The sequence below is a fragment of the Microcaecilia unicolor genome, chromosome 10 (assembly GCF_901765095.1).
Source record: "Microcaecilia unicolor chromosome 10, aMicUni1.1, whole genome shotgun sequence".
Classification (NCBI taxonomy): Eukaryota; Metazoa; Chordata; class Amphibia; order Gymnophiona; family Siphonopidae; genus Microcaecilia; species Microcaecilia unicolor.
Window position 1 is genome coordinate 154,395,743 of NC_044040.1, and position 72,089 is coordinate 154,467,831.

Consider the following 72,089-nt stretch of genomic DNA (forward strand, 5'->3'; position numbering starts at 1 on the left):
GACCCAAAACATACAGCCAAGGCAACAAAGGAGTGGCTCAGGAAGAAGCACATTAGGGTCATGGAGTGGCCTAGCCAGTCACCAGACCTTAATCCCATTGAAAACTTATGGAGGGAGCTGAAGCTGCGAGTTGCCAAGCGACAGCCCAGAACTCTTAATGATTTAGAGATGATCTGCAAAGAGGAGTGGACCAAAATTCCTCCTGACATGTGTGCAAACCTCATCATCAACTACAGAAGACGTCTGACCGCTGTGCTTGCCAACAAGGGTTTTGCCACCAAGTATTAGGTCTTGTTTGCCAGAGGGATTAAATACTTATTTCCCTCTGCAGAATGCAAATAAATTCATATACTTTCCACAATGTGATTTTCCGGATTTAATTTGTGATGTGCTATCTCTCACTGTTACCAATAACCTACCCTTCAATTATGGGCTGCTCATGTCTTTGTCAGTGGGCAAACTTACAAAATCAGCAAGGGATCAAATACTTATTTCCCCCACTGTAGGTGTTCCCATTCGATTATGTCCCTCCACGTCTCATTAATCCATGCTTTTGAGTATGCTCTGTAATTTTGTTCTATATAACAGTCTCTACCTTCTTTTTCATGTCACCTCATATGTTTGGTTTTGGCAGTAGCACATTCTACTGGATAAGGGGGTTGGGGATACACTATAATGAGGGTAGATGCATACTCAGGCTTGATCGAGGTCAGTTCTGTTATAGGGGTGCAATGTCAGTAGGACTTACATCAGGCCTTGAGGTGCTCCCTCATGCACTGGATTGGGCCTAGGTCTTCCCACTTTATCTTCATGTACCGGTGCCTGAGTGCCTCAAGAAAAACATCCACAGGCACCTGCTTGGTGCCTGTGGATGCCAAATCATCTATAAAATACAAGTTTGTGGAGACAGGGTTCAGATGATGGGCTTTCTTGGCATCACCTATATATATATATTTTGTTTTTACATGTTGTGCAAAGCTCAATAGCCTGTGACAGATGGCTATAGCCAAATTGGGGGGGGGGGGTCCTGTGGGGGTGGGTATGCAGTACACAGGTACAGGTGCTGTGTGAGCTCAGCTGGCCATGGGGACAGGGGATGGAATGGTGGCCTTTCTGTGGAGCATGTGTACTGTTGCTGGGAGATAGGAATGGCCATTGGGGTACAGAAGGTGTGTGTTGGGTGCCTCACTGTACTTCTGTGAGCTGCTGCCAATGTGGTGGTGACATTTGAAAAATTCTTTGCACAGGAGGACCAGGACCTCTATCTCTGACACTGAAAAATTAGGTTCCCTGTGCTAGAAACATTCCTCCATGTGCAGGAGATATATAGCATGTTTGCCACGTGGAAGGAATGAGCTGCCTTTGCCGTGGACATTTTCTTGAAAAGGGGACCAATACCGCCATTGCACCTTTTGTGTAGTGTATTTCTGGTTGGTGGAGACTTTATCTTAAAATGTCTATGATATTTGCCATGTGTTCTCTTTCTAACCCCCCTTTTTACAAAGCTGCGTGGCATTGCCAACACAGCCCATTCAAGGTGAATGGGCTGTACCGCACCACCAGCCGCTAGCGCAGCTTTGTAAGCAGGGCCTAAATGTTTTTCTTGTGTATTTTCAAATATTTGAACACATTTATTTATTTCTTCCATTATGGACCCATGTTTTAAAACTTTTACATGTAATTGTTTATTTCAACATTTGGGTGCCATATTGAAAATGCCCCTCATAATCTTCCTGCAAAGCTAAAAGGGACTATGTCATTTGTCCATCTCTGCTGCCGGCTGGTGAATTCATTTCTGAAGAGGCAGGAGAGCAGGCATTAAATCAGATTTGAAACAACACTATCAAAATGAAAAGAGAGGGTTAGTACAATAAGCACTTGCATCTCCCTTTATTTGCTGAGAAGGTAATTCTAAATGCATCACTCAGGGAAAGAAAACTTTGAGAAAACTCCAGGTGTGCAAGAATCCAAAATCAATTCCCAGGCTTTTAGTTTGGAAATAATAAGTCTGTGGCCTGGAGTCTTCACAGAGTGTATGACCCTATTACAGTAAATCACATCACAAAAGAACGGTCATCACAGCTTGCGATGCTTGAAGTGCAGATTGATTTTACCTCTACTTTAGGCACAGCTGTCACTGGTCCTGGATGGTAAAACATGCACAGTTGGTGTAAGGGAATTAGCCACCTTTTAACGCTTGTGTTCCTTCCCCCACTTCCCCCACCATTAACTTTTAGACCCCTTTAGTCTCCATAATTACATTCAACAATCACAGTCACTCAAAAACTAGCCCTCCCAACACAATCATGTAAAATAAAAAGTTGAATTGAACATCATAATTTGAAATGTTAAACTTTATTTTCTTATATATATAGAAATAATTTTATTTTTTTATTTATAGGTTCTTATATCCCACATTATTATAAAGGGTTTTCCACATGCAAAGCCTGTTTTATACTCGGAAATGGGCTTTTGTAAAACTCACATATAAATACGTGTGCCAAAAAGACTGCACGTATTTGGTATTCCTGAAGATGTAGTTTAGACCAGTATTTCCCAAGTCCGGTCCTGCAGTACCCCTTGCCAGTCAGATTTTCAGATATCCACAATGAATATGCATGAAAGAGATTTACATATAATGGAGACAGTGTATGTAAATCAAGTTCATGCATATTCATTGTGGATATCCTGAAAACCTGACTGGCAAGGAGTACTCCAGGACTGGACTTGGGAGACACTGGTTTAGACTGAGCAGAAGCAGAATTGTGATGTGAAATTTTTAAGACTTTTCACGTAGGCGCCTTGTTATAAAATTACTCCTGTGAAGACAATTTCCAAAAGCCATTTGCCCTGGTAAATTGACTTTTTGAAAATTGCTTATCTTTCCTATGGGTAAAGGTACACACTGATGGTTTTTGAGCATGTGTGGATGCCAAATCTTTGGAAAATCTGTGGAGTGAAAGCATTCATGTATTTTTCACCTCTGCTGGCAGTAATAAAATTAACCGCCTAAAAGGCAAGTTGGTAGGTTTTGAAATCAGTGGGTGAATGAGGTTGGATCTTGCCTTCACCTCTGGGGCTCCCACCGTTTGCTGCTGCAACCAGCTTCAGCTACTAGAGTAGGAACACTAAGATCTAGATGCTGACATACTGGCTCAGTCAGAGATTCCCTGGATAGTCACACTTAGATGATCAAAACCCCGTGCTGTTCCAAACAGCGCTCCAAAAATAGCGCTGGAACAGCGCGGGGCATTATTAGACCTATGATCAGAGATAATTGCATGCAAATTTAAGCACGCAATTATCTCTGATCATGGGGTAGAAGTGCGGGAGAATTGTGCCTGAGCATGCGCTCAGCACAATCCTCCCACACTTGTTTGACAGGTCTGAGCTGTCAATAGCCAAAACCTGTCAAACACAGGGGCTGGAGGTCCATGGGACCACCAGGCCCCAACTACCCCTGCCCCGAGTAATGGGGGCTGGAGGTCCGGCGGACCTCAAGTCCCCCTGACGATCCCTCCCCTCCAGGTTCAGGGAGGGCTGGAGATCCAGTGGGTCTCCAGCCCCCCCTGACTCCCCTCAACATTTCCAAAACAGTCCCTGGTGGCCCAATGGGTGACTAACCCCCCTCCCCCGAGTGACAGGGGGGCCTGGAGGTCCGCTGGACCTCCGGTCCCCACCGACAATCCCCCCCCCCAGGTTCAGGGAGGACTGGAGATCCGGTGAGTCTCCAGCTCCCCCAGCAAAGGGTCCCTGGTGGTCCAGTGATCAATCCGCCCCCCTCCCTACCTACTCCCAGGTTCAGGGAGGGCTGGAGATCCGGTGGGTCTCCAGCCCCCCCCCCCAGCAAAGGGTCCCTAGTGGTCCAGTGATCAATCTGCCCCCCCTCCCTCCCTACCTATCTACCTACCCCCTACCCACCCGCCTACCTTGTGGGTTGGAGGAGGAAGGTAGCCTGCCTCCCTCCTCTTCCTTCGAGTTTCTCCCTTATATGGTGTGTAGCCCCGCCTAGCGCATCCCAGGATAAACTGGGCAGGGCTGGGCGAAGGAAGAGGAGGGAGGCAGGCTACCTCCCTCCTCCAACCAACAAGGTAGTGGGGTAGGTAGGGAGGGGGGTGGATTGATCACTGGACCACCAGGGACCCTTTGCTGGGGGGGGTTAGGGGGGCTGGAGACCCACCGGATCTGTAGCCCTCCCTGAACCTGGAGGGGGAATGTCGGCGGGGGGGGGGGGGGGGGTTGGTCGCCCACTGGGCCACCAGGGACTGTTTTGGAAATGTTGAGGGGAGTTGGGGGGGGGCACTGGATCTCCAGCCCTCCCTGAACCGGGGGGGGGGGGCGGGGATCGTGCAGAATATGTGTCATTTCAAAATGTCTAGCAAATCTACATAGGAGCTCATGTTTGAAAGAGAAAAATGACCAAAAAGTGTGATAAAGCACCATTTGGACGGGTTTCTTCTCAAAACATCCAAATCGGTATTTTTGAAGCCTGTTTTGCAGACATCTATGTATTTTGTCTGCAGTGCGACCAAATCACAAGGGGGCATGTAGGGGTGTTTGAAGGTGGGATTAAGGTGAGCTTAGAGCATGCTTAATATTTGGAAGATTTACAGCCACAATGGAACAAAACCAAAACATCTACAGTGAAAACTTCAACGTTTTGGTCTAGACCTGTTTTTCTAACGAATAAGACACAAAAATGTGCCCTAAATGACCAGATGGTCACTGGAAGGATTCAGGGATGATCCTGTTACTCCCCTAGTGGTCATTGACCCCCTCCCACCACAAAGAAATGTGAATAAATATTGTACTCGCCAGCCTCTATGACAGCCTCAGTTGTATTCTCTTTTCAGGAATCTTATAAGCTTTCTTGCAGGGCCGTGCCGATGCAGTAAGCGAGGTAAGCGCCGCAGGGGGGCGCCCACCTCTGGAGGGCGCCGCCGCGGTGCTTACCCTCGCCCCGCCGAGGCCTTTAAATCTTTTGGTCGCCCCGGGTGTCACCAGAAAGGGGGGTGCCGCCGCTCCCGCTGCTCTTCATCCTGGCACCCCCCCCCCCCCGCACCAGCCCTTTAAATTTATTTGCCGACGCGATAGTGAGCGCAGCACCTCATGTGGAAGTAAAGGAAGCGGATCCGATCATCTCATTGGGCCTTCCCTCACTGTCCCGCCCTCCTCTGACGCAACTTCCTATTTCCTCTAGGGCGGGACAGTGAAGGAAGGCCCAATGAGATGATCGGATTCGCTTCTTTTACTTCCACACGAGGTGCTGCGCTCGCTATCGCGTCGGCAAACAATTTCTTTTTAAAGACGGGTGGCAGGGAGAAGACGAGGCAGGGTGAGGGTGGGGGACAGATGGGGTGACCGTGAAGGTGGGGGAGGACTCGGATAGCAGAAGGGACTGGGTGGGAGACAGATGGGGTGAGGGGGACTCGGATGGGCAGAAGGGACTGGGTGGGAGACAGATGGGGTGAGGGTGGGGGGCACTTGGATAGCAGAAGGGACTGGGTGGGAGACAGATGGGGTATGGGGGACTCGGATGGGCAGAAGGCCAGGGACTGGGTGGGAGCCAGATGGGGTGAGGGGGACTCGGATGGGCAGAAGGGACTGGGTGGGAGACAGATGGGGTGAGGGGGATTCGGATGGGCAGAAGGGACTGGGTGGGAGACAGATGGGGTGAGGGTGGGGGGCACTTGGATAGCAGAAGGGACTGGGTGGGAGGCAGATGGGGTGAGGGGGACTCGGATGGGCAGAAGGGACTGGGTGGGAGACAGATGGGGTGAGGGGGACTCGGATGGGCAGAAGGGACTGGGTGGGAGACAGATGGGGTGAGGGTGGGGGGCACTTGGATAGCAGAAGGGACTGGGTGGGAGACAGATGGGGTGAGGGTGGGGGGCACTTGGATAGCAGAAGGGACTGGGTGGGAGGTAGATGGGGTGAGGGGGACTCGGATGGGCAGAAGGGACTGGGTGGGAGACAGATGGGGTGAGGGTGGGGGGCACTTGGATAGCAGAAGGGACTGGGTGGGAGGCAGATGGGGTGAGGGGGACTCGGATGGGCAGAAGGGACTGGGTGGGAGACAGATGGGGTGAGGGGGACTCGGATGGGCAGAAGGGACTGGGTGGGAGACAGATGGGGTGAGGGTGGGGGGCACTTGGATAGCAGAAGGGACTGGGTGGGAGACAGATGGGGTGAGGGGGGGGGGCACTTGGATAGCAGAAGGGACTGGGTGGGAGGTAGATGGGGTGAGGGGGACTCGGATGGGCAGAAGGGACTGGGTGGGAGACAGATGGGGTGAGGGGGACTCGGATGGGCAGAAGGGACTGGGTGGGAGACGGGGTGAGGGTGGGGGGCACTTGGATAGCAGAAGGGACTGGGAGGGAGACAGATGGGGTGAGGGGGACTCAGATGGGCAGAAGGGACTGGGTGGGAGACAGATGGGAGAAGGGGCATGGAGCTGGAACTGGGGTCTGAAAAGTGAGCAGGAGGGAGAATGGGGTCATGCCTGGGGCAGGGGTGGATGGGAGAATCAATGGATCTGGAACTAGGGGCAGCCGCAGGTGGGAACTGGGAGCCGAAAAGAGGGGGCAGTGAGAGAGGGGGGATAGATCCTGGATGGAATGGGGAGTGAGAGGGAGGGCAGACCCTGAATGGATGGGAGGGGGAAAGAGAGAGGGCAAATGGTGAATCGAAGGAGCAGAGAGAAAGGGCAGACAGTGGATAGAAGGGAGTGAAAGAGCAGACAGTGGATGGAAGGGGGCAGAGATAGAGGGCAAATGCTAGAGGAAAAGGAGAGAGAGAGGGCAGATGGTGGATGGAAGGGGGAGAGAGAGATGGCAGACTGGGGCAGATGGTGGATGGAAGGAGCAGAAATAGAGGGCAGATGTGGATGGAAGGAACATTAGAGAGGGCAGACACTGGAGAGCAGAGAGAGAGCGAAGACAGATGCTGGATGGAAGGAAGACGGTGAAAAGAAGATAAGGAAAGCAGAAACCAAAGACAACAAACTGTAAATATATATTTTTATTATTTTGCTTTAGGATATAGTATTTTAGCTGTGTTAATAAATGTTTATAAATAGAACATGTAAATAAGGTAATCTTTTTATTGGACTAATTTTAATACATTTTGACTTAACTTTCAGAGAACAAAACCCCCTTCCTCAGATCAGGATAGGATACTGTAACAGCACTATACTGTATTGACCTGAGGAAGGAGATTTTGGCCTCTGGAAGCTAAATGTATTAGTCCAATAAAATGGTATTATTTTATTTTCTGTATATGTTTTATTTCTATTTGTTAATTTGTAAAGTGGTGATTGGTATTTGTTAGTTTTTTCAAATTTACATCTGCTGTCTTTATATTTTGCACAGTACTAGGGGACATTTTCTGTTTCTGTGGTGTTGCATTGTATGCAGAGTCTGGCATCGGGGGTTCAGTTTAATTTTTGTCTAAATAGAAAGTTTATGATTACTTATCCTATAGTGGATTAGGGTGTATCTGTGTTTGAAAAAGACATGGCTTTCAGTTGGCATTGACTGTGCAGGATCTACGATCTGTACTATTCTGTCTGGTTTCGTTTTACAATAGGTGAATTGATGTTCTAGTGCTCACTGTAGTGTTTAAGATGCTTTCCTTTTCCTTGTGTGACTCGTAGAAACGACTGCTTATGGTATGGTAAAATTGCTCTATAGGTCGTGAGTGTTTTGTATTCTCGGTATGCCTAGTACTGGATTTGGGGGGGGGGGGGTGTTAAACAATGACCGGCCCCGGGTGTCAACTACCCTAGCTACGCCACTGCTGCCGACGTCTCCCTTCCCTTGCACTCGTTGGTTCCCTCAGTGTCCCGCCTTCTTCTGACGTCAGAAGAAGGCGGACACTGAGGGAACCAAGAGCGCAAAGGGAAGGGAGACGTCGGCAGCGCTCCGCTTTCACTGACGCTGCTGCGACCGGAAGTAAAAGATTTAAAGGCCCCAGGGTGCGGAGGGAAGGGCAGAGAGGCATGGATGGGAGGGCAGGGCCCAGGGAGAGGACAAATTGCTGGAAGGGAAGGGGAGGGGAGAGAGGATTGCTGGCTATGGATGGAGGAGGGAAGGGCAGAGAGGGACAAGGATGGACATGGGGGCCCAGGGAGAGGACAAATTGCTGGAAATGGAGGGGAGGGGATAGAGGAGGCAAGGATTGCTGGCTATGGATGGAGGAGGGAAGGGCAGAGAGGGACAAGGATGGACATGGGGGCCCAGGGAGAGGACAAATTGCTGGAAATGGAGGGGAGGGGAGAGAGGAGGCTTGCTGGCTATGGATGGAGGAGGGAAGGGCAGAGAGGGACAAGGATGGACATGGGGGCCCAGGGAGAGGACAAATTGCTGGAAATGGAGGGGAGGGGAGAGAGGAGGCTTGCTGGCTATGGATGGAGGAGGGAAGGGCAGAGAGGGACAAGAATGGACATGGATGGGAGGGCAGGACCCAGGGAGAGAGGAGAAATTGCTGGAAATGGATATAGAGCAAGAAATGAAGAAGAAAGGAGAAAAGTAAAGAAATAAATGGAAAGGAAGCCCTGGAAATGGAGTTAAGAGGACATATAGCAGCAGAATCAGATACTGGACCAGCATGATCAGAAAAACAAAGTCACCAGACAACAAAGGTAGAAAAAAATTATTTTATTTTCATTTTAGCATTTGGAATATGTCCACTTTGAGAATTTACATCTGCTATCTTATTTTGCAATGTATAGCAATTTGTTTCTAAGAATATTGCTGACAATTCCTTTCAGTGTGGCAAGTGGTGAGCGATCATTTTCATGGGGGGGGCGTGATCATTTTCACGGGGGGGGGGGGGGGGGGCGCCAACTGATAGTCTGCAGGGGGGCGCCAGAGACCCTAGGCACGGCCCTGCTTTCTTGCACCTACTATTACTCTATTTTCCACTCTGTAAATATTCCCGGAGTAGGTACTCTCCTTTCCGGAACCTGTAAGCCACATTGAGCCTACTGATATGTGGGAAAATGTGGGATACAAATGTAATAAATAAAATAAAATATCTGACATAATTAGGGTGTTTCTTAGTGCAGGAGTTTCTAGACAGGTTATAGATTATGGGGATAGGAATATGCACTAAGTTGTCTGGTAGGTTGCCACCCGACGTACCCAAAAGGGCTAAGCAAATCCATGTGAGCCACTTCATGGTAATAGCTTTTGGAGCTAGTTGACCTTAAACACTCCTTGGGTTCCTCTATTAGGCTGCCGTTCTTCTATAGTCAGTCATGCAGCTTTGAATGGACAAGCCACAGTATAGCTCTCATGGTTACAAATCCAGATAATTTTCATATTCAAGTTGCAGGATTGGAATTACTGCAGGCAATGGAGAGAGGAGGAGGTGGTGATCTGAGCAGTTAGGTATTTGACCTTAAGCACACCTTGGAATGTAGCCAGGGGAAATGCTAATACAGTGCTGTTTGAGTATGGCGATCAAAAGCTTCCAGCAATAGAGAAAAAAATGGCTGTACTTAGCACTTCTGTGTGAATTTATTTGGAGACTTAGTGCAGAGGAGGTTAATGGTTGACTTTAGTTTTAAGGAATCTAACAGATTCAGAATGTTAGAAATAGTTATATAGTTAAAATAAAACTTTAACTTGTAGGTATCTGGTTCTGATATCCTTGGATGATTCAATTGATGCAGGTTGCTGTAGGCTTTTTCTTTGTTGTCCAGGAGAAGGGTTAGATGTAAATATAGATCCAGCTCCGATCATAGGGCATGAGGAGAGTTATTTGTAATATGAAGAGAAGATAATAATAGTGTTCTTTCTCCAGACAAAATAAAGGAAAGAAGTTCAAAGTAAAATTGAGGACTGGTGTCTCAATACAGACTGAGCAGAAGTCAGTAAAAGTTTGGGTTGTAAATAAGCAAAAAGTGTATTATTTAATCTAAGTTGCAGAGCGTGATGTGATCCCAGCCACCCAGACTGTCTACCCTCAGGATTAAAAAAATCCCTAATATTTCTTGTAGCTTCCCCCCTTAAACCCCTAAATCATGTTAGTTACATTTGTCATTAAGGGGGGTTGATATTCAAAGCAATATATCCAGACAGAAAAAGCTCCTGGCCTGTTAAATCACTTATCTTGGGGCTAACCACTCATTTTCACAGTCACTAACCAGTTAGAGCTGCTGAAAATGTCCGGTTAGCACCTAACACAAAACCGGCTATTTTGGGGGATTCCAGAGGTGGAGTCAGCACTTGGCCAGTTAAGAGCCAATATTCAGCACTTTATCAAACACAGTCTTGAACACAAAAAATATAGGGACAGGCTTATGAACCTCACCATGTATATACTGGAAGAGAGGAGGGAGAGAGGAGATATGATAGAGATATTTAAATATCTCAAGGGCATCAATGTACAGGAAGTGAGCCTTTTTCAACTGAAGGAAAGCTCTGGAACAAGGGGGCATACATGAAGTTAAGACATCTACACAGCGCACGCTAAAAATGCTAGTGTGCCTTTGTAAACAGGGCTCATTGAATGGGCCGTGTTGGCTTTGCTGCACAGTAACCTCTAGCGCGGCTTAGTAAACGGGGGGGTGGGGGGAAGAGATCTATCTGACAAGAGAAAAGATAGCACATATATAGGTGAAAGATAGAAATGTCTTACAGGTGACATATCCTTGTGTATTACAGTTGCACAAATTACAATTCTGAATACCAGACATGACTTGCAGAGAAAATGAATATTATCTTTTCCAGCTTGTTTCTCTCTTGCATCCTGGCTAGCACTTTAACTAGTGAGTTTATTATTATTAATATTTATACCTGCACTGATTTATCTTTTTCTGCCTGTATAAGGTATAACTTTTGGGTCAAAGATTTAAAACCAGATGGTATGCATGAAATCTCAGGTTGTATTCATGCATAAATATCATGTATCAGTATTCCTTTTTATGCCACTAGCTGGCTGGAAACAGAGAATTCTTTCATCAGCTGTGTCAGGAGACAGATGTTGTATTTGCCAGTTTGAAAGCAATAAAGACATTCTTTGTTAGCTGTCTGTAGTCTTTTCCCCGCACGACATTCTCATTATAAGGTTCTCGTTCCTTTGCAGATCCCAGGCCAGTTGACGATGGTGATGATGGTAAATGTCATAATTACTAATGTTTTAATAAGCATACAATTATTCCTTAGTCTATCATATCATACTGAGATTTTGCTGTTCTCTGTTCTATATTTCTGCTGTTATGAAAAAAGAACAATAAAGCAGGCAGTAATATGCTAAATGAAATAGATGTATGATAGTTGTAAGGAATGCAATGAAAATATGTAGAATGACAAATAGCATGCACTTGTAAAGTTTGTATTATTGTACATTCAGGAATGGACTTGAGAAGGGCAGGTTTCAGAAGAACATAAGCATTGCCATACTGGGACAGACCGAAGGATCATCAAGCCAACACATCTCACAGGATCCCACAGTCGCTCACTTGGGAAAAACATTCAGCATAAGGCGATCATTCACAAGCTCATCTTCAAATTTGGAATAAATCATTCAATGCAAAAAGTGGGAAGAAGGGTGCTATATTGGAAAAATAAGCCATATGCTAAAGACAAGACTTAACTAGCATAGACATAATAGTAAGTATTCCAATGCCAACCAGGATGCCACCTCTGTGGGACAGCACTTTACAAAACTAGAACACTGCATCAATGATCTTATGGTGAGAATACTGAAAGGAAATTTTAAGATAATCCAGGAACCGAAAACCTTTGAAGTCAAAATGCTGAAATACAGGGATCTGGGCTTTCTATCCCACTATAAACCATAAAATTATACTGCTTTGTCAGCCTCTTAGCAGCCATCCATCGCTCCCTGTCTCTCACCCACCCAGCTCTCCCTGCTTCTCACCTAACCTTTCCCATCTTCCTGTGAGACTGTCATTAGAATGCTTTTGTCAACATTTGCTTATTTCTGATCTGAAGAAGGGTTACCTTCGAAAGCTAATCAAAACAATGTATTGTTAGTCCAATAAAAAAAGGTATCATCTTATTTTCTTCTCTCTGTTTTGATTTATTTCTATTTATTACATTTAAAAGAGGACTAACACAGCTACCACACCACTTTACTCAAGACATTTTGAGAAGAAATTCATCCAAAGGGTGCTTTATGACACTTTTTGGATGTTTTTCTCTTTCGAGCTCCTACAGCTCATGTTATAGAATACCGCTGAGCCCATGATTAGCACTTACGTGTGTAACTGTAACAGACATATATATATAAGCACTAGTATTCTTTAATTCATATGTGCAATTGGCCCCTAACTTTAGATGACCTGTTACAGAATGAGAGGGACAGCATTTAACTGCAAGGGGGGCATTCACATGGAGGGGCACCCACTTATGTGTGTAACTTATGGAATATTGTAAACCATGTGCACCCATGCCACGTTTAGCTGCCCGCGGTTATGCCAGGTCTATGGTAGGTGTAACTGTGGGCATGTAAATGGTAAGTCCATTGCCAGGTTATGCTGGTAGCCTATAATGGAATCTGGGCACCCAGATACTCTTGTATAATAGGCTCTCACTATGTGGCATCAGGGTGCCTCAATGGCAGTGCATAGTTATAGAATTGCCTCCAAACTGTGGAAAATGGTATATACAAACAAGGAGTAAATATAACACTGGAACTTCTGAAATAGCAGAAAAAAGAGCAGAGTGCAAATCCCACCACTATCTACTAGAGAAAAATCAGGTATTTGGTCATGACACCGGCTGTATTGCTCAGCACAAAAATACCAACCCCCAGCACACATTGCTCCTAATATAACCCTACCTAGAGATGTCAAGTTACCCAGTTCCAGGCTGGAGATGTTGGGCAGTGCTGTCGCCTTCTGCTCCTGTGTAGAGGAATAAGAACATAAGAATAGCCACACTGGGTCAGACCAATGGTCCATCTAGCCCAGTATCCTGCTTCCAGCAGTGGCCAATCCAGGTCACGAGTACCTGGTACCAGAGCTGCCAAGGGGTCCCAATTTTTTAGAGGGAGATTTTAGTACACGCCACCCCAGCCCCACCCTACTTTGCCTTGGCTCCATCCACTCACATGGCTCCACCCCAGCACACCTCAAACCCACTGCCATTTCAAAAAATATTTTATTTAATAGCCTAATACCCTTTTTAATTAGCTTTCAGAGGCCAAAACCTCCTGCCTCAGGTCAGTATAATGTTGTTATGGTATCCTCTCCTGACCTGAGGCAGGAAGTGTTGGTCCCTGAAAGCTAATCAAAAATGTTTTAAAATCAGTGAAAGGTATCACCTTATTTTCTATTTTGTGTTTTATTTGCATTTATTAAACTTTATTAACACATATAACACATTACTTTACCCTAAATTAAAAATAAAATTATTTTCTTTACCTTTGTTGTCTGGCCATTTACTTTTTCTAATTGTGTTGCTCCCAGTCTCTTGATTCTGCTTTCCTTCATCTTCTCTTAACTCTTTTGCCAGGGTTTCCTATCTATTTGTCATTTTTTTCTCCTTTTTCTTTGTTTTCTTCAATATTTTTCTGCCTCTCTCACTCTGTCCAGACTTAATTCATTCTTACTATCCATTCTTTAATTTCCTTCTTACTTCATCTACCTATGGCTTTTCATCTTTTCCTCAACCTTGTTCTCCCCATGCCCCTTCCTCTTATTCTCCAGTCTTTCACTACTCTGTCCTCTCCTCTTTTCCATCCAGCATCTCCCTTCTTTCTCTTCCCATCCTTCCAGTGTCTCCCCTCTTTCTTTCTGCATCCTTCCATCCAGTGTCTCCTATTTTTCTCCCTACCCTTCCATCCAGTGCCTTCCCTCTTTCTCTCCCCATCCTTCCACCCATCTACCCTCTCTCCTGATCCTTTCATCTAGTGTCTCTTCCCCCCCCATTCTATTCAGTGTCTATCTCTACCCTTTTCTGTTCAGTGTCCCCTCTCTTTGCACATCCTTCCAGTCTCTCCCCTTTCTCTCTGCATCATTTTATCCATCTCCCCTCTTTCTCTCCCTATCCTTCCATCCAGCTTCTTTCTCTCCCCATCCTTCTATCCGTTTTGCCCCAAGATAGCTGCTGCTGGGGGAACCAGGCCAGCTTCAGCTTTTTGACATTATACTGTCTCTGATCATCAAACCTCCTTGATCTCCGAGGAGGTTAGATAAAACAGGAGAGGAAGCAGTGGTGTGCTGGTAAATTTTTAACAACAGGCTCTCTCCCTGGTCCACCTCTGCACCCCCCCCCAAAAAAAAAATTTTTTTACAGAGCTGGCTATACCCGGGGAGAGAGCGTGCTATCAAACAATCCTTACATCCAAATTTACCTTCTTTTAATGTAAAAAAAAATCCTTTATCTTTTAAGACACTGCCTACCTGCTGGATAGTGATGGCACAAGGAAAGCAAGTTTGGTCCAGTGAAGACTAACTCAAAATAACCTGGCTGTTCCTTAGATGGGCAATAGTATTACCATATTGAAAATGTGACCATACCATGACTCTGCGGTTATGCTCCACTAATAAGTTAAAAGATTAACTGGATTTCTTGAAAGGATTATATAAACTTAGGATGCAGGACTAGGGACACAATTTAGTCAATATCATAATTCTTCATGTACAGCCACAAAACAACCTTTTAGGGTGGATAGTGTTCACAATGAGCTCATTTTATTATCGACCAGATAGAGAGAAGAGTTTTCAGTTTTGGCACAGTATAATTTATCACAAGAACAAAATATAAGAAAACCAATGGGCTGCATTAGGGGCTTATGGCCCATTTATGTTTAAACAAAAGAAATCTGCATGAAACAAAATATTTATATCAGATGGATAAACAATAAAGAACGACAACGTGGATGCAGCATTGCAGCAGCTCATAGGTTTGCGTGTACACTAAAGGAGATGACAGCTGTGCGGGGTAGTGAAAACAGAAATTAACCAAATTGGTTTCCTTGCTTACCGTGAAGTAGATAGGCGGCTCATCATCACTTCAAACCTCTTGGTCCCGACGGTGTCCTTTGCCTGCCGCGTCCTGCCTACGCGGAAACAGCAAGTTAAATCAGAGTAGGCGGGACGTGGCAGCAGAAGGACCCCGACGCCGGCATCCTGTCCTAACCAGGCGTGGTGAAGGCGGGACTGGGGTGTGGTTATCGGCCGAGCAGAGATGGGCGCGCTCAGCCGATAATGGAAAAAAGAAAGGCGTTCTTAGCGAGAATTTAGGACACTTTTTTTAACCCTTTTTTCTCATAAACAGGTCCCAAAAAGTGCCCTAAATGACCAGATGACCACCGGAGGGAATCGGGAATCACCTCCCCTGACTCCCCCAGTAGTCACTAACCCCCTCCCACCCAAAAAAACCCCACTTGCAAAAACCTTATTTCCCAGCCTCTATGCCACCCTCAAATTCCGTACCCACCTCCATGACAGCAGAATGTGTTTGATCCTCTCACAGCCTTTCCCTGGGTCAGATGTGGCTCTCGGGTGCACTGCAGGGTCACATCAGCATTGCATTGTGGTGGGTGTAGGGTATTGGGCTCCGTGATTTCACTAGCTTGTGTTACAGTCTCACGATTTTGGTAGTTGGTAGGCTCTTCTCCCATGGTCCTTTTCCCTCTGCTTACTGGGTCAGAGTGTGCCCTGTTTTGTTTCCGGTAGTCCACGAGGTAGTGGCCATTTTTGTAAGTCCGTTTTAGATCCCTTTCGTGTGTTAGCCATGTTACAGAACTTAGTTCTTACCTTGAATGTTGCTGAACGAGGGCATTGTACAACAATTCTGCCAGCTCTGAGCTACTGCTAATCTTAGTACCAGGGAGACTCGTTGCCAGTGGGGCACAACCTCTGATCTGCAGTTAACTGTGGGTAAACGCGGTTATTGAAATAAAGGACGTTTTCAGCAAGATTAGTCTTACAGTGTGAACTGCTGTGCCAAGGTTATACAGCAGCAACAAGTCCTGTCCCTGGAGCACTTTTAGTGGGTAATGCAGTGCACTTCAGGCAGGCGGACCCAGGCCTATCCCCCCCTACCTGTACCACATTTGGTGGTAAATGGGAGCCCTCTAACCCCCCCCAAAACCCACTGTACCCACATGTAGGTGCCCCCCTTCACCATTAAGTGCTATGGTAATGGTGTTGAGTTGTGGGGCGTGGGTTTTGGGGGGGATTTGGGGGTCTCAGCACCCAAGTTAAAGGAGCTATGCACCTGGGAGGTAATTGAATGTTTTTTCCTATTTTTTAAAAGTGCCCCCCTAGGGTGCCTGGTTGGTGTCCTGGCAAGTGAGGGGGACCAGTGCACTACGAATCCTGGCCCCTCCCACGACCCAAAGCCTTGGATTTGGTCGTTTTTAAGCTGGGACGCTTCAGATTCGATTATCGCTGAAAAACGAAAACGCCCAGCTCAAACAAATGCCCACATCTCAAAAACGCCCACATCCAATGCATTTGCCTGGCACAAACCGTATGTTCAAAACTAAAGATAAACGTCCATTTTTTTTCGAAAATACGATTCAGCCCACCCCTTCAAGGACCCATTCTCGGAGATGGACGTTCTTACACATGGGCGTTTACGTTCGATTATGCCCCTCTTTGGGTCCTGCTGATCTGTACATCAACTGTCTGGAATTTTGGAAGATAGAAATAATATAAGAAAATAAGAAAATTAAAATTAGGATGTACTCTGTAGAAGTTGTTGTTTACTTTTGCAATGTGATGGATGCTTATTCTGGTGTGTGCTTGTGATAATCTTTGAATAACTGCCTATACTTGTGGCTATGATTTATGAACATGTGGCATCATTAAAGGACAACCTTTTAAATGCCCAGTTGGGTATATATGCTAATCTCAACTTTGTTAAGTGCTTCAGACATTTCCATCTATTTGCTCCTGTGATATAACTGAATTCTATTATTCTGTCTCACTGTATTTTCAAATGTAAGCCACAATGAACCTGACTTTGAATGGGATAATGTGTGATATAAATGTAAAAAAAAAATCCTTTATCCTCCACCTTTTAATACACTGCCTACTCACTGGATAGTGATGGCACAAGGAAAGTTTGGTCCAGTGAAAACTAACTCAAAATAACCTGTTCCTTAGCTGGGCCGTAGTATTACCATATTGAAAATGCAACCATACCACGCCTCTGTGGTTATGTTCCACTAATAAGTTAAATGATTAACAGGATTTCTTGATAGGATTATATAAACTTTGGATGCATGACTAGGGACACAAACATACAATTATGTATTCAAAATCATATTTCCTCTTGTACAGCCACAAAACAACCTTTTAAGGTGAGTAGTGTTCACAATGAGCTCCTTTTATTATCAACCAGAGAAATACGAGTTTTCAGTTTTGGCACACTGTAAGTCATCACTATAACAAAACCAATGGACTGCACTAGGGGCTTATAGCCCATTTAGGGGTATGTTTACTAAGGTATGTTAGTGTTTTTAACGCGCCTGTAAATTTAAGGCGCATTAAATGCTAATGCGTCTATACATTTCTATGGGCACATTAGCGTTTAATATGTGTAAACCATTTACGCGTGTTAAAAACGCTAACGCATCCATAGCACCGGTTAGTAAACATAGGCGTTAGTTATATTTATACAAAAGAGATCTGCATGAAACACAATATTTATTTTTATTTTGACTTATAAAACCACTTGCCTCTGAAACATGTTCAAAACAGAATAATCTATTTGTGTATGCAGTGGTTTTTTTGTGCCGGTACGTGCCGGTATGGAGTACTGGCACCTTTTTTTCCTAGGGCCAGCTCACCTACCCGCCCTTAGCTCCCCGACAGCCCTGCTTTCTGTTCCTGCCACCCCGTGATGTGTTTAAACCTTTTTTTTTTTACTTGAAGTTGCAGCGCTGGTGGCAGGATTAGTGATAGCAGCAGGCAGGCTCGCCTCCTTCATCCTTCCCTTCCGTCTCAGTGACCCGCCTTCCTCTGAGGTAGTTTCTTGTTTCTGCGAGGGCGGGACACTGAGACTCGGGAAGGGAAGCCTGGAGGAGGCGAGCCTGCTGTTATCACTAACGCTGCCGCTGCGACTTCAAGTTAAAAAAAAAAGATTTAAACGTGTCGCGGGGCAGCAGGAATGGAAAGCAGGGCTGTCGAGGAGCTAAGGGCGGGCAGGTGGGGCTGGGGTTGGTACTGGAACTCGATGGGGGCTGAAAGGGGGGCAGGTGGAGGCTGGGACGAGTTATTGGATATGGAGAGGAGGATAGGGGGCAAAGGAGAATCGCTGGACATGGGGAGAGGGCAGAGGAGAATCGCTGAACATAGATGGGAGGGGAGGTCAAGGGAGAGAGGAGAAATTGCTGGACATAGATGGGAGCAGAGGGCAGAGGAGAATCGCTGGACATGGAGGGGAAGGGAGGGCAGGGGAGAGAGCATAGTTACTGGACATGGATGGATGGAGGGAAGGGCAGGAGAAATGCTGGACATGGATGGAGGAGAGGGAAGACAAGAAGGAGATGCACATGGACGGAGGGGAGAGAGGAGAAATGCTGGACATGGATGGAGTAGAGGGCAGGAAAGAGAGGAGAAGTGTTGGAGGGAAGGAAAGACAGAGGAAGGAGATTCACACGGTTGGAGGGAAGGGAGAAAGGAGAAATCCTGGACATGGATGGATGGAGGGGAGGGAGGAAAGAGGAAGTAGATGCACATGGATGGAGTGGAAGTGTAACCCTATGGGTTAAATTTTAAAAGATTACCTGGCCCCTTCTGGATCTGGTGTAGAGACAGTGAGCAGTACAGAGGCTCGTGCTGGGTTTGTGCTGTGTATGACATAGTTAGAGTTCCAAATGTTACTGTTAGGCAGTTGGGAGGTGAGTGAGACACTGAGCAGACCTGTGTAAATGATCTGGGCTCAGCTGTCATACAAAATCTGTATTAAAACAGATCTGGGAGTATTTTAATGATATGAATGAGTGGGGAGTGGATGAATAAGAGGTAGTACTTAAACTAAGAAGCCTGTCGCGTTTTAGGGGCTTTAGAGAGGGCTGAGTTGATTGAGAAGTGGTGGGGAAAGGCAATGACAATAAATCTTACCAGACTGTTAATGTTTAGATGAGCTGGAGAAACAGGTAAATCTAATAAAGTGTCATATTTGAGGTTCTCAGCATAAGTGCTGATTATAGTGTACCCCAAATATGCTATCAAATATAAAAGGTCTGGGAAAGAGATTTAAAAGTAAAAAATTTCCCAGTGACTTTGAATGAGTAATCATCTATAGGAGGATATTTACTGCACCGTATTTAGGCGGCAGTGTATATGTAATATTGCTGGGAGTTATTTATTTCAATTCCAGGTAATTTTATGTCCTCAGATGGTCTAAGGAAAATTACTCCCAATACTCCTTGTCTTTGTTAACTGTGGGAGGGAAAGCGTAGGGGTTCTGAATTATATGTTTTTTTTTGTTGGGGAGCTAGACAGGGAGTGCAGTGGTCATATTTGATCCGATTTTTATATAGAATTTAGGGTTTATTGGTTTATTAAAGTGTAGAGTAGTAGGTCTTCAAGCTCCTGGTTCCTGATCCCTGGCCAGAGGACAACACCATCCCGCCTACTAATGATACCCACCGAAAGAAAGAAGAAAAAGTCAAGAAAGCTGGAAAATAAAGTATCCTTTAACATCATCTACAAGCTGGAGTGAAATTGCAAAGGGACATTACCTATAGGAATGTAGAATAATAAACATTTCATACCTACCTTGCATTATCAGAAGAAGAACCTGAAAAAGAGAGACAACCTCAAAGAATCAATTCTTGACAGCCGGTATATCCTGAATAGTTATTTTTTTTTTGTTATTGCATGCTTGTTTAAGGTATAAATGGAAGAAATACTTATCTGATGTTCGTGGGATACTTTAACTGGGAAAGTGAATCTGTGAAAAAACAAAGAAACAAATGTTGATAGCTCCTGTTGTTAAAACTTGAAAAGGTCAATGAGCAACAGAAACAAAGTTTGCACTAGGAAATTGAAAGAAGAAGCTTAAGTGTTACAATCTGGATGTGTAGAGAGCAATTTGTGAATAGGAAAGAGTATTACCATCAGCTAGTGGGCAAGTTATAAATACTGAATTGCTGAGTTTAAAACAAATGTTATAAATAAAGTAACTTTTAATCAATTCTACTTTTCACTAGTTTTTTTTTTAATCTCCTCTCCGCTCCTGGTGAGCTTGTGCCACCCGGTCCAGACTACATTGGAAACCTGAATCTGAATATATTTGGTAAACCAGGAGTAGGGGAGGGGATTACAGAAGGGGAGAGGAGAAATGCTGGATATGGATGGAGGGGAGGGAAGACAGATTTAGGGGAGAGAGTTGAAATACTGGACATGGATGGAGGGGGAGAGGAAAATGCTGGATGTGGATAGAAAAAGGAAGGAGATGCATATTGACGAGATGAGGGAAAGGGAAAAGAGGGGAAAAACTGCACATGGGATGGATAAAATAGGCAAAAGTTGGATCCACTCTATACCTCCTCCAGTCAAGTCCGCGGAGGACCCAGCATTTACCTATGGATGTAGGGCAAGAAATGAAGATGAAAGGAGGAAAGTAAAGAAATAAATGGAAAGGAAGCCCTGGAAACAGAGTTAAGGGAACAGATAGAGAGCAGCAGAATCCGAGACTGAGACCAACATGATCAGAAAAATACAGTCACCAGACAACAAAGATAGAAAAAAATCATTTTATTTTCATTTTAGTGATTGGAAGATGTACAATTTGAAAATTTATATCTGCTGTCTTATTTTGCACTGGGTATACTGGAGCTGTAAAAGCTTATAGAAATTATTTATAATGAAAAAAAATCACATTTTTTTCTCCTACACTGGTATAGTATTTTCAATGATACTGCTTATATGTGCTATGGCTGCAAAGGTCTAAAATAGAAAACAATGTATGCATCAACCTTTTCCTACTTGAGCACACAATTCTGGAACACGCTACCACGTAACTTAAAAACGACCTATGAATTCACTAATTTCCGCAAACTTCTGAAGACCCATCTCTTCAACAAGATATACTACAAAGAACAACAAATGTGAACTCCTATACATACACCCAGAACTGTCTTTAATATCTTTAATGAATCTACTATTATGTTCTTCTATTATCATGTTACCCAAGATCTTTCTGTAATACCAAATGTATATTTTCTTATGTATTTCCACTATTCATGATATATTGTAAGCCACATTGAGCCTGCAAAGAGGTGGGAAAATGTGGGATACAAATGCAATAAATATATAAATAAATAAATAAATATAAGGGGTGTGGCTACCATAGGGCGGAGCCATAGATGTTGACCCTGCCCATAATGAGTACTGGTACCTTTTTTCCTACAAAAAATGCACAGTGTGTATCTAAAATGTAAACTTCTACAAAATAGATGAAGATGCGGTTCCATGCTACCCAATGAAAGGAGAGTTTCATTTTACTTCCATTTAATTTCAGTATATTCCATCATCTTTATAACTCCAGGCTTTCCAAGGCAGATTACAACAACAGTTAAGATGAACCCAACAGGAAACAGGATATCACTGAAATTTGGCCATCTGTATTGTATAGAACAGCGTAGAAAAACGAACACAAAATACAGTGTTTATAATTGCTGTTTCTACCAGCTACAATAATTTTTGAAGCTGTTTTAGTGATATTCAATTGTTATTTCATTATATTTATTTATATCTACATATGGACAACTTTCAGATAAATTAAAAAGATGTCCAATAAATAAATAAAACCATTTGTCTTCCACCTTTTAAGGCACTGTCTATGCAACTGAATCAGCTTTAGACTTGTTACAGATGGACCACGCATAGGCAGTCCCTTATTTCTAATACAGTAATCTTTTGCTATTATTGTTGTCAAATGTCAACTCAATAGCGTTTGCTATTGTTTTGGGTGTAGTAAAACCGAGAAGAACTCCGCCTACTGGCTTCAGCTCATACAATGGACTAGATAGGCTCATTTCGTCTCTTCTTTTGTTGATCTCTCCCAATCCTAGGCAACGCAAGAGGACGATAGAGAGAGGTCCTCCTAAAGCTAGAACAGCTTTCCAGTCTCGCGCTGTTACTTACGGGAGGGTTTGCTCGCGCGTCGCGACTCGCGAGATCATCCGATTCCGGAAGAGTACGGACTACGGAGGTGGATTGGAAGAGAAAAGATTTTCGTAGCTCGGTGATCGCTGGAGCTCGGTGGTGGTCTCATTTTGCCCGAAGCTGCGGGCGTCATGAAGCCGGCGGTGGATGAAATGTTTCCGGAGGGTGCGGGGCCTTATGTGGACCTGGATGAGGTGAGGATAGGTGGGGAAGAGCACAACGGTCGAGAGAGCCTGAATGGGCTAAGGAAACCATTAGAACAGTTTTAATGGGTTTGCTGTCGTTAGTTGGCTAAAGGCTATGTCTTTAATTATGTACCTTACATTTGAATATGCAGTATTCATTATATACCTAGATGTTAGGTTAAGGGATACAGACCAGAAGTTTTCTGTAACTACAACGTAAAGGTAGTTCCACCTTCCATGACAGCGTGATTTCTTATGTCTCATGCTCGGTTCATTGCTCAGTTTCATATTGCTGCGCGCTCTACCATGATAAATATTATTTTTTTTACAGTTTTAAATATTTTTTTATTTATTGTGATTTATTAACCGCAATGAAGAGATTCAACCAGTTATTAGATAGCTACAGGTTACCAGAAACAGGCTGGTTTTATTCCTTCCTAAGTGCACTCTGTAGATCCAGTGTATGTTTGAATCCCCCCCCCCCCCCCCAAAAAAAAAAAAAAAAAGAATATTGAGTAGATTTCTTCACTATACCCAGCACCCCAAGTTATCTTGAAAATGTTTAGAACAGCAGGTTGAAAATCAAGGCATCTAGGATTCAGATCCCACTGATGCTCACCTAAACCTCCAGTACAAACCTAAAGGCCCTCATACTGAAGCTTAGTGTATGCTAAGAAACTCATTTTATACCTATGGACTAATAAGTATTTAGCTTGCACTAAGTTTTAGTTATAAAAAGCTCCTCAGATTGTAAGCTCTGTGGGAAAGGGAAATATCTACCAGACCTGAATGCAGCTCCTTGTGAGCTGCTGCTGCAAAGGCCTGAGCTAAATACCCCAACCCCTTAATCCAATCATGTAGACTTAAATTAGACAACTTATTGCATGCTTTTCTGTCATAGTTTGTTGCCCACTCCATTGCATTCTGTTCAGAATGTTTCATGTTAAAAAGTTGCCCAATGTAATTTTCGCTGTTCCTTTCTTCTTAGCGTTCTGAAGCCTCCAGTGCAAACTTAAGCTGTGCTCATTATAGCTTATTCATTGTACAGTAAGACTATATTATTAATTTTCTCCGATTGCATACTGACATAATTCTCCATGCCCACCTGCCTGCCAGCTGTATTCCTCATCCCAGCCCAATCACACACAGTAACTTTAACTTCTGACCCTGCTTCTAGTTTCTGTCCCTCCCCCTCCCCAAGTGTGCCTTCACAGACCACAGTAACTTCCTTAGAATGCTGTAATTTGTATTAAATGATCAATCAGACCATTAGAAGAGGCACTGATTCAACTGGATAAGGCAGGGCTCTGCCTTCTGTTTCATCACTGAGATAATTAGCATGGGGGGAAGAAAAAGCAGTTGGACTTGCATTCTAGTGTGTTAGCCTCGTATAAAATTGTGCAGATGTATACCTGCATAAAGGTAATCAAGCAGATGACTGATTTTACATGATCTGTGCATAGAATACATGCACAAATTTACATCACCTTCAAAGCAGTTGTGAATTTGTGCACTGCCGGGGTTTATCAGGGTTAAAGGTACAGGAGCCTTTATAAAACAGGTGCCCTTTTTTTGGACTTTTGACATGGTATCCCTTTATCCCAGAATGGGAGAAAGCCTTAGGCCTATATTCGCTATACTCTGTTTAAATTACCTTTGTAGGCAAATACTGCAGAAGAGTTCTTTAGTTGGTGGTCTACAATATAAAGTTAAGTATACAATGAAAAATCTTGTATTTATAAGTGTATTTCTTTGTTTATATTTTGCATAGATAAAAATCCAGATAATGTGCACTGATTAGAATTTTTCTTTTAGGCTGGAGGAAGTACTGGTCTTCTGATGGATTTGGCTGCCAATGAAAAAGCAGTTCATTGTGATTTCTTTAATGGTAAGGCTCTTGGAATGTTGTTTGTTTTAGTATGATACGTAATTTAGTCTCTGGATTTGGTGCGCTCAGAATAGACTTTCCATCTTCCTTTTGTTTAGTTTTTGTCACTTCGGACCAACTGTTTCTTAAATCTGTTATTTTTTGATGAAATGAGTACAACTACAAAACCATTATTAGATTAGTATGAAAGTCAGATCCTTTGAACTACAACAACAGGACTGGGTGGCATGTCCTTCATGCTGCCACAAGGAACAGGAAAGCTGGAAAAAATTACTGAAAAATTTCTGAAATGTGGTAAATGGTAGTGGTGGTGTGTATATGTGTGTGTGGGGGGGGGGGGGAATCAAGAGTGGCAGGGGATTTCTCCTGACCCCCTAGCTCCCTACTTTCCTCTTCCACTAGCCACCAGGGAAGCCCATAGTAGGTTCCAGGGTGGATTGGGTGCAGGCAGACTGGGGATTGGATCACAGTGGTGCAAGTCTGGGCTCTCTAAAATGTAGGAGAGGAAAGATAACGCCAACTGAATTTCAGAAGTAGCTGGAGCTGATTTATTCAGAACTGTTGTATTGCATCCTAGTATGATTACAATGTTTGCTTTCCCAAATTTGGTCACCATAAGTGTATAAATAGAATTATTTTTACAAAAAATTGTAAAGGCTTATTTCAAAAAGAACAACAATACAATCTTTTATTCAGTTATACAAAAATATAAATACAACCAAAAATCTTTTGAGCACAGCATAATCCTGAAAACTAAATAGACAAGTAAAATACCTACCTATTCTAAACAAAATAAATCATACTTAAGAGGTACAAACCAACCATTTGGCAATAACTCATTACAGTTGCCCCTGAGGAACTCATTAAGTAGTCAAAAGCTGACTCCACCATAGTCAGAACAAAGTTCCAAACAGAAAAAGGCAGTTCCTTCACTCAAGGGTGGATTCAGTAAGGACCACTTTTACGAAGCTGCAGCAAAAGGGGGCCTGTGCTGGCGTTGGCGCATGTTTTTGATGTGCGCCGAGGCCCCCTTTCACCACAGCGGGTAGAAGGCAGAACTTTTTTTTTTTTTCAGAAAATGGCTGTGTGGCAAGTGAAGCACTTGCCGCGCGGCCATTTCTAGTGAGGCGCACTTACCACCACCCATTGAGGTGGCAGTAAGGGCTCCCGCACTAACCCAGCGGTAACCAGGCAGTATGCAGCACTGCATGATAGTAACATAGTAAATGGCGGCAGATAAAGACCTGAACGGTCCATCCAGTCTGCCCAACAAGATAAACTCATTTTACATGGTATGTGCTACTTTAAATGTATACCCGAGTTTGATTTGTCCCCGCCTTTCTCGGGGCACAGACCGTAAAAGTCCGCCCAGCACTGTTCCTGTACTAAAAGTTCTGATGTTAATGTTGAAGCCCCTTAAAATTTACTCTCCAGCCTATCCATATCTATTCAGCCACGATCAGGGCGCAGACCATAGAAGTCCGCCCAGCACTGGTTTTACTCTTCAGTTACCGGCGTCGCCACCCAATGTCCGCTAAGATTCCGTAGATCCGTTCCTTCTACACAGGATTCCTTTGTATTTATCCCACGCATGTTTGAATTCCGTTACCGTTTTCATCTCCACCACCTCCGTCTCCACCACCACCTTCATCTGATTACTGCCGGGTACACACTGGCGCTTCAAAAATTAAAATATTTTTGTAGCACCGGATATGATGTGCTGTAGGGGTGGGAACTACCGCCGGGCTGCTGTGGTAGTCCGGCGGTACTTCCCTTTCAGCGAGTGGTAAGCCCGCGTTGGGCTTACCACCTCTTTGTAAAAGGATGCCCAAGTGAAGAAATCAAACAGGTGTCTCAAACAGATATTTGCAAGGACTAGGGCTAGCTACCACCTCAGGTGTGTAAAGAGTTCAGTCCTTAGTGTGCTGTACTTTATTTGTAAGTAGCTGTTTTATGTCTTTGTGATGCTTTTTATAGGATTTATATTCAATTTCATGTTTTTTGGTGGCCTGGTTATCATTATATGTTCTGTATTTGGGTATGTTTTTATTTTTACAGAGACTCACTCCTGTTGATGGCAAACGAAACACAGACTGTTGAGTGAGGACGGAACTTTTACACATATTGGCTAGCCCTTGGTCCTTTGGGATTATGGCATTTTTCTGGATGGTGCTATATAGATTGCATCATTGCTAGAATATGGATTGTGAGCATCTGTTTAAGGCACCCATTTGATTTCTTCACTTAGGGGGTCCTTTTACAAAGGCGCACTAGCGTTCTTAGCACATGCTAAAAATAAGTACACGCAAAATGTTAGTCGCCCATATGTTTCTGTGGGTGTCGCTAGTGTTTAGTGTGTGCTAATTATTAGCACGTCTTTGTAAAAGACCTCTTTACTAAATGTGCCCTTGAGTGAAGGAACTGTGTCTTTTTCTGTTTGGAACTTGGTTCTGACTATGATGGAGTTTATCAGCTATGGATTACTTAATGATTTTTTCAGGGGCAACTGTGATGCGTTATTGTCAATTGGGTGGTTTGTTCCTTTAAGTATGATTTATTGAGTTTAGAATAGGTAGGTATTTTACTTGTCCATTTAGTTATATTTATATTTTTATATACTGAATAAAAGATTGTATTCATTTAAATGTAGCCTTTACTAATTTTCGTATTTATATTCATTTTTAGGCTTGAATTTTGCTTTATCCCATTTGTATCAGTTATGGTGTTCATTTTTAAAATCTTTCATTGTATGACCTCAGAAGTAATTCTCTCGTTCAATTTTTTTTAGGGAAAGTGACTTGTAGACAAAGTCATTGTAATACATTGATGTTCTCCTCTTTTAACTCTGTTCATTTAAGGAAAGTGCTGGAATATTCTTTCTCCTACAGAGCAGCTTTGTCCTGGAATACATTACCTAAGGCAGTTCAACATAGTACTTCATACTCTTTGTTTCGTAAAAATCTTATTTCAAAAATTTCATGATACTTGAGATGTTCTCCTTTTAAACTGTTTTAGTTTACTGTACTTTTGTTTATTTTGGTTAACCACTTTGAGCTCCATTTTATAGGGAAGGTGTGGTATACAAGAGCAATGATTAGACTGGAAACTAAAATTCTGAATCTCTCTAGGTCAGAGGTTTGGAAATGCCAGTTCTACAAATGGGACTTCGGTGTCTCAATGTATAGCTAAGGCATTGATTCTGGGTTGATGCTTTAGATGACTTGGGAACTGAGAAATGTTTTGTGAAGGTGGAGTGCTATTTGGCCAGAGAATTTTAATTTTATTTTGATGCTGTTTTGTATTAAATAGCTTTGGGCTAAGCTTTGTTCAGGGAGAGAAGTATATAAAGATCATTTTATCCAGGTAGATTACCAAAGAGGATTTGAAGTGAATATTGTAATAAAACAAATTTTAGACATTTGCCTAGGTTTCCTTTAAAGAATAAATAAGGTTTAAAATGCCTGTAGTCCCCAGTTTCCAAATTGAAAAATGACAGGACACTATGGGCTTTGTTTACCAAGGTGCGCTAGTGTTTTTAGCGCATTCTAAAAATTAGCACATACTGTGTAGACGCCCATGGGAATATTATGGGCATCTACACAGCATGTGCTAAAAATGCTAGCGTGCCTCTAGCTCGGCTTAGTAAACAGGGCCTTATGGATCTAAGGAAGAAATAGTTCAATCTACTTTCTTGTCCTCCTGGAATGAACTGCTTTAAAAAAAGAATTTACTTTGGGTGTTGTGCTTTGCTTGCTGTGGGCCATACTTAGTTACTTGCATTAACCATTCAGATGTTTTTGCTTCTTATTTTGGTTGAGATTTCGTTTACATTTCTGAAACTTATTGTTTAAAAAATACTTAAAAATCAGTGGTGGTAATGTTCTCTACTTCCCTGCTTGCTTGGCCTGCCAGCCTCCCTACCGGGATGGCAAACTTAGTTTGGAAACAGAACGTGGCTGACTTTTGGCTCCAGCAGATGCTTGAGAATATTCTACTCCTTTATCAATGGATTATGTTCAGATTAAAGATTCCCAAATAACAATTTTGGAAAAGACCCTCAGAACTGCATGATCCCCCTCAGATGATCTGAAAGTAGCTGCAAGTTAGCCCCTTCCCTCACGCTGCAGGGGTTCCTGGCCAACCCCCCCCACCCCCCCCCCAAAAAAAAAAACCTGCCTGTTATGCAAGGGGTGATGATGTTTCTCATTGTTTCATGGGCTTTGTATACAAAAGGCATCTGGAGGTCTGTGTGAAGCCTCTCTCTCTTTTTTTTTTTTTGGTCGGGAATATTCTTCCCTGAAAATGTTGTTCTCCGAGGACAAGAAGGCTGTTGTATTCTCACAGCTGGGTGACATCACCTGATGGAGCCCGGTGCGGACAGTGACTAGTGAGATTAACTTAGAACTTTCTAGTAGTGTCCCACTGCATGTGCGCTGGTCCCTTCCTGCCTAATGCATGAGCGCAGGTTCCTTAATTTTTGCTTTTCTGTGGTGCAGGGAGGACACGTCATCGTATGGATATTTTTGTCCTTTTTCCTGTATTTTTCATTTTTTCTTTATTTTGTTTCCCTTTAATTTTATTGTTTATTTTTTGCAAGAGGATTGTGAAAAATTGCAAGAGGACCTTACAGGACTGGACAGATTTGTTTAATGTGAGCATGTGCAAAGCGATGCATGTGGGAAAGAGGAACCCAAACTATAGCTACATGATGCAAGGTTCCACATTAGGAGTCACGCCCAGGAAAAAGATCTAGGTGTCATTGTTGATGATATGCTGAAATCCTCTGCTCGGTGTGCAGTGGCAATTATGAAAGTAGATAGAAAGTTAGGAATTATTAGGAAAGGAGTGGAAAACAAAACTGAGAATGTTATGCCTTTGTAAAAGTCACATTCTCAAGACACCTGCATGCTGCTCTACCTTTCTGCGTTGGTCCCCAAGTCCTTCCACCTGCTGGCAGACACTGAAGTTTATGCACTTGGGTGATCTAGTATAGGGGTTGTTTTCTAGCACTGATTATCATAAAGCTTATCACGTAATACATCAATGTTAATTTACTGTTTTGAGGTCCAAAATTCTGATTTATCAGTACCAAGTGTAAGTGTTTCTATGTACTATTTACTGTAAAATAACTTTGCACATATGACTTTGGTTACAGATTTTGAAGATCTTTATGATGATGATGATATCCAGTGAAAATCCACGTAACTGTGCAGCGTTCAGGCATGCAATCCAGCTGTAGTGTAGTGTTTTGACTGGCTATGTTTAACAAAGAGAGAGTTTGTAGACGAGTCATGGATAAGAAAGTTCTTGCATATCTCTGAACCAGATGCTCTGCAGAGATTTTTTTCCCTGTCAGGTGGTGTCATGTATATTTTGTTAAATTTATCTGTTAATATGCTTTAAGTAAAATTGAATTGTACTTATAATACAGAGTTGTGTGTGGTTTGTTATCTCTTCCCCATCCCCAGGGAATCATCAACTGTTAACAGTAGTCTGAAAAATCCTATAGCTCCATGTGGATGAAATAATTTTCTTTTATTAGAGCTCTTTGTAGAACTTAATTGCAGGATTTTTTTTTTTAACTTCCAGAAAACTTTCTAGAAAGCATTTTATTTGTGCTGAGCAAACCACAAGTCTGCAAGTTATTGATTTGCAGTGTTCAGGTGGCTGAGAGACCTCTCAGTATATTACATCTCTACATCTCTAGTTTAAATGCTGAAAGCTTTACTGGGTTTCAGACTACACACAATATTCAAGTTACATTTACTCAAAATATATTTGCCTATTTGGATTACTCTGAAAATCGGATGCGTTTCTGCTCATGGAGCAGAATTGTGTGCTCCTGATATATACGTTTGAATCCATTATTTTAAGAAGTAGGGCACCCTCCTGTACATTGCATAATTTGAAATAAGCAGGTAAAGCATATAGAACATGGCTTATGGAATTCTTTCCAGTCCCTCTGCGCGCATGTGTGTGTGTGTGTGTGGGGGGGGGGGGGGGGGGGTAGGCTATTTTGTTTTTTTGGGGGGGTGGGGGTTGGGAGAGTAGAGAACGGGAACAGAAAGTTTTGAAAGGTGGAATTCTGTTAAAATTTTAGAGAGTTACTTTGCCCTCAGATAGACATTCTCACCTGCTGCTGGAGTTTTGTCAAACAGCATTTTAATTCATATGGACATAAAATAATAAAAGTATGATCATCCTTCCACACGATACAATCAGAAATTAAAAGGTGTGTAAGATTTAATAATGTTTAAGAAACGTCTGGGTTGCCTAAATGCCCTTTTCTACATTTTCACAATATCTCCTCATGATTTTAATGGTACAATGCAAACCATCATGAGTTTTTAGCAAAGGTGCTCTATTGATGTCGGTAGAGCCTGTTTAACCATTTGGTAAATAGGCACCAAGTGAGAAGCTAATATTACAATGAGTGTACAAGCTAAATGATTTACGCATCTCAAAACCATTCTGAACAGAAAGGGTGGTCAGAGCAGAGGTGTATAATAATCCTTATGTCCATTCTCATAGCAAGACTGGCTACCAATCATTTGCATTAATAGATTAATATCCAATGGAGTAATAGTGCAGTTTAACCAGTGTAGCCAATGATAAATAAAACTTCACTCATTTGCAAGAGAAAAGAATGCTTTAATGTTTGCTTTAGATTTGTTCTAGTAGTCCTTAAATCCTACTTTTGAAGGAAAAGATGAAGAAATACCTCTTGTAACTGGAATTAGAGCTACACAAACTAATCATTTCATAGGAGACATTTTTTGCGTAGATGAGCACACACACACAAAATCTATTTCTCATAGCTCAAGCCCAAATCTATCTGGCTAACAACTTTGTTATGGACTTTTCTTCTAGGACCTTGTTAAAACCTGTTTTGAACATTTCAGTGTTAATCACCTTAACCACATCCTTTAGCAACAGAATCCACAGTTTAGTTATGTGCTGTGTTTATTTAAACGAAACAAAACCTTTCAACTGTTTGTTTTCAGTCTACTGTTCTCCCTGACGCTTGTGGGTGAATGCTGATGTGTGTAATTTTGAGGTCAAACTTAAACCAGGCAAATTGTAGCGTGCTTTGCTTTGGACAGAATTTTCAGATTTTCCTCGGTTTCAGTGGGAGGAATTTAACCAAGGTTTTTCATAGCAACTCTGACTTGAGTGGGGGTTTTTTTTTCCAGAAAGTTTGAATATACTTGTGTACAAAGGAAACATGTCCCTACCCTAGGAAATAGGCTGCTGATACTTTACATGAAGTAGATTTATTTTATTTATTTGGATTTTGCTCACACCTTTTTCAGTAGTAGCTCAAGGTGAGTTACATTCAGGTACACTGGATATTTGTCTGTCCCGGGAGGGCTAACAATCTAAGCTTGTACCTGAGGCAATGGAGGGTTAAGTGACTTGCCCAAGATCACAAGGAGCAACAGTGGGATTTGAACTGGCCACCTCTGGATTGCAAGACTGGTGCTCTAACCACTAACATATGACATGGAAAGATTGGATAAGCCACTGGATATTTGCAGTTTTCAGGAAGCTTTTTCTTGCTTTCCTGTTCGTTTTGACTTGGGTTTGGAATGATTAAAATGTATTGCCATTTGATAACTCTTCTACTCTTTGGTGGGGGGGGGGAGTTAGTTTGAGGGTGCTGTTACACAGAGTAGTTTTAGGAGATAGGGTGGGTTGGGCAATTGCAGGATGCTGTTGTGGTACATGCTGCAGTTTATAGTGTAGTTGGGAACTTGCAGAGGAGCAATTTAAGGGGCTGTGACAGCTGTGGGGGATGATTTTGAGGGAATTGAGGCTATGCTGCCTCTCTCCTTACATCGAGTAGGTAAATCTTATTCCAGTTCTGCATGCCATGATAACATCAAGACTGGATTACTGTAATGCACTCTACAACTGTCTGACTACAAAGGGCCTGCACCAGCTCCAATTGATTTAGAATGCTGCAGCAAGACTAATAGAAGGATGTAAGTGTTGTGGCCACATCACACCTTTATTGCAAAAACTTCACTGGCTACCAGTACACTACAGGGCTAAATTTAAAACTCTGTGTCTGATCTTCAAGACCTTTAAAGGAAGTGGCCCCAAGTACCTGAAGAATACATCCAAGGACACTAAGGTCTTATGAAGGGCTATCACTAACACACCCTCTCCAAAAGACAGTACACAATGTGATATCTGCAAGTGAGCCTTCTCCAGAGTAGCCCCCACACTCTGGAATGCACTCCTTCAAAGGCTGCGCTTAACACAAGACTCTCTACTTCAGGAAGCAGTTTAAAGTTTGGCTGTTCAACCAGGCCTTTAATGGAAGAAGTAACTAACTTGTTAGTCACACACACACACACACGCTGCACCTACAGCAGCAGAACATGTTTATCTATTCCTACCCTAGCTCAGATAATATTTATAATATTTAACCATCTCTCAGACCTCATGTGCAACTTTCTTTAATTTAGTCATCTTATTTTCTAACTCCTCTTAATTTCTTAACTATCTTCTTAATCTCTTACCTTATATCTATATCCATCTTTGCTTATGCCCTACACTGTCAATTAAAATGTTCTATTATTGTGTTGACATTGTAAGTAGTATACAATACTTGGTGTTTGAATATTATTACTGTACACCAACTTGCGTGAATTCTTTCAGAAATAAAAATATGCAAAAAAGCTTAATATAAATGATAAACACCTGTTAAAAAAAGGATAAATAAATTAATAAATATACAGATGTGATAAAAATGTACAAAGACTGTCAATAAATATTCATAAATAAGTGAATACAAATCCTGAAAAAAACAGAGTTAACTGCCTAAGTTCAAAAACATGGGATAATCACAAAGGATCCCTATCTAACAAGAGGATGTGATCAAGACAAAACAATTTGACATAGAGGGGGTTTAACCTTCATGGTGCATCAGGTACAATACTAAATCAAGGTACAGAGGAGGTAACCTGCATGTTCTGCATTGAGTGGCAGATGATAACTCTAGCCAACCTTGCTGGGTAGACTAGATGAACCATTCTGATCTTTATCTGCTGCCTGCTACTATTAAGTGATATTGGTTGGGGGACCCATGTATTCTATGAATGTACTGCATACATAGAATTATGCCACTGAATGCTGTTTTTTTTTTAATTATACCACCTAATAGCTTTGAGGTTTTCATGGTCCACATTGTTTTCAGGATGTGCCAAATGAGCATGCGGATTTTGACAGACAGTTTTTTGTAGATCCACATTCTTTAATATTGATTTTCAATAGATGTGAAGGTTCCAAGAGCATCATGATAAAATTAGCATACAGCTACACCAAAAAAATATTTTTCTGTCTTGCATCTGGCCCATGTCAAAATTTTGAGGGCCTCTCTAGATGTATGAAGATTACTAAATGAATATTTGGGGTGGGGGTGGGGTTATCCATATATCCCATGGTTATTTACAGATAAGTATGCCAGCTTTACGACTTCGGTTTCAGCTTATCCACACTAAATTTTCAGGAGAATTCAGGGAGACCAAAAGGAGTTGGAAACAGGTAATTTTCCTGGATCTGTTTCTGTGTTTATTAAAGAAAGCAGGTTGTGTTGAGTCTGTGTGGGGCTTCTAGTTAATGTTTGAAATTACTCCTAATTAATGACCTGCCATTATTAATTATTTCCTGAATTTAAAATGAAAAATAGATGGCACTTACTGCCATCTATTTTGTAAGTGGTAAGCACTTCCATGTAATCCAAGCGTTAGCATGCAGTAATGTAGATGCGCTAATCGATTAGCACTCTCTGCCGCAGGCACAGCCTGTCAAAAAAATTCCACAAAAATATTTACCATGTGCTTATTCCAAAACTAATGCTTGACATTTTAGCCTGCCCAGCGTTAGGCCATTTTTATGCTGCATTAGGTGCACATTAACACCTAATACAACTTAGTAAAAGGACCTCTTAATTCGCTTTAAATATTGACTGGATAGTTTTCACACATTTATGAACTTTTAAGTAATCATTTTTCATCCGTGGGGCAAGATATGAAAAGGCCCGGGAATGAGCCATAACGTCTTGTATACTTTTCAGAGAAGGTTTTTGAAGCAAATTAAGATTATCCAACTGCAGAGTTCATGAAGGTTCATACTTCTGCTATAGTGACCCAAGATACACTAGTGCAGTAAGTATCATGTAAGACCATAAGGGGGAAGTTATCAATATGGGCTGCTGTTAAGTTGGGTTATTTTTAGCACAGGGTCTCATTGCTTAAAGTATCTGAATAATTATAAGATGTAAACCGTTCTGATTTGCTATGCAAGAAGTGACGGTATAGAAAATAAACTATAAACTTTTGGTAAAATAACCCAACTTAATGGTAGCTCATGTTGATAACTTCCCCTTTTAATATTATTGTCAGTAGCTGTTTCATTCTATATTCAATGGTAACCAATATAGTTTTGCTTGATATGGTACAATGTGATCAGTTTTCGATAGCCCAAAAATAATTTTTATGGCAGAATCGTGGACCAGTTGTAAAGCTAAATCAATGAATGTAATAACATTTGAAAGACCAAACCAAGGTCCTGCTGTGACAGGTAAAATTTCAAATGGTGTAAAATAAATAATTTGCAAAATATACACCCACAAACATTAAATTGCACCCCCAAAAAAAGACTTCAAATAAAACAGATGAAAACAGAGAAAGTATATGATGGGTAGAGCATATATAAATTTTTGATGATTAGTATTTGTCTACTTATTTAAAAAAGCTGAGAAACAGAATGGAGGTGACCATTTGGATAGGACAGGATGAGGGACATTTTCGATATGACGTCTAAATTCTGAACAGGAAAGAAGGTCATTTTTGAAAAAGAAAAATCTATCTTTTTTTCAAAAATACTATGGGCGTTTTCTATTTGGGATGTTTTGTTATTTGGACTTTTTTTTTCCATTTTGGGAAAAAAACCCCGTATAAAATCAAGCCATTGGGATGTAGGAGAAGCCAGCATTTTTAGTAGACTGGTCCCCCTGACATCACAGGACAGCAATATGGCACCCTAAGGGGCACTACAGTGGACTTCGTAAAATGCTGCAGGTACACATCTGACCATTGCTCCCTTACTTTGTCTGCTGAGCCCCCCCCAAAACCCTCTATACACCACTATCTTAGCCCTTACAGGTGAAGGGGGCACCTATATGTGGGTACAATGGATTTCTGGTGAGTTTTAGAGGGCTCGCAGTTTCCTTCACAATTGTAACAGGTAGGGAGAGGTAGGAGGCTGGGTCCACCTGTCTGCACTGCACCCATTACTAGACTACTCCAGGGACCTGCATGCTATTCTGATGGACCTGAGTATAACATCTGAGGGTAGCACAGAGGCTGGCAAGTAATGTTTTTCATCACATTTTTGAGGGGGTGGGAGGAGGTTAGTGACCACTGGTGGAATAAGGGGAGGTCATTCCTGATTCCTTCCAGTGGTCATCTTGTTATTTAGGGCACTTTTTGTGCCTTATTTGTAATAAAAACAGGTCTAGCTTAAACCGTCTAAGTTTTAGTCCTGGATGTTTTTGTTTTGTTCCATTATGGCTGAAAAACGTCAGTCTTAGGAATGCTCAAGTCCCGCCCTGAACACACCCCTGGAACGCCCCCTTGAGATTTGGACGGACTTCATAGAAAAATATCTAAAAATAGGTTTTGAAAATACTGATTTGGATGTTTATGTGAGAAAAACGTCCAAATGCAGACATGTCACTTTTTAGATGTTTTTCTCTTTTGAAAATGAAACTGAATGACTCAAAGTAGAATGAAAACCAATACCTCATACAAGGGGTCTTTTACTAAAGATTAGCTTGAGTTATCTGCAGCAGGGCTCATAGGAATAAAATGGGCCCTGCTGCAGATAACTCAAGCTAATCTTTAGTAAACAAAACAAAATACCCACAATGCTGGAAGCTTCTAGTGAGAGACTCAGCTGAGAGACTATTCAACCACCAGCAATTTAGTGGTTTGTTCCACTAAATGTCAACTGCAAATGAATGTCAGAAGATCTTTCAATACTGAATAACTCAATTTGATAATATATTTACTTTTGATATGTTATATATATTATGCAAATAATGCCTGATTTATTTCTAGCCATTATGGGCTAAAAGGAAAAGTCTATTCACTGGCTCTGGAAATGGAAGGTTCTTTCTTGCCCCATCTCCTTTTTCACAATTCTCTTCTCTTTCTTTCTTTTTCTCTATCTTTTTCTTCTTTTCAGTGCCTGTCCTGGAATTCAATTCAATTTATTTATTTCTAGTGTGCCATTATTACCAAGGCAAATTCAAAGTAGATCTCACGAAAGTATAAAATTAATACAATCAAGCAGCAAAACAATCCAGTAGTAACACTTTAAAAAGAATGATGTCACAAATAATACATTAAATTATAAATACTTGTTGATCATAATACATAAAAAAGACCACTTAAGAGCAGATCCAAAATTAAATTTAAAAAAACCTGTTGGTATGGCAGGGCATTTTCGATATGACATCTAAACCTGACTTAATCAAGTAGTGAAAATGACAATTTTTCCAAACTAGAAAAATGAGTATCTTTTTTCTTTGAAAATTACCATTTATTAGATATTGTTGAGCTTAGTACATCTATCTTTTTGGACCATTTGAAAAACAAAAATGCACAAAATCAAGCCATTGGGATGTAGGAGGAGTCAGATTTCATAGTAGACTGGCCACATAGGCATCCCAGCAGAGCAGGGGGGGCACTGCAGTGGACTTCACATAAAAGGTCCTAGGCACACATCTCACCATTATCCCCTTATATTGTATGGTGAACCCTTCAAAACCCATGAAAAACCTACTGTACCCAATTATACACCACTACCATAGTCATGGCTACAGGTATCACCTATATGTGGGTACAGTAGGTTTTGGGGGGCTGACACTTTCTACCACACGTGTAATATTTAGAGTGGATTATGAGTCTGGGTCAGTCTCTCTACAGTGCACTGTACCGACCACTAGGTTATCCCAGGGACCTGCTTGCTGATCTAATAGGACTGGCCATAACATCTGAAGCTGTCAGAGACTGGTATGTACTGTTTCATTTACATCTTTGTGCAGTGGGGGGGGGGGGGGGGGGGGGGGTCAGTGACCATTGAAAGAGTAAGGGTTGTCATTACTTTATTCCTGTAGTGGTCATCCCGGTCATGTAGGGCATTTTTTTATGGTTTTTTCAGAAGTGGTTCCAGAGCTTAACTATTCATTGAGTGAAGAAATATTTCTTTTAACAACAACTGGAAGATATGGAAAATCCCCCTCTCCCTCCACTCGCTAGCCATACACTCACGTTCAGGTAATTGATTCGGAAATAATGCAGTCAGGGGTGATAGGGGAGAAACATTGGAAGACATTTGTGAGGATCTTTTCACCAAGCTCCATAGCTGTAATATGTAATCAACATAAGGGTTACACTATAGGACTGGGATCCCCACTGCATTGGTGCCCATAACAAGTCTGGCAGTTTACCCTGAGAGGTGTAATACTGTTCAACCTGTACATAAGGTTTTTTGTTAATATCCCTCCTTCAGTCCCATACATGTCACAATTGGGATGTCAAATAGTAACTATGGATTTCTGGAATGCCCAGACCCCCCCCCCCCCCAAGTTCTTTATGTTTAATGATATCACTTTAGCCAATCTGAGTCTCCTACCCCCACCAATAAAGCCATGGATAATACCCTTTCAAAGTTTTTTTCCTAGGAACAGATATTGGGAGTGCCCTAATTCCCTCTGTCCCCTAGGAAAATCTATGCTCAATATGAATGAAACAATGTGCATTGTAGAACACCATGGGGTAGATATTCAGCCGCCGGTGCTCAGCATTTTGCTGTCTGCCACTGGTGCTATCCCTGGAAATGTAATACCAGCTCGTGTCTGGGCTCTGGCATTGAATTTGTATATGCAGATGATATACGCAGATGGTGAAAACATAGATGGTTAAGTGCATATTCAGCATTTAAGCAGCTATGATGAACCACATAAAGAAAGGACTGTGTTTTATGCGATCCTATTTATGCAGTTATCACAGTTGCTTAAGTTCTGAATATCAGCACTTAACTGGCTGAGTGCTACACCACCCTGAGAATACCTATAAAATAGCTGGTTCCAGCTTAAGTACAAACCGGGCATTTTCAGCGATACTGTCTGATTAAGTGCAACTCAATATGCCCAGTTAGCCCCTAACCAGCAAATTCTGACTTTGAATATCTACCTCTATGTTTTGTTTTATAAATAAGGGGCGAGGGTGTAGAAGGTGGGGTGTTTGCCTATGCCAATGAGTTTTGAAAATTACCTTTTCTTGGTCCTAATCGCCAGTTAAACATCCTTTAATGAATCTGGTGTAGCTCGGATAGCACTGGAAGTTACATATGAAAGATTCAGTCTTCATTGTTACCTGTGGTGCCAGCATAAAGGCAGCATTAAGTGAGTGCTGGATGAACTGTTGACGTATGTTCCCAGAAGCAGGGGCAGCTCTACTAGGTGCTGGTGCTATCTGGTAGGGGTCATCAAAGAAGTAGCAGCAGAAAATAAAAATGCAGCATGGAGCCTTTGACCTCCCTGTTTGTGACATGGTCTTCCATGCTCTGCTCCCTATGAAACAGGAAGTTTGTGTCATAAGGAGCAGTATATAGCATGACAGTGGTGGCACTGGAGAAGAGAAACAAGAAAGAGATGCTAGACCCTGGAGGGTAGGAAGGGAAGAAAGAGGGAGATGCTAGACAACAGTGTTTCCTCTAAGATGTATGGGAGTATATCAACATTCCTACCATTGGGAATAGTGTGGCAATATTAAGGTTTCAATCTCAAAGGGCGAGCCAGTTCTGTAGGATTCCCAGTGAACCCACCTATCTTTTCCCAATTGAAACTGTATTGCTCCCAATGGTAGTAACTGGGGTAGAGTAATCCTGCACACTTTAGAGCTAACTTTGCTGGACACGGTGAAGATAGAGGGGGGATGCTGGATAGATAGGGAGAGGAGAGAGAAAGGGGAGATGCTGGATGGATAGGGTGGAAGACAGTGAAAAATAAGATACTGGGTATGGGCAAGGTCATAAGATGAAGGGAGATGGCAAGCAGGCAAATGAGAGGAGGTTGCAAATAGGGCTGGAGAGGTGGTAGAATAGTATATAATTGGAGACCAAATGGAGATAACAGACAGAAAAAAAAAGGGCTGAAGGCAGTGAGGTGATGACCAACATGGAAGGAATCAGGGCTGATGAAGGGGTAGAAGTAGAGGAAACAATATGATAGCTGAGGGTGGAGTAAGTACAGAAGAAGGAAATGGGGAGTCTGTGAAAGACAAAGGGAATTAGAGGCTGAGGAAAAGGTAAGAGAGATGGAATAGGAGGACTAGAAAGAGTTAAGGGTAGGAAGATGAGCTTGGTAGCAGATGAGATAAATAGATGGAGGGCTAGTAGGTAGGTAAAAGGTAAAAAGTAAGATATAATTTTTATGTTATTCATTTATTTATTTATTTATTTATTTATTAAGCTACAAGGAGAGGAAGCAAGAATCAAGGGAACTGTGAGTATGGAGAGAGAGCAGCTGAAAAGTCAGTAGATTGAACAGGATGGATGACAGAGGAAAAAAGTATTTTGGCCTATAATGGGGAGACAGGCAGCTATGAAAGGGAGTGGTGTCAGGGGAAGGAGTTTTTTGAATGGGAATTAGTAAGTAGGAATACCTGTTTGTTTAAAACAACATGAGCAATGCTGATATTCCCTATGTCATTGTTTGCCTGAAAGGACAGGAAACCCCCCAAATTTCAGATTTTTCTTGCGTCATTAATGCATACTCTTTGTAAAGAATACACATTTTTCTGAAAGAATGTGCCCTATATGCAAAGTGTGCACATTCTTCTGAAAAGGTGTACACAAGAGTGTGCACTATTTCCTGATAATATGTGCATGCAAATGTGCACCATCTTTGCATGCACAAACAGTGCATGTATGAGTTAATAGTGCGTGCATGCATGAGTCAACAGTGCATGCATGCATGAGTCAATAGTGCATCCAATATCAGATAAAGAGGCCACTATACTTCTGTAAACCTCCGTGATTACCAATGCCGATAACCAGAATTATGGTGACAGTAAACCTCAGTAACAATGCACTGGGCATAATGCTTTTACCCACAGTGTCTTATTTGTTGCGATATTCACTGGTTTCTGACCACCACCGCCGCCCTGTATCGCATACTATATGTACCTAATAATACTCTTTTTGTAATTTACACTGTCTATTCACTGTCATACACTTATATACACTCATAACAACTATATAGTTATCTTGTATGTGCAATATTTGAATCTAGACGGCTCGGGGGTCGCTTCCGACATGGCACATGTTTCGCTATGTGGCTTTATCAAGGAAGACCCCTGGACTATAGCCTCTGACCATCCTGCCGACTTTCACCCGCTATATGCATTAAGCCCAGTGCCTTGTTACTGAGGTTTACTGTCACCGTAACTCTGGTTATCGGCATTGGTAATCACGGAGGTTTACAGAAGTTTAGTGGCCTCTTTATCTGATATTGCTTGTAATCCAGTGCTGAACTTCACACGCCTAGCAAACGGAAATAACATACTACTGTTACAATTCGACATGTCGAGCGCATTCAACATGGTTGACCATGGAATTTTATTACACATCCTTGAATACTTCGGAATCGGAGGTAAAGTGGTTTAAGGGGTTCCTAACCACACGCTCATATCAAGTGACTTCAAATTTGACCACTTCAGCTACATGGACGCCTGTATGCGGAGTACCACAGGGATCCCCCCTCTCACCGACCATTTTCAACCTAATGATGATACCCTTGGCCAAACTACTATCGAATCAGAACTTAAATCCATTCATATATGCTGACGACGTAACGATCTTCATCCCATTCAAACAAGATCTAAGAGAAATCTCCAACGAAATCAAGCAAAGCCTACACATCATGAATTCCTGGGCAGATGCATTTCAGTTGAAACTCAATGCAGAAAAAATCCAATGCCTAGTACTCACCTCACAATACAATAAGAACAAATTTACCACCATCAACACACCTAAACTAAATCTACCAGTCTCGGACACCCTAAAAATTCTTGGAGTCACTATTGATCGACACCTGACACTTGAGAACCACGCGAAAAACATAACTAAAAAGATGTTTCACTCAATGTGGAAACTAAAAAGAATCAAACCATACTTTCCAAGGACTGTCTTCCGCAATCTGGTACAATCACTAGTACTCAGTCATCTGGACTACTGTAATTCACTTTACGCTGGTTGCAAAGAACAAATACTTAAAAAACTCCAGACTGCCCAGAACACGGCAGCCAGACTAATATTCGGCAAATCAAAATATGAAAGCGCGAAACCTTTACATGAAAAACTACACTGGCTCCCACTTAAAGAACGGATCACATTCAAGCTTTGCACCCTAGTCCATAAAATCATCCATGGTGACGCCCCAGCTTACATGTCGGACCTAATAGACCTACCACCCAGGAACGCAAAGAAATCTTCTCGTACATTCCTCAATCTTCATCCCCCTAAGTGCAAAGGCCTGAAATACAAACTAATGCACTCATCTACCTTCTCCTACATGAGTACACAGTTCTGGAACGCGTTGCCACGTCACCTGAAAACGGTCTATGAATTGACCAACTTCCGTAAAGCATTAAAAACTTATCTCTTTGACAAGATATATCACAATGAGCAACACATGTAACTGTACAACCCTTAATACATCCAGCATTATCTTATAATGCCTTTTGCTCTTACACTATCATATATTTCATCTTCATGTAACCCAAAACACTCTGTAAAGCCAAATGTATACTCTCTTCTATTTCAGTATCCATGACGAATTGTAAGCCACATTGAGCCTGCAAAGAGGTGGGATAATGTGGGATACAAATGTAACAAATAAATAATAAAAAAAAATAGACTGGTGAGTCAATAGTACATGCATGTATGAATTAATAGTGCTCAATAGTGTTTGTGTGCATGCATGAGTCAGTAGTGTGTGTATGTATGTCAATAGTTGCATGCATGCACAAGTCAATAGTGCATTCATTTATGAGTCAATAGTACATGTATGTATGAGTCAATAGTGAGTGCATGCATGAGTCAGTAGTACATGTATGTATGAGTCAATAGTGCGTGCATGCACGCAATATTGGCAAATAGTATGTACTCTTACAAAAAAGTGTGTTCTCTTTCCTAGAGCATGCACACTACTAACAATTTTGCTCCCTAAACAAAAACATTTAAAAATGCCTACAGAAAATAAAAATTCCCAGAAATAACAAGAATGTTTTTGGGCTGCCCACTCCTTTTACCAAGCCCTTTTCACCCCCCCCCCCCCCCAAACATACTTGGCCAGATTCTATAAATTGCATTAAAAATGGGCATCATAAAAAAATCAGCACTAAGCATGATTTTATAAAGGGCGCACACCCTTTATAGAATCGCACTTGGCACTGATTCCTGCACCCAAACTTTAAGTGCCAGACTTATGCCTGCTGAAATCAGCTGGAAATGTTGGCACTCATGTTGGGCGTGCTGAGCCAGTATTCTATAGCTACGCAAGCAACTTTTTTGAACAACCCTGACACACTCATAGCCACACCCCCTTTTGAGATACACGCTATGGGAGTTAGGCCCCCTGTCTTGCAGAATAGCACGCAGCCAGATATGTGTGCAAATCCTAATTGGTGTCAGTTAACTTCATTAATTGGTTGTTAGCATCCAGTTGTTAATGGTAAACAGTTTGTTAGCCAATTAATTCGTGTGCACATCTCAGGAGCCCTCCCAAATTTAGGAACGCAAATCTGGGCGCCATATATAGAATCCAGGGAACTATCCCTGTGATTCCAAAAGCAACATTGTGGCTGCTTGTAAATGGACAATTCTCAGCATCTTCACCAACAGGATCAGCAAATTAGTACTGAAGATTCATTTTCAGTATAATAGCTAGAAAAGAAATAGTCTGAATTTATGGCTTCTTTCCATTCCTGGATATTTAACAGAGAGAGAATGCAATCTATAGAGAAATGATCCATTGCTAATCGCTGCAGCTTTTAAACAGTGCAAGCAGGGAATAATAACAATAACTGTCATGCTATGAATTGCAAAGTCTCATTCATGCTGCCTTTCATGGTTGCACAATGGCCCCACTTAGTGGACAAATATCTCCTCTGCAAGTCAATTCTATAAATGAGACACATGCATTTATGTGTCCCCTGTGTATTTAAATGTTAGAATATTAGCCCTTATCCCTGAGATTCTATTTAGTGTGACTTAAGTTGCATGTGCAAATCCAGTTGGATTCTGGATTTGCACATGCAACTTAATTACCTAACAAGCCAATCAGTGCTGATAATTTTCACTTAACAAGCAATTACACGCAGAACTGTCTAAGCATATTCTATATTGTGGTGCGTGTAAATTCTAAGTCAAATAGTTGAAACGAGTGTGACTATGGGTTTTTCTAAAATCTATGCATGTGGTTATAAAATACACCCAACCTGTGTGTAATTTAGGCATTGTCATTTATACCAAGATTTACTTGGCGTAACTGCCTGTGACTAAATTTAGTCACATGGATGAGTGCTTGGCATATTCTAGAAACCGTGTGGAAATTTAGGCTTATTCTATAAAGTACTGATTTAGGCGTACTCTATAAAGTACACCTACTTTATAGAATACACCTAGGCGTATTTTGTTTCAGCACTAAATTTTTAGGCGTCATATATAGAATCTAGTCTTGCGTGTATAAAATACTTACACTTACCTACAATAGTGCCAGTTTGCCACATTTAAATGGTCACATTTATGCCAGGTCTATGGCTGGTATAACTGTGGGCAAATAAATGTATGGTATGATGATAATGGGTTATGTTAGTGTTCTACAATGGAATCCGGCTGCCCAGATGCTGTTCTAGAATGGGCTATCATTGCACATCCTCGAGGCACCTAATTGGAGGTGCCCAGTTGTAGAATTTCCCCCCTGAAGGGGAAGGGATTTTGAATTTAGCTCACACCTTTTTCAGTTGTAGTTCAAGGTAAGTTATGTTCAAGTACAGTAGGTATTTTCCTGGAGGGTTTACAGTCTAAGGGGCCTGTGACGGGGTTTATAGGACATTGCACCTCACTCTTAAGAAAAGTTCCTCTTTAATTAGCCTGGGCCACCTTAAGAGTGTATATCCTGCCTTGGGAGGAAGTAAGCCGGAAGGGGTGGAATCACTACCGGGAAGTTGAAAAGGCAGGCAAAAGTTAAGGAGGCCCAGGGAGGGACAACATGAATGCCCACTGTATACCCCTGAAGAGCCCATTCCATAATCATGACCTGGCTGAGGTAAGCCATTGTTTCTATTGAACTGAACTGTGCAAGTTTTGCTTTGAGCTCTGGCTGGAGCCAGACCTGGCCCTCGAAGGAATCCAAGAATTTGTAGGCTGTGTTTGGTCATGGCAACCCCGGCAGCCGTGGACTGGCTTGGGCTGCTGCTAGAGGCCTTCCTAAGCCCTTGGATGCTGAACCACAGAGGGCTTTCCACCCTATGTCTCAGGCCCGGTGAAGGAACTGACCCAAGAATCCCTTTAAATAAAATACTTATTTTGTGTTTCATCCTTTTGTCCAGCTGTATTATTTCACCTGCCATGTCCAACCCCCTTCGGGGTTGCTCAGGGCTCTTTTATCAAACTGCAGTATAAAAATAGAAAAATCATCCATTTTACCCCGACTGTAAAGATGGCCTTATCGCGCAGGGAATGACCAGTGTAAGGACACGCCAAGGCCATTTTTACAATAGGGGTAAAATGGATGACTTTTCTATTTTCTGTCTTAATAGCCACATATTAATTTTCCCATTAGTATGTGACCATTAGCGTGAGCCCTTACTGCCATCTATTTTGTAGGTGGTAAGGGCTCACGTGCCAACCAAACGCTAATCAGTTAGCATGCGGCAATGTAGCTGCGCTAACTGATTAGCCCAGAGCATGCCTACTGTCTGCCCCAGACCCACCCCAGTGCTAAAAAAAATCAATTTTATATTTTAGCAATAAGTAGCTCATGTCAATCCCAAAACTACCATGGGGTGCCTGCATGCACCCCGTGGTAAGGAATGTGTAGCTGCAGTAAGCTTACGTTAGTGCTTACTGACTTGCCCAAAATCACAAGGAGTCACAGTGTGATTTGTACCAACCTGTTGTAATTGCTGATTATAGTTTATTGGTCTTCATTTCTACATATCCAAAAGCCCTATTATGGCAAACACACTGCCTTCAAGTGCTATTGCATAATTGTTTTTCATAATTATAAGTTATCACAACTTTTGTAGACCTTTATTCCTATGTACTAGCACTGAAACTGGGTTCAGAGCCTAAGTCAGTTTGTTTATACAATTTTGAAATAGCACATTTATCAGCAAAGCTATATGTGGGTGATCTCACAAGGCCCAATGCCTAGACTGGGCTTTTAGAGATAAGTAAATGATGGCAAAGGCAGAGGTGAGGGGTGCAGAATTTTATAGCTACATGATATGTGTTGATGATTACACACTGGAGTTTGTTCTTAACAGCTTTAAGAAAACATGGTAATGGATCACTATCATGAATTTTTGTTAGAAAAATTAGGGTAGCTATTTGAAATTATAAACGTTGGCCTGGCCCATGTGGGCACTTTATCTCAAGGGAGTCTTGACTAGTCTCTAGGCATGAATAGAATTTCTGATAAGCTCTTATAAATGAAAATTGAAAGATGTGTAATGTGAAATTAAAATTTAATAATTGAAAATTACAATGTACAATATGTGAAGGGGCATTTTAGTGGGATGCTATCGTGTGTCCTGCTTTGTTGATATAGAGGTTTTGGTAGCATTAGACTTTGTTTGTAGCCTTTTTTTGTTTTGAAATACATTAGGACCATCCAGTTAAATAAAACCAAGTTTTCTGCACACCTTTTGTCCCTCCTCTTTAGCTGGTTAATTTATGGTTGACATCAGGTGAAAAAGTAACCAGATAGTCCCCAATTTTGAAGCAAACCATTATCAATCCCCTGGATATCCGTGCAGACCTTTTTTGTGTGGAAATTTTCTCATTGAAGTCTACAGCTAATCATTTCACAAATATTAGAATTTTGCAGACTATTTGTGAAAATATGGTTACAACAAAATGTTTCCTTTTTGCACAAATCACCCAAATTAGAGCCAGGTGCATTATAGCCATTGATGTTTAACCTTGCAGGTAGGATCAGGGCAAAAGAAAGGTTTGATCTGGACCCTGATTTGGCATCTTTCTATTTTAAAGTTGCTGCCTCAAAAGCACCAGCCTTGATGGGAGTGCTACAGCCATTACAAAGATCCCAACCTTTGAGTGGGTCATGTCTGAGTCACCATAGGTTGAAAGTCTGCGACAAACCACTTCAATGGGCCTGAAAAAGTACATAAACAGTATAACTAAAGATTTGTATTCAAGGTGGGCAGAAACTGACTTGTTAATCTGGACAAACATTTGAACTAGGTGTTGGCTATCCAGGCTGCAATTCAAGTCAAAATGAAGCGAATTTCCTAGCTCTAATGTCTGGAATGGTAATACTTTCTGACTTTTCCATTTATGCAACACACATAATCCAGAAAATCTTCATATCTGGGGTGACTTTCTGTTCAAATAGTAAAAACAAGCAAACAAAAGCCTCTGATGTTAACTTCAAATGAAAAGGTGAGAGGCTTTCTACTTATTACTGCTATTAAGAACAGGGATATTTTGCTGGCAGGCTTACCTCTCCTTTTAGGCAGAACTAAATTTCCACATTCAAGCTAGCCACCAGTGGAGTTAATGCTCTGTTTCTGTAGTGTCATAATGCAGTTAAATGCTCTTTGAAGGTATGTATGATGAGAAAGTCCCAGCGTTCTTGAATAGATGTGCTGTGGCCCCTCTGTGCGATCTCTGCCTATTTTTCTTCTGCATTGTGTTTTCTGTAGCTTGATACCTCTTCCCCAGCATTGCAGCATAGAACTAAGAACCAGAATCCAATCTCATTCCACCATCCATTGTGTAACTTCAAGGCATCCAACATCCCTGCTCTGCCCATAGCCTTTATCCCTCTGCGCAGTTTACTGGCTAAAAAAAAGCTTTTTATATATGCTTAGTTACTGCACCATAAAAAATGGAATGGAGATTTCATGGTGTTGTCTTTCTGCTGAAAATCCAAGAAGTTGGGATGTACCAAAGAATCTTTGCAGCCTGGAGTCAATAAAAACAACTTTATTCAGCACCACACAAGTGTATGACCCATATGGAAAGATTCTTCGATTCACCCCTACTTCTTGGATTTTCTGTTTGGACTACACATAGGGTGTCTTTACCTTTATCTTTGGGTTTTGGTTGTTATCTTTCTGCATCCAGCAATAGGCTGGCCATTGCCAATAATCACCCTTAAGTGACATTAATTGACACCAGTTTGCAGTTACGTGGGTAAGTGCATTTAGGCGTTATTCTATAAACTTAGCATCTAAATTCAACACACGTAAGTGCAAAGGGGGCATTAACATGGGAGGGGTATGGGTGGGTCAAGGGCATGTCAGACACACGCTAAGAGGGAAATTCTATATATGGCGCCTTATAAATTGGTGCCATAAAGCCACACGGTTAGCATGATCCTATAAACTACGCCTAAACCTCAAGTGCCATTCTTGTGCTTAAAATTTAGGTGCACCCATTTAGGCCACATAAAACCAGGCCTAAATACCTGTGCCTAATTGGGTGTATTCTATAATACTGTGCATAGTCTTTTGAAATGCTCATAACCTGCCCATGACCATGCCCCTTTTCAACTGCGTGCATTAGAATTTAAGCACACCACATTAGAATATGCCTAGAAAGTTGTGCATGTAAATACTAATTAAAGCCAATTAGTGCTGTTAATTGGTTGTTAAGTACCAATTATCGGCACACATTGGCTTGTTATTCAATTAAGTTGTGCACACAATTTGGTCATGCGGCCAAATTAGTGCGCACAACTTAAGGCACCATATATAGAATTTGGGGGTAAGTTTATAGAATTCTATCAGTTATGTGCGTATCTGACAGTATTTAGGCACCTAAAGTTAGGCACTCAAATACAACCTTACGTTAGTATTCCATAACGATTTCAGTGCCTAGCCTTGCCATTTGAGAATACCTGCTTAGCACTCAATTTTTTTAATCTATCTTTTGGCGCACTTTGTAGAATCTTCCTCTAAATGCATCCTGGGCTTTGTGTCCTATTCAAACCAATCAGTAAGTCAGCCATTCTCAGAATGAGAGGATGGGCTTCTGGAGAGTGGCCGCGGGCTAGATCATGGAGAAGAGTGAGATGTTCGCCATGAGGAGCCGAAGCTCAAAACTTTGCGCTGTGCAGAACAGTACCGGGACAGTGAGGCAATACAAGTTCCTAATGCTCAAGCTAATGGTACACAAATATTGGTGCGCTGTTAGTGTTGAGCATTAGGGAGTTCAGGGGGAGAATTGTGCCTGGTTCATGCATTCAAGAGTTGTGCATTAAACACAGCTCTTGAGTGCATGCCCAGTCAAACTCGGGAGCACGAGCCTGCACCGAGGAGTGGGGGCCAGCAGGGAGGAGAGCATTCCGCCGGAGCACTGAAGCAAGCGTTGAAATCTACTTGGGCAAATCACTTATCTCTGGCCACCTCAGATACCAACAGACTGTAAGCTCTAAAGGGCAAAGACATTTTGTATCTGAATAATTATTTGTTAATTTTGTATATACCACCTTCAAGCCTTCCGACGATCAGTAGTACACAAATTCTGTTTGTACACTTGTGCAATGAAAGCAAGTACTAGAATCAGCCATTTCTTCAGACAAGCTTGCGTAGGGTTTGCAACGGTACAGATGCCCTTCTTTCCTGCACTGTTCTCTGAGCATCGGAGGGAAGAGGAGATAAGGGTTCTGAACAAGTGAATAAGTGTTAGGAGTTAAAAGCAGCATCAAAAAGGTGGGCTTTTAGCTTAGACTTGAAGACAACCAGAGATGGAGCTTGACGTACCGGCTCAGGATGTCTATTCCAGGCATATGGTGCAGCAGAACCCTTATTTTATCATCCTCACTTTAATATTCCCTTATCTCTTGTTTGTCCTGTTTGTCTGTCCTAATTAGATTGTAAGCTCTGTCAAGCAGGGACTGTCTCTTCATGTTCAAGTGTACAGCGTTGTGTACATCTAGTAGCGCTTTAGAAATGATAAGTAGTAGTAGTAGTAGAGTAGTAGAGTAGCGTGCTACTTGCACTGATGGTGGGCGAGCTCATTGTTTCCAGTGGTTTGGTCTCTAAACATTCTGCACTAGTAAATGCAAGCGCTTGTCTGGTGCTACTGGCCTCTAGCACCCATGTTTACTTCTGAGCATTAGGTTTGAGGTAGCTAATTACATTACATTACATTGTAACTTTAAAAAGCCAGTTTTATAATTTTTTTGAAGGGCGTGGGGGAAGAGCTGAAAGTATTACAGAGATGAAAAAGTGTAAAAACACTGCAATAAGTGATTGTGATACTATAGATAAAAGGATCTAATATGAACTGAAGCTCCAAAGGAGACATGGAGGGGCATTTTCGATATGACGTCTAAGTCCGACTTTGTATGTTTTGTGAAAAACGTCCCAAATCCGAAGGACATTTTCGAAAGAGAAAAACATCTATCTTTTGTTTTCAAAAATACGGTTGCGAACATTTTGTGATTTGGATGTTTTGTTTTTTGGCCCATTTTCGAAAAAAAAAAAAAAGTACAAAACTCATAAAATCAAGCCATTAGGATGTAGGAGGAGCCATCATTTTTAGTACACTGGTCCCCCTGACATTCCAGGACAGCAATAGGGCGCCCTAGGGGGCACTTCATTGGACTTCATAAACTGCTCCCGGGTTCACATCTCAGCATTGCTCCCTTACCTTGTGTGCTGAGCTCCCCAAAACCCAGCCAAAACCATTGTACCTTTGCTTTGGTACAATGGGGCTGAGAATGATGAGGGATTACTTCAACCCTGAAACTATACTACTGATATCCCCAGTAAGTGCCAGAATTTATTGACTGCCGCTTTGGTAGGGGATTATATTTCAAAATGACAGGTGCCAGAAGCAATTTGTGGGGACAGGTGATGTTTTTAGGGGGGCATAGGTTGTCATTGTGGGTTTGGGTTCTGGACAGTGGGCTATAGTGGTTGCCACAAACTATTTTTTTTATTTGAGGGGAGCAGCAGCCACAGCAATGGATACCTCTTAATTTTTATTTATTTATTTGTATCCCACATTTTCCCACCTATTTGTAGGCTCAATGTGGCTTACATAGTACCAGAGAGGCCTTTGCAGGCTCCGGTGTGAACAAATACAGGGTGATGTTGTGGTAAGGTCAAGTTCATGTGGCACAGCCACATTAGGGAATCAGAAAACGGAAGAGTTGTGTTATGTCCATTACATGCTTTAGTTTGGTTGTGTTGCAGAGATTAGGCATTTAAGTTGGATCGGTAGGGTATGCCTTTTTAAACAGGTTGGTTTTTAGTGATTTCCGGAAGTTTAGGTGGTCCTATGTCATTTTCAAGGCTTTTGGTAATGCGTTCCACAGTTGTGTGCTTATGTAGGAAAAACTAGATGCGTAAGTTATTTTGTATTTAAGTCCTTTGCAGCTTGGGTAGTGCAGATTTAGATAAGATCGTGTTGATTCGGATGTATTTCTAATTCGTAAGTCAATCAAGTCTGTCATGTAACTCGGGGCTTCTCCGTAGATGATTTTGTGAACCAGGGTGCAGGTTTTGAAGGCGATGCGTTCTTTGATTGGGAGCCAGTATAGTTTTTCGCTGAGGGTTTTTTTTTGCTTTCAAATCGTGTTTAACCAAATATAAGCCTAGCTGCCGTGTTTTGAGCGGTCTGTAGTTTAAAAAAATTACTCTGAAACAAAAATTTATATAAACAAAATAAGAGAGTGTATATCAACAACTTGGAAAGCTAAAGGTGGACAAAGCCATGGGACCGGACGGGAGCTCAGAGAGGTTCTGGCGGGTCCTCTTAAAGATTTGTTTAATAAATCCTTGGAGACTGAAGAGGTTCCGAGGGATTGGAGAACGACGGATCTGGTCTCTCTTCTCAAAAGTGGCGATAGGGAAGAAGCTGGAAACTACAGGCCGGTAAGCCTCACCTCGGTTATTGGGAAAGTAATGGAAGCGATGCTGAAGGAAAGGATAGTGAATTTCCTGGAAACCAATAAGTTGCAAGATCCGAGACAACATGGTTTTACCAGAGGGAAATCATGTCAAACGAATCTCATTGAATTCTTTGATTGGGTAACTGCAGAATTGAATCATCGACATGCTATAGACATAATCTACTTAGGATTTTAGGAAAGCTTTTGACACGGTTCCCCACAGGAGGCTCTTAAATAAACTTGATGAGCTGAAGATAGGTCCCAAACTGCTGAACTGGATTAGGAACTGGTTGACGGACAGACAACAGAGGGTGGTGGTAAATGGAGTTCGCTCGGAGGAGGGAAAGGTGAGTAGTGGAGTGCCTCAAGGATCGGTGCTGGGGCCGATTCTGTTCAATATATTTGTGAGTGACATTGCCGAAGGGTTAGAAGGTAAAGTTTGCCTATTTGCGGATGATACTAAGATTTGTAACAGAGTGGACACCCGGGAGGGAGTGGAAAACATGAAAAAAGATCTGCGGAAGCTATAAGATTGGTCTAAGGTTTGACAATTAAAATTCAATGCGAAGAAATGCAAAGTGATGCACCTAGGGAGTAGAAACCCACGAGATACGTATGTGTTAGGCAGTGAGAGTCTGATATGTACTGAGGGGGAGAGGGATCTTGGGGTGATAGTATCCGAGGATCTGAAGGTGACGAAACAGTGTGACAAGGCGGTGGCCGTAGCGAGAAGGTTGCTAGGCTGTATAGAGAAAGGTGTGACCAGCAGAAGAAAGGAAGTGTTGATGCCCCTGTACAAGTCGTTGGTGAGGCCCCACCTGGAGTATTGTGTTCAGTTTTGGAGCCCGTACCTTGCTAAGGATGTAAAAAAAATGGAAGCGGTGCAAAGAAAAGCTACGAGAACGGTATGGGATTTGCGTTTCAAGATGTATGAGGAGAGACTTGCTGACCTGAACATGTATACCCTGGAGGAAAGGAGGAACAGGGGTGATATGATACAGACGTTCAAATATTTGAAAGGTATTAATCCGCAAACAAATCTTTTCCGGAGATGGGAAGGCAGTAGAACGAAAGGACATGAAATGAGATTGAAGGGGGGCAGACTCAAGAAAAATGTCAGGAAGTATTTTTTCACAGAGAGGGTGGTGGATCCTTGGAATGCCCTCCCGCGGGTGGTGGTGGAGAAGAAAACAGTAACGGAATTCAAACATGCGTGGGATATACATAAAGGAATCCTATGCAGAAGGAATGGATCCTCAGAAGCTTAGCCGAAATTGGGTGGTGGAGCCAGTGGGGGGAAGAGGGGTTGGTGGTGGGGAGGCGAAGATAGTGGTGGGCAGACTTATACGGTCTGTGCCAGAGCCGGTGGTGGGAGGCGGGGCTGGTGGTTGGGAGGAGGGGATAGTGCTGGACAGACTTATACGGTCAGTGCCCTGAAAAAGACAGGTACAAATCAAGGTAAGGTATACACATGAGTTTATCTTGTTGGGCAGACTGGAGAATTCCTTTATTAAATGAAAGCGGAAAATCAAATTTCAATACATTACACTGTGCAGTTATAAAGCCAGCCCCTCTATACTTTTATACAAAAATGCAAATTTTACACAAACCCCCCCCCAACCCCCCCCCCCCAAACATTCAACTCAACTTCAAGCGTACATGCTTCCACCAAACCCCAAAGGTCTTTACCCCCACCTCCACCCGTTCCCATCGGGCCACTTCCTGGACAGCTCGGACAACGTCCCAGGAGACCTGCTCAGCAGACCTGCACTCCTGGCCCAGGGACACCCCGCAGCGAGCCATCCATAGGCAGTATCTGATGATAACTGAGATTAGAAAGGCGGTACCTGGCTCTAGCCGCCCCGTCTCCCCCTGCCTCCCATACACCCAGTCCGCATAGGTGTAGGACGTGAAGCTGGGGATGGCCAGCAAGGCAGCCACTCTCCGGCAAACCGCTACGGAGAATGGACACTCCTTCAGGAAGTGGTCCATGGTCTCCAGCCGGCCAGCACACTCCCCCCTCGGGCAGTCTCGGTCCTGCTGGTTCCTACACCGAAGGTTTGCCCTAACATACAACCTGCCATGTAGGGACAGCCAAGCAATGTCCCTGTACTTGTGTGGGATGCGTTTGGATGAAATAAAACGCAGGCCCTGCCTCAGCACGGGCTCCGGAGCATCCCTAAGAGCCAGGGGAGAGGAGAAGCGTTGGGAGCGAACCCGCTCCACCCAGATCTCCCTCTGCCCTGCCCTAACTTCCTCCCATGTAATGTCCCACAGCCGAACCAGCTTTACCAAGGATTTATAGTAGCCTACCCCCTCCGGGAACCCTTTCCGCAACCGTCCCACCCTACCTCCCCCCAACCAAGGACCCCAAAATCCCTCCCACCACTGGACAACACTGTGTACCCATCCTGGGGCATCCAGACCCCCCGCCCGCCCCAGGTTAAACTGGATGAAGAGGGAAGAGAATAGCAAGACTGGGTTTACCATTCCCACCCCCCCTTCCTCCCGCGACCGGTAAGTGAAATTACGTCGAACTGGGTTCATCCTGTTCGCCCACAGGAGTTGAAAGAACACGCTGTAAATTGCCGTGAAACAGCGTTCCGGCAGGAGACAGATGTAGCTCAGGAACAGGAACATGGGGACCACCTGGCTCTTCAGCAACCGGACCCGGTCCTCCATGGGCATCCGCCACCCCTTCCAGCGGTCCACCTTCTCCCTCGCCTCCGCTATCCTTTGTTCCCAATTTTCCCGCCCGTAATCCCCTCCCCCAAAATACACTCCCAAAACCCTCATTTTCTCTATCCCATCCGGGAACCCTCCACCTAAGTTAAACCGCCGTCCCTCCGGCCCCACCCACAAGCTGGTGCTCTTGCCCAGGTTTACCCGAGACCCCGAAGCCTGGGAGTATGCTGCAAGGGTCTCCTGCAGCCTCTTCCCCTCCCTGCGATCCGCCACCCAGACAGTGACATCGTCCGCATAGGCGATGACTCGCAACACATTCCCTTTGCCTACCTCCACTCCTCTGAGCCCGTCCTCCCCCCCACCTTCCAGCCTCCTCACCAGGGGATCAATGGCGAAAGCGTACAGCAGGGGGCTCAACGGGCACCCCTGCCGCACCCCCGCCGAGATCCCCACCTCTGCCCCCCTCCATCCATTCACCAGGGGAAAGAATCGCGCCCCCGCATACAATAACTGAAGTTGTGCGATCCATTCCCCCGGGAATCCATAGTGGTCTAGGACCTTCCATAAAAAACCCCACTGCACTCGGTCGAAAGCCTTGTCCTGGTCCAAGGCCACGACCAGCCTGCCCTCTCCCACCCGACTACGTTCCAGGCCCTCCCTCACCCAGGCCACTGCCTCCAGCACCCCCCTTCCCGGGACCCCACACCCCTGCGGGGCTGCCAGCACTTCCCCGGAGATCTTCCTCATGCGGGCAAGGAGCATGTGAGCGAAGATCTTCCGGTCGGTGTTCAGAAGTGCAATCGGCCGCCAATTTGCCACATCCTGGGGGTCCTTGCCTTTGCTAAGGAGGACCAAAGCTGATGCCCCCATCGACTCAGGCAAGGATCCCCCTGTTCGTGCCGCCTCCCAGATTGCCAACAAGACTGGCGCCAACTGATCCCTAAACCGCTGGTAGAACTCTGCCGGGAGTCCGTCTGGCCCCGGCGCCGTCCTGCGCCGCAAGGCCCCAATGGCCTCCTGTACCTCCTGCAGCGTCCACGGCCGCAGCAAGGCCCGAAGATGAGGCCCCCCCTTACCCACCCCTGGGGTTTCCTCAATGTACCTCGCCATGGCCTCCTCCCCCAACCGTTGGTCCAAAAAGACCCGCCCAAAGTGGGTCCCCACCACCTGCAAGATACCTTCCCTAGACTGCTGGAGCGTCCCCCCCTCATCCCTTAACCCCTCTACCACCCTCCTCTCCCTTCTTTCCTTACAGCAGTCATAAGGGTTCGGGCTGAGCAGCTTCCCGAAGTCCCGCTCATAGACGAGGGAAGAGTACCGATTGTATTGTACCCGTTCCACCTCCTGCTGCAAGGCCTCAATGTCCTCCCTCTTCCCTCCCCTGGAAATCAAATTGTCCCTTCGCTTCCTCAGAGCAGTTCCTAGCCGGGTGACCTCCCTCCCCTGCCTCCTCGCCTGACGGAGAAAGAACCTCCTGGTGCGGTGTTTCAAAACTTCCCACCAGTCCCCTAGGGAAGGGAAGACACCCTGAATGGATACCTGGTCTGCCAGAAACTCCAGATACTCCTGGTACAACACCCCCTCCCTCAACCATTTCTGATTTAAACGCCACAATCCTTTCCCCAATCCGTGAATCCCCCCTCCCCCCAGCTCGACCAGCACCATCTTGTGGTCTGAGAAATCAACCTCTACCACCCTTGGTGCCTCCCCACACGCCCCTCCCCGAACTAAAAACCGGTCGATTCTACTTCTACAAGTGCCCCGGGCAAAAGTGAAACCCTGCATCCCACCACCAAACTCTATGTGCGCGTCTACCAATCCCGCTCCCTTCATGATCCCTGCTAGCCGTACCCCATCGTAACCTACTTGCGCCGCCCTCCCCCCCCATCCTCCTTCCTCAGGACTGTGTTAAAATCCCCCCCCCACACTAGCTGCCGTGAGGTGTAAAGGTACGGCCGAATTTTCCCAAACAGTGCTGCCCTTCCCCGTTTGCTTTGCGGCCCGTAGATGTTAATCACCCGCAAAGCCACCCCCCGCAATCTTACATCTAACACCAGACACCTCCCAATTCCCAGCTCCACCACCCTCTGGATCTCTACTTTAAATGTTTTGAAGAGGATGCCTATCCCCCCATACCGTTCCCCTGCCAGACCCCAAATAGAGGGCCCCCATCTCCAGGCCTGCTTTGCCCGCCGAACCTCCTCCAGCGTTCGCAGCCTGGTCTCCTGCAGAAGAAAACAGTCTGCCGCCACGGCAGAGAGGCCATCGAACGCCAAGCATCTCGCCCTCTGGGAGGCGACACTAGCCACATTAAGTGTGGCGAATGTTAACAGCAGTCCCGCCATCATTGTGCCGTTCCATACCCCCCGCCCTCCTGGCTACCTTCCCTCTGCTCCATACTACCTCCAGGGATCCCTTCCCCTTCGCCCTCCCCTTCCTCGTCCGCCCAGTCCCGGACCCCTAGCTCAAAAAGCCCCCCACCCTTTCCTTACTTTCTTCCTCCCCTTCTTCCTCTTTTCTTCGCCCACCTCCCTCCCTCCTTGGGAGTCATCCACTGACCCTCCCCCCCCTGCCTCCTCTCCCGCCCCTTCTGCCCCTTCTTCGACCCCCTCCATCAATCCTGCCTCCAGCCCATCCTCCCTCTCCTCTCTTGCCTTCATCCCTGCCTCCTGTCCTACCCTCCTTTTCTCCCCCACCCTCCCTTCAGCCCCCCCCCAATCTGCCCCCCACCTCCCCGACCTCCTCCACTACCATTTCCTCCTCTTCGTCCCTCAAAACCTTCTCCCTCTTCTTCTTCTTCCTTTTACCTGCTGTTCCCTTTCCAGCATCTGCCATGCTTTCCAACCCATCCTGCCAGCTCACCCCATCCTCTCCTTCCTCTCCTGCCAGTTCGTCACCCCCTCCCTCATCTTCCAATCCCCTAAATCTGTTCTCTACTTCTATCCCCATTCCTGCCTCCCCTCCCCCTTCCTCCCGTACCCCCGTCACCTTCCGTTGTTTTTTTGACACCCGCGTCCAACCCTCATCTGCCCCGTCCTGCCGCTTCCGCCCTTCCCCCAACCCTTCCCCACCTCCCACTCCCTGTCCCTCCGCAGCTCCTTTCCCCCCCCCCCACCCCGGGAACCTGATCTCGCCCTACATTCACTCCCCCCCTCTCCCTCTGAACTGGACCGCACCCTCCCATGTCCTCCTCTCCCCCGTTATGGGAGGCCCAAGGGTAAGCTCTGAATGCATGCCCCAGACCCCCACACAAATTACACCGGATAGATGCACAAGACTCCGTAGGATGCTCCTTAGACCCGCACTTCCCACACTGCCGTACTGGGCACGACATACTAAAATGTCTGAATGACCCGTACTTGTGACATTGCCGCGGCTGCCCCTTGTAAAAGCAGAGGATCCGATCCCTGCCAATGAACGCCGCGGAGGGAATGTGCTGGGTCACGTGTCCTGCCTGCTTCAGCCTAACCTGCGCACACCATCCTCCCGCCCACACCCTACTGGGGTCAGGGAGTTTGGACAAGGGGGTACGCAATTCTGCGTACCGCTGTAGCCAGAAGGCCAGGTCCGCCCCTGAGATGGATTCATTTCGGACCAGCAGGGTTACCTGCACCAGGTCAGGTCTGCTGATCGGTACGGCCCTAAAGTTTCTCCAATCCCCTTTCCCCCTTACCCCCTCGTATTTCTCCCAGAAGACCTCCATGCCTCGCTGGGTCAGAAAACTAACATCATACTCTGGGATATTCACCGGGTGGATACAGGCATAGAGGTCCTCTGGGAGAAATCCTAAACCCAGGACCAACTTCAGGGCCTCATCCCTACTTGGCATCCCCCCCTCCCCCACCCACCTTAACTGAATCACATTCCTCCTTTTGGGAACCTGGCCCCCCCCACCCTCCCCCCCATCCTTCCCCAATGCTTCCTGCCCCCACATTCCCCCTGCGCCCGCCCCTCCCACCTACTACCGCCGCAAAGGATGGAGCACCCCCCCCACCGTCCCCCTCCTCCATCTCCTGCACTGAGACCCCCCTGCTCCTGCTGCGCCATACCCCCCCTCTCTCTCTTGCCTCCCCTCTCAGCCTCCCTCCCTTCTCTCCCTTCTATCAGCAGACTTTGCACATCCCCTGCCTTCACAGTGTCCTTCTGTACCATTTCCCCTGCAGCAAAAAACCTGCCATTGTCCCCTTCAACACGTTCGTTAGAGACAGTGAGAGCAGGTTCCCCTAAATACTTATTCCCCTCCCAATGCCCCTGACCCCCTCCCCCACCCACCGAGCCAACCCTCCCCTCCCGGCCCGAACACTCCCCCCTGGCTCGCACCCCTGCAGCCTGGCCAACTGCAAAGTCAAAGGTACCAGTCAAGTTTCCTTCTGGCGCACACTGCAAGGCAAACACCTCCCGCTCCTCCCCCCCTCCTTCCCCCCCGGAACCTGCTCTCTGTGCTGGGTCCCTCCTTGCAACGTGCTGCTCCAGCTTTCCCTGTGCGGGCCCGCTGTTTTCCTGGGAACTGGTCTCCCCTCTGGCATCCTGCTTCGTTGGGACTTCCTGCTCTGCCGTTTTGCCAAGTAAGAGTGGCTTCCTGCACTCCAGCACCACTCGCTCTCCCAAACGTGGGGAATCCTCCTGCGCTGTAGCATTCTCCTCTGTGGCCATCCCTGCTCCTCCAGCCCGATTGGCTGGCGCCTCCTGCTCCAATGTGCTGGGCGGGCATGGCATCCCGCCACCCGGCAGCGCAGTTCCTTGCCATTCTGAACCTTTTTGTGGGGAACACTGTGTGGCTTCCTGTGCTTTCTCTATCGAAAACCACTCCTTGTCTTCACCTGCCTTTCTTCCTGCATTCTCCTTTAAGAGGCAGCTCCCTGCTGGAACATCTCCACTTTCAGTCCTTAGCCCTGCTGCAGGCTGATTGGCTGGAACATCCTGCTCCTCAGAGCTTCGTGGGTGAGGCCTCCCAGGCATTTTTTCCTTGCCGTCTGCTCCTACTACAGGCATTGGGAACAGGACAACCTCCTCTTCTCCAGGTAAGTTCTCTGTTTCAACTTCCACCACCACTTCTGTGGAAAAAGGTTTCTCTCCTGAAATTCCAGCCTCTGTTTCAACAATGTGAAAAGTCTTAGTGTTAAAGTTTTTTTCCTGTTCTGCTCTCCCACACTCAGGTGCTCTCAATGAGGCTTCCACAGCCCCAACTTCAGTCCTGCATACTCCAGAAGCTGCCTGCAGACTGACTAGCAAGGTATTGCATGAATTTTAATGTATTTTGGGTGCTAGTTCCTGGCAGCTCCCCTGATGCTTCAATGTTCTGGGGTCCAAAGCCTGGGCTGATTCCTTCCTGCTCTGTTTGTTGCTTCCACTGTACCGAGGCTGACGAGGCCTGTCCCCCCGAGGCCATCCTGTCTCTGTTGATATACAGTTCTCTCAGAGGATTTCCAGGGCCTTTCCTCAGGGCCCTTAGCAGCTGTTCTTTTTTCTGGAGAAGCCTAAGCAACCTGGTTTCCTCTTTCATATAGGTCTTGCGATGCTCTGCTGGGGCCAGCCTGCTCAGGGCTTTTGCCATTTTGACTCGCTTCCCCAGGTCCACCACCTCCTTCTCCGTACTTTTAATTCTCTTCACCATTTCAATTATGCCACTGGCCGGGTCCTCTGGATCCTGGCAGTAGTCCACAAGCTCTTCCTCCTCTAAATCGTCACTATCCTCACTGCCTTCCTCCTCCACCTCCGGCAGGGCCTCTTGACAGATCTCCATTACCACGCTTTCCTTCTCAGACCAGCTCTTCTCTAGGGCCTCCGCCAGCTCTCTCCCCCCCTCACCTGCTGGACGTCGTGCGGCCGCGAGGGGGGTACCAGTCCGGCTTCCTCCCTTGGAGTCTGGCCCTCTTCTATCCACAGGGCTCCTTTCCCTCCTCCCTGCATCACTGCAAGGGAGGGGACTGCTTTTCCTGACCCTCGGGTCCCTGAGCCCAAGAGGCCCCATGGCCTGGGCCTGTCCTGGGGAACGCTCCCCAGAGGCCCTCCACATCCTTGGGGAGGGAGTTAGGCCTCACTCTCCTCCCACTGGAAGTCTGCAGAGCTCTCTGAAACACCTCCTTCCACCTCAGCAGACTGGATGGACCGTGCGGGTCTTTTTCTGCCGTCATCTACTATGTATGTTACTATGTGTAAAAACAAAATGAAAAAAAGCCTGCAAATGACACAGAAAATGAAAGTAAAACTTTTGTGCCTACACATCTCCAGTTATCACTTCTCAACATGCCTACAAATGGGTTGCCTTCTTGACATTGTGCATACTTTTACATGTACAGTATAGCCCCTAGGGTAACTTTATAAAAGATATTTTATGCATGTAAAAAGGCCTTTATTTGTGAAAAATCTTGTATAAAATTACCCCCTTAATGCAGCCTGTAAAACTGCCAGTTCCCCTTAAGCATGTACCTTCACAGAGACACCTTAAGAAGCCTATCTCTAGAGGGCTCAGCAAGGAAGATGTGGCTCAGTAAGATGAACTAAAATTCCAAAGCAGAGAGAAGCCAAAGAGGACCAGGAAAGAGAAGAGCAGCCTACCAACATATGTTTTTACAGTCTATGTGTAAAGTAGTAGAAGTCTGGGTAAGATGGTAAATGATTTACTTTGGAAATTTGTGGAAGTCTTGATCCTTTTGTGGTTTGTTTAATACTGAAATTAAACTAGTGCACATTGCAACTATAGGGTCTTTCAGAAACAGGCTTAGTGAAAATTGTTATTGACATTTAAGAGATGTGTACATAGAACCTATTATGTGAATTCCACAGAGCTGTCAACGGGGCCAACCTCCTATGTGGGAGATTTAGGACCCGACCTGCCCTGTCTATAACTCCACCCCACCCACAACTCCATCCAACCCCACCTACAACTCTGCCTAGCCCCACCCACAGAGGCACCAGTGGTAGCCTTCCCTTCATATCCTGCTGTCGCTGGTCCCAAGGCAGCGGGAGATTACATTTTATGAAGGCATCTTCTGCTGCCGCTGGAAGGGGAGGATACTCAGTGGGAGATCCCGGCTCCTCGGCAGGAGTGCGGGAGATGACCCACAAATGCGGGACTCTCCTGCTGAAAACAGGAGGCTTGGCATGTCTGAGTCCACTGCAGTTTCCCCTAGGGTTCCCCACTGCTCTGCTGGAATGTCTGTGTAGCCACTCTACTGAGAATGTTGGCTCCCCCCATACATCCCAATGGCTTGTTTTTGTGCTTTTCTCCTTTGGCTATTCTTTTCCGAAAATGGTCCTAAAAGATAACTGCACTGAGCACAAAAACGTCTAGCAAACAGCTATTTTCAAAACAAAAAGTTGGACATTTTCTTCTGGTTTGAAAATGGCCATGTTTGCTACTGGATTTTTGGACGTTTTACACAAAACATCATATAAAAAATGCCCCTCTTTATTTTCAGTTTATCATGCCTGTGAATTGAACAATTGTCAGCATACATTGTTGAACATTGTAAATCTTTGTGTGGCTGTGTAAGCTCTGTGCTCAACCCTCGCTCACTCTAACAGCCTCACATTCAGCTCAAGGGCTCAGATCTTAAACTCAGGAGCTCATTCAGAATTCTGATTCAGAGACCTAAATTCAGACATCCATACTCAGTTTATACTTGGACAGGTTTGATGCTGCTTTTAATTCCTAACTTGTCACCTGCTCGTAACCTTATCTTGTCTTCCTCTCTTCAATAGTCCCTTTTCCCTATGTGTCCTATCTGTCTGTCCTGATTTAGATTGTAAGCTCTTTTCTTCATGTTCAATTGTGAAGTGCTGCGTACGACTGGTAGCGCTATAGAAATGATTTATAGTAGTAGTAATAGGTTTAGACTCAGGAAAGGATAAGCAGAAGCCCTTTCAAAGGAAAATGAAAATATGAAATGGATCTTCTCCCTCTTGCTTTTCTCCCTCCCTTACAAACATATATATGAAGAACTTCTTCAGAAACGTGCTTTTTTATTTTTATATTGATTTAGGCATCTTTTGTACATTGAAATGCCTGTATTTTCTGATGCAGAAACTTTACTAACCAGACCAAGCAGGAGCAAAGCTGGAGTCTAAAGATACATGTCATTCATAAGTCAGTGAAGCTAAAGAGAGAGTATTTTTTTTAAATTTAATTATTTAGATTTAGCTCATACCTTTTCATGGGTAGTTCAAGATGAATTACCATAGTGTACAGTAGGCATTTCCTGCCCCAGAGGGCTCATAATTTAAGGGTGAGATTTAATAAAGTGTGTTGTTATTCTGTAGCAGGATTCCATGATGTGTACACCTTGGTGAATCAGGAGGAACAGTTTCAACCCCTGCTCTAGAATTATGTTACGCAGAGATAGTATGGGGCAATAGGAGTTCCCTGAAATTGGAGAAAAATATAAACCCAAGGTTTGGGAGGTGATGTGCCTCTTCTGTTAGATGCTGCCTGTATGGAGGAGTCCAGAGAGAATGGACAGGTTAGAGTGAGGAGCTGATCCACAAAAAGGGGTAAGAGTCAAAAGAAAACCTAATTGCTTTTACTACATAGGAGCTCCTTACAAGGGGATGTTGATGCCCCTGTACAAGTCGCTGGTGGGGCCCCACCTGGAGTATTGTGTTCAGTTTTGGAGGCTGTATCTTGCTAAGGATGTAGAAAGACTAGAAGTGGTCCAGAGGAAGGTGACAAAAATGATATGGGACTTGCACCATAAGACATTTGAGTAGAGACTGGAAGACCTGAATATGAATAGCCTAGAGGACATGAGCTGAGGTTGTAGGGTGGTAGACTTAAGAGTAATGTCAGAAAGTTCTCTCTCACAGAGAGGGTAGTCAATTCCTGGAATGCCCTCCTGAGGGAGGTGATAGAGACAAAAACAGTGACGGAATTCAAAAAGGCATAGGATAAACACAGATGATCTCTATTTAGATAATGGATAATATTTTAAAAAATACCTTAAGTGGTTGCAGGTGTGAGGATATGTGACTGAAGAACTAAGGCGGTGTTGGGCAGACTTTGTAAGTCTTTGTTCTGTATATGACAATCTAGTTTAGGATGGACTGGAAAAGGCTTTAACAGAACTTCAGTAGCCAGAACTGAGGACACTGCTGGGCAGACTTTTACGGTGTGGGTCACACAAATGAAAAGACGGACTAGAATAGGCTGGAGTGGGCTTTCATGGCAATTCCAGTAACTGGAACATAAGGACAGAGCCGGGTGGACTTTTATGGTCTATGTTCCAAAGAAAGACCATGATCAAATATATAATTTTACGTTCATTGTTGATTTTAATCATGAATTGATAATAAGTGTGACTGTTGGGCAGACTGGATGGACCATTCAGGTCTTTGTCTGCCATCACTTACTATGTTACTATATTACTATGCTAGTAGTAGCTCAAGATGAGTGTAATTCAGGTATATGTGATATGTCTACTAAAGAGCATTAAGCCCTAACACGAGATTAGTGTGAATGAAAACACTTACTGCAACTATCATTAAAACATTTTTTAAGTAACCTTTTTGTGAATGCTAAGCATGCATTATCTATATTTATTTTTGGGAGGGAGCATGTCAGGGGCAATGGGTGTGGATGTGCTATTCAGCGAATATGTCAACATTTTCATGTACTAACTGCTTAGTGCATCTATAATGAAGAGCCCTTACCACCTCCTACACAGCAGAAGGTAAGTGCTCCCATGTCAATTTTTCTCAGGTTAAGTGAAGAGTAGGATGATCTTCTATACACTTCCAAGGACACAAAGGTCCTCCCAAGGACTATCACTAACCACACCCTCTCCAAAAGACATTATAGGATGTGATACCCGCAAGCATTCTGGAATGCACTCCCTGAAAGGCTCTACTTAACACAAGACTATCTCTACTTCAGGAAACAGGTGAAAGCTTGGCTCTTCAACCAGGAACTAACTAACTTGTTAGTCTCACACACACACACACACACACACACACACACACACACACACACACACACACACACACACACACACACACACACACACACACACACACACACACACACACACACACACACACACACACACACACACACACACACACACACACACACACACACACACACACAAGGAGTGACACGGGCTGCACCTACAGCTGCAGGACATGTTTATCCACTCCTACTTACCTATCTATATGTTCCATCTTTGCTTATACCCTACACTGTCAATTAAAATGTTATATTACGTATTGTGTTGAAATTGTATGTAGTATACATGCCATACTTTGTATTGTTATTTGAATATTTTTACTGCTCTGTCTATTGCTCATGTTTGACTTATTCTTATTGTACACTGCCTTGAGTGAATTCCTTCAAAAAGGTGGTAAATAAATCCTAATAAATAAATTAATAAATAAATAAATAACCTGAAAAGCTGTAACTGAAAATGCTCAGTTTTCTGGGTGCACTGGAAATGGGCTCACCCCTGATTTTATAAAGGTCGCCAAAGATTGCATGCACAAATTTAGACACATTCCTAATTTGTGCATGCAATTTAATTGAATGAAAAGTTAATTAGGCCAATAATTGACTTTTTAACAACCAATTATTGGCACTAATTAGATTTAATTGGAATAACGTGAGTAAAGTTAGGCATGGGATCCATGCCGAAAATGTACAAGCGGTCCAAAAAAGGCAGCGCAGAAATGTGAGGGTCATGGGTGTTTCTGGATAGAACGTGGGTGTGGTTTTGAATTATACACGTAATTACAGAATATGGGTACTTGCTCCAGGTTTTCTGTGGTACAAATGGCGGCAACTAAATGTTGGTGCAACTTCTCCTCTTAAGCATTATTCTATAAACCGCGCTGAGCTTTAGGCACGGCCTATAGAATATCACTTACGTGGGTTATAGGTGCCATATTAAGAATCTATCCCTTAGTGTGTAGGAAAGTCCCATGTTAGCATGTGTTAAGCCCGTTTCCTAGTGCTCTTTAGTAGACCTACATCTACGTATTCTCCTGTCCCCAGAAGGCTTACAATCTAATGCTGCTGAGAGAGAAAATTCAAGAGAAAAAGTCAGGAAGGGGAACCGTTGCCCATTTCATACCCAGAGGAGGAAAAGAGTGACGAAGGAAAGGGAGAATCTTCTAGTCTAAGGTTGGAAAATGGGCTAAGTTGAACATTTTCCAAAGAGGAAATAGTGGAAAGGAGATCCAGAGAGGTTCCCTGTTATTTTTCTTACCCTGAAGTTAGGGTATTATTCTCACCCTTTAAAATTGGAGTTGAGTTACATAATCTGAGGTCTTTTTTCTCCACCTTTAAGTATTGTTATAACCAAAGTACAACTATCAGTCAGACTTTCTTGTTCTATATGAAACAGTTTTTTTGTTAGGGTCTCCCTTATTTTATTATTTTTATTTATTATTAGGATTTATTTACCGCCTTTTTGAAGGAATTCACTCAAGGCGGTGTACAGTAAGAATAGATCAAACATGAACAGGAGGCAATTAGAGCAGTAAAAATATTCAAACAACAATACAAAGTATGGCATGGTATACTACTTGCAATGACAACACAATATGTGCTAGAACATTATAATTGGTAGTGAAGGGTAAGGCAAAGTTGTAGCATATAGATGAGTAAGAAAGTAGGAAGAATTAGAAAGTAAGGTGACTGATTTGAAGAAAGTTGCACGTGAGGTCAGAGAGATGGTTAAATATTAGCTAGGGTAGGAGTGGATAAACATGTCCCGCTGCAGTATGTGCAGCCCGAGTCAATCCTTGTGTGTGTGAGTGAGACTAACAAGTTAGTTACTTCTTCCGCCATTGGGCAGAGGGCTCAAAACAAATCAGTAAGTCCTGTTATGTAAAATGTATATAAGTGTACACTAATGTAGCATAACTGTTTTTTTTTAGTAAATCTAGACATAAGCTTGCATTTGAGGCAACAGAGAATGAAATAACTTGCCAAAGAGCATCAGTGGGTTTTGAACCTGGTTTCCCTGTTTTCAGCTGAACCAATAAAAAGGGGTAGGAGCCTAACCAATAGACTACTCCAGTTCTCTTGTAGATGCCTCTGGAATGTTACTTAATTCAAAGTAATCCCCTGGTCATATATGTAACACTATAGAAATCAAAATCTCAGTTCATGTGCTTATCCTCTGACCTGGGGTGGATTACCCTATCAGGGGATCAGGCATCTCCAGTGGTCTGCTGATGTAAACAAACAGTACATTCCTTCTGAGTGTGCCTGCTTAAAGGCACAGATGTTTGCAGGCCAGCGATAAACTGGGGGGGGGGGGGATTTATTGCTGCTGCAATTTGTTTATGTTAACTGAGGCAGGGGCTTGCAAGGATAGCAGCCCAACTCTGGAGCAGTACAGGCTGCAGGTGAGGAGGAGAAGACAGAAAGTAGGTTGTGACCAATTTTTGGTCACAGCCTACTGAGAGTTGTCTCTGAAAAACTCTGTGTGTATCTGTAGCTCAGCTTGCAGGTTTTAGGTGCACTTGGTTCATATGCAATAATCACTTAACACAAGACTCCTGCTGTACTCCTTTACTAGGATCAGATAATAGTATCACTGCACAATGGGACAATGCCTTCTTATTTCATTCTCCCTCACTACAGAAACAGAATTGGTCAAAAAGGTGATTTTAAGAAATATACAAACTAGAAGAAGCCTGGGAGTACAAGAAAAAAAATCCATGAATCATGTAATATGAGGACTTTTAGCACTGGAGGGATCAATGAAATACTCTTAGAATTCCTGGCAATGCAGAATCAGCCTCTGGGGCACTGCAAACTGTAGAGATTTAGTTTGTGCTGGGGAAATGGGGTGCTAAACATTTTATTGTTTTGACTCCAGTATTGATTTTTCAAATAAACATTCTTTAGTTGTATAGACTAGGTTAGAAAGCTTAAGGTAGGTAATAAAAAGAATTGACGATATGCCAAAACTAAGATCTGAAACATCCTTTTCAAAAAGCCAAACAGCTATCTCACTTATGGATGCAGTGTTAAGGATTGTTAGTGCTTGGTGATGTTTTAATGGCATTTAAAGATTACGCATATAGAAAATTTAAACTATCCCCAAATTGTTTGTTAAGGTCCTCCTTAACTCAACACTTTATGAATGAGCTACGGAAGGGTAGATGAGGAATCCCATGAAAGTGGAATCATTGTCATTGTCAGCATAGATTCCATTGTAAGAGTCCTCACCATATACTTGAAGCCAGATTTGATCCCCAGCTTCCAGGAGTAACAGAACAGAGCCGGAAGCTTGGTCAACATTGTTATTCTGGAACTGGTCAAAGGTGAACATGACGGGTCTTCCATTCTTGTACAGGCCCACTTTTACGTCCTTTAGGTACACAGTCAGATGGTAGGAGAAATAGTACAATCCAGGAACTGTGCAGTGGAATTTGCCAGTGGTTTCATCATAGTGCTTCTGATCATTGTAGAATAGCTTGCTAAATTTAATGGGGTGGCTGGATGACGTAGGTCTGGCTGTCAAGCCAACACTAAAAGCAGAGCGGTAGCTAAAAGAACTTTCTCCTTTCTCTCCTTTCAGTCCTGGGTTTCCAAGGAGTCCTCTTGGCCCTTCCACACCGGGAGCACCTGGTTCTCCATGCTCACCTTTTGGGCCAGGTTCACCTATAGACATAGAGGAAAAGAGTATTGGTAAGAGTGGATGTACTGGAAAGAAGGTTAGATCAGCCAGGTTTGACTGATAGAGAAAGGGAGAGTGAGAGGTTTAAAAGTACATTCAAATGTATGTTACCTATTCCATGCCTCCTGCAAATTACTTGAAAGCTAGAGCCTTGTCTGGAGCAGAGATTCTCAAACCAGTCCTCATGACACACCTAGCCAGTCAAGTTTTCAGGATACCCACAATGAAAATGCACAAGACAGATTTGCATACAGTGCAGGTAGCACATGAACATTTATCTCATGCATATTCATTGTGGATATCCTGAAAACCTGACTGGCTAGGTGTGTCCCGAGGACTGGATTGAGAACCTCTGGTCTAGAGTGTTCTTTGGCTCCAGAACTACTCTGTTGAGCACTGTGCATAGGCGGTCGGTGGCTCAACTGTTTAGGGAGGCTAAAGGGGGTGGGGTTAGGGGTGGTGCCAGGGGTGGGGCTTACATCTATAATTGTCTGACAACACACAGAAAAAAAAAATAAGTAAAATAGTCACAATTAATACCTTATATTAAATTTAGATATTAGATATGTATAATATGTCAAAGAAAAAAATCGGTTCCTCAAAGCATATATTAACCAATGTATACTATTCAAAAATGTTATCAATTATTAAACACTGCTATTTCCATCCATGGAAAATCCCAAAATGAAATGGTCACATTAGTGAAGTAACATCCGGCGACTAGACTTCACATCATAGGTGTCAATGATCTGTTCAGGGTTAATATCTCCAACAAGATCACTTTCAATGTTCAGTAAACATAAAGCTTTCAGTCTTTCTTGATCCATTATCATGGGCGTAGTTTGGGGGGGCAGGGGGAGCATTGCCCCCCCAAATGACTTAGTCTTACCTTGCAGTAAACAGCCTGCGCCCTGCGCTGCTGCATCATCGGAATAAATTCAGCATCGGAGGAATGCTTGCAGTTGCAGAGGGTCGGGTGGCCTTTTTTTTCTTTGGTTGCTACTTTCAGCTCCTCCCCCAACTCCCGAGTCCCCCCCCCCCCCCCCCCTTACCCACTACTGGCTGCTGCTGCCAGTCCATGTCAGAGAAGTGAGATCAAACATTTAGTGCGCCCATCTACCTCCCGCCAGCCCGCCCTTAACCATGTGTGGAACAAGAATGTCCTGACTGGTCCTCTAAACTGTTACATTTCGCGCCTCTCCCAGCACACAGATATATGTGCCATGAGCAGCAGGTGCTATTTTGTGGGTTAAAGTTAGGCAATGAGAGAGGACTGGCTATCGATAGTGACTGTGATTGAGAGAGAGAAGTGGTGCGTTTGAGTTCTTTTTTTTTGTTCCTGGCTGAAGCAAATAAAAAAATCAAATTAAAAGGATCACATCCACCCCAGCGTTGTCCGTCGGAGAACAAGTAAGGTTGTGAATGTTCTGCCAACTTCTGCCTTCTCTAAACTTGCTTAGCACCCGCCCAACCCCCCTCCTCCTTCTCCTCCTCCTCCTCGTCCCAACCAAAGCCTCGCCAGACTAGGGACCCACTGATTGATACTGCCTGCGTGTGCCTTGCCGTCATGGTCCTCCTTTCCTGTGCTGTTTCCTCTCTGTCTCACTCATGTACCGCACGCCACAGAGAAAGAGTCAAATTGGGTGGGCTTATTAACTACATAAGGCAGTTGAGCCCACTCAATTTGACTCTCCCATGCTGCATCTTTCCCATCTTATTTTCTCATCTGCGTGCCCCATTCACTATGCCTCACAGTCCCTCCTCTCCCCCTCCCTTTCGCAACACCAGTTCACCCGCGGAGCCTTGCAAGGCTGAAAGGCTCCTCCTCTCTCTGGCGCCGCCTGCCAGCCTTAGTCCACTCCCACCCCAACTAGTGTGAAGTGTGCATCACCACGGCAGTGCGTACCCACGTCGATGAGGCTCCACTGTCATGGGTGCTCCGCCCCGCCTCCCCAACAGCGTCGGCAATAATGGTGGAGAGGAAGAGGGAGTGCTGGGTAAGGAGGAAGGAAGGGAGAAAGAGTTGGCTTGATATCTCATACATATTCATTATGGTTATTCCCAGAAAAAGCCAGCTGTTTCTCCCTTCCTTCCTTCCTTCCTTCCTCCATATTAGCATATTCATTTGCATGTATATTTGCAAATGAATATGCTAATAAGCTCCACCCCATCCTTTGCCCCCCCAAATGAAACAGTCAAACTACGCCCATGCCCATTGTGGATCTCAGCTAGTTTCATACACATCTCATATGAAGGCAAAATACTGAACTGGAAAGTTACCTCAAGAAGTCAGACTCAGCATGCAGCAGTACTAGAAAAATTAAAACTTAAATGCAAAATATCACAGATGCACATTTCCAAAAGCTGGCATATTCTGAATAAAATACTTTTTTCTACCTTTGTTCTCTGAGCATTTAGTTTTTCTATTCGCTTTGACCCAGTGTCTTCTGTTTTATGCAGTGTCTTCTTTCTATTTGATATTTTTTCTCTCACCATGTCCACCATCCTCCTGTGTCCTTATGCGTCCTGTCTACCAACTGTAGCCCTGTCCCTATCCTTCAGTGTTCCGATACAGCTCTTCAATTTAGCAGTTTCTCCTCCATCCATATCCAGCATTTCTCCTCTCTCCCTTCCCCTCCATCCATGTGCATCTCCTTTGTCTTTCCTTCCCTCCATCCCTGTCTGACATTTCTCCTCTCTTCCCTGCCCTCCACTCCATCCATGTCCAGATTTCTTTTCTCTTCCATCCCCTCCATCCATGTGCATCTCCTTCCTGTCTTCCCTCCCCTCCATCCATTCATGTCCAGCACCTTCCCTCTTTCTCTCCTACCCTTCCATCCAGTGTCATCCCTCTTTCTCTCTCTATCCTTCCAACCATTATCCTCTCCCAATCCTTCCATCCATTGTCTCCCTCTATCTCCCCTTCCTTCTAGACAGTTCTCTCTCTCTCGACCCTTTTCCATTCAGCATGTCCTCTCTCTCTCTCTCCATCCTTCCAGTGTCTTTCCTCTTTCCCTCTCTTCCTTTCCATCCAGCGTCTTCCCTCTTTCTGCCCTCTCCTTTCAGCATTTTCCCTCTTTCTTCCTCCTTTCATTCAGCATTTCTCCATCTGACAGCTAGGGTCTCCCCCAGTTTCTCCCCAGCAGCTTCTCTCTCTCTCTCCTGTCCATGTCCCCTCTTTCTCGCCCCATCTTTCCACTCATCTCTCTCTGTACCTCTCTTCCATCCAGCATCTTCTCTCTGGCTCTCCCCTGCTCTTTTCCATGTCCCCTCTTTCTCTCCCCATCTCTCTCTGACTCTCCCCTGCTCTTTTCCATGTCCCTGGCTCTCCCCTGCTCTTTTCCATGTCCCCTCTTTTTCTCCCCATCTCTCTCTGTCTCTCCCCTGCTCTTTTCCATGTCCCTGGCTCTCCCCTGCTCTTTTCCATGGCCCCTCTTTCTCTCCCCATCTCTCTTTCTCTGGCTCTCCCCTGCTCTTTTCCACTCTCTTGCTCTCTCCTCCAGCGCCCTCACTTCCTTACCATTTCCAGCCATGTTCTTTCCCTCCGGGCCTCTCTACAGCAGCACTGACACAAGAACAAAAAGAAGCGTGGGGCCGCAGCAGCCTTCAGGCATGCGCTGTTGGCTCTGCCGGTCCTCTGCCCCCGGAACGGGAAATTGACGTCAGCGGGGGCAGAGGACGGCAGAGCCGACAGCACATGCCTGAAGGCTGCTGTGGCCCCACGCTTCTTTTTGTTCATATGCTGGCTGTGGAGAGAAGCGGCGGCAGCGGTTCAGTGCGGTGCTTGTTCCTGCCACCGCAGAATTCAGCGGGACTCGAGTCAGGAATACATTTGGAGGAGGAGGCAGGTGGGGAAGGACTAGTTACCATATTTTGTCCCCCAAAAAGGAGGACACATGCCCCACCTCCACCACACACCCCGCCATGCCCCTTTCACACCCACCCCCTTTCACGCCCTCACTCTGCCCCTTTCACATTTTCCCCTCCCCCCCTTAGTCACAAGAAAAAATGGACCAAGTAAAGTCGGCCAAGTGCTCGTCAGGGACGCCCTTCTTTTTTCCATTATCGGCCGAGGATGCCTATCTCTTAATCATGCCCCAGTCCTGCCTTCACTACGGTGCCAACACGCCCCCGTGAACTTTGGTCGTCTCCGTGACGGGAAGCAGTTGAGGACTCCCAAAATTGGCTTTTGATTATGCCAATTTGGGCGACCCTGAGAGAAGGACGCTCATCTCTCTGTTAGCCTGTCAGGTTTTCAGGATACCTACAATGAATATGCATGAGAAAGATTTACATAGATTGAAGGTAGCACAAGCAAATGTATCTCATGTATATTTTTTTGTTTGGTGGAAAGGGGGGCATT

General features: G+C 44.0%; 2 protein-coding genes across 2 annotated transcripts in view; one reads left to right on the forward strand and one right to left on the reverse strand.

The window, feature by feature from the left end:
* The first annotated feature begins 22,082 nt into the window (after positions 1 to 22,082).
* COPS9 (COP9 signalosome subunit 9) lies at positions 22,083 to 29,722 on the forward strand. The gene is made up of 3 exons (XM_030217088.1): positions 22,083 to 22,302; positions 24,109 to 24,181; positions 29,337 to 29,722. The coding sequence occupies exons 1-3, from the start codon at positions 22,240 to 22,242 to the stop codon at positions 29,372 to 29,374; spliced, it is 174 nt and encodes a 57-aa protein (XP_030072948.1). The 5' UTR covers positions 22,083 to 22,239; the 3' UTR covers positions 29,375 to 29,722.
* Positions 29,723 to 66,597: 36,875 nt separating this feature from the next.
* The window catches only part of LOC115479215 (adiponectin-like), a 12,083-nt gene continuing 6,591 nt past the window's right edge, over positions 66,598 to 72,089 (reverse strand). The window contains exon 3 of the mRNA XM_030217042.1: positions 66,598 to 67,710. Coding sequence (XP_030072902.1) covers positions 67,184 to 67,710 — 527 coding nt within the window. The 3' untranslated portion in view covers positions 66,598 to 67,183. The remainder of the gene's footprint in view (positions 67,711 to 72,089) is intronic.

Excerpts from the sequence above, each read along its gene's own strand:
- COPS9 (XM_030217088.1), top strand. The coding sequence starts at position 22,240 with ATGAAGCCGGCGGTGGATGAAATGTTTCCGGAGGGTGCGGGGCCTTAT. Across the intron at positions 22,303-24,108 it reads CTTATGTGGACCTGGATGAG|GCTGGAGGAAGTACTGGTCT; the intron begins GTGAGGATAGGT and ends TTTTTCTTTTAG. Across the intron at positions 24,182-29,336 it reads TCATTGTGATTTCTTTAATG|ATTTTGAAGATCTTTATGAT; the intron begins GTAAGGCTCTTG and ends CTTTGGTTACAG.